A 61,858-nucleotide genomic window follows, 5' to 3' on the forward strand; every position below is an offset into this window, starting at 1 on the left:
TTTAATTCAATCCAGATGAGATTGATGCACAGGAGGATGTGACGTTCATCGCGTCGTCTTCTACTAACCTTCCACGCTGTAACTACATATATCCTTAAGGTACACATTGATTTTTCTGAGTTTCGATTGAACTTGTATTATGTTACACTTTTTGGTAGACGACATACCAGAAAATTGTTTTGTTGCAGGACATCGTAGATGGTGAGTGCATCGTCTTCTTCCCCTGATGAGACGACGATGGCGATGAAGACGAGGAGGAAGAGGAGAGATGAGAAGAATCGGAGGAGTGACGTGATAGTTGTAGGATACCAAGTGTTCGACGAAATGACAAAGAGAGATTCTTACTTTCTCATCTCCTTTAATAAATAAAACTTTTATATAATTTTCAGAGGAGAGTGCACCTTCCACCATTTTCTCAACTTTTGATTTCTAAAAATTGTCTAAATAAATTTTATTCTTCCTAATTGCTTAAAGTTTGAGCCAATTTTAAACATTTTTATAATTGAATCTAGGGTTAATTATGAGATTATATAAAAATTCATCACTTTACTTCCAACTCTAGGCATTGTTTAATTCGATTATGACATAACAATTGTTGTCACAGATTTGTTTGGTTTACTCGAGGGAGCTCAGCAAGGTTTTGGTTTAATCCATGAATTTCTTAGTCACATAGAAAGATGTTTTGTTTTGGTAAAATGAAACTATATATTCATTAATGTCATCATACTGTGCTGCTGCTTATTTATAACCATTATGAAAACCAGGTACAAGTTATTGATGGTTCATCTGAACAGCCAGAATACGAATATGATTCAGTTCGGCTTAAAATATAATTGTTTATTATAGAGCTTTCTGAAAAACCATGTTGGGTAGATTATAAATAAATTGATCTTCCCGAAGCATATGAGAAATGGGCATCATTCAAGGAAAATATTAAAGAACGTGACATTATATGGTTTTTGTATTAGTGCTGCCACTGGAAAGGGTACCCACAAAGTGATACCTGTAGCTTATGAACTCATACTGGCTCAAAGAGAAGACAGTATAAATAAAGTTCTTACCCTTTATTTAAAAGAAATCTTAATATCTCTAGAATATTTAAAATCTTATATTAATGTTTAGATACAAAATTGTTTCCAAATATTGCTCTCTTTTAGAGTGGGATGTCTCAATTTTCATTGTATCTCAACTATGGACATCTTTCTCTATCTATAAATTTATTAACAGTTTTTCAGAAGTATATTACACACGTGTTTATGAATAATGAACCTATAAACATATTTTTGTTTGTGATGATGAAACAAAGCATAAACTCTTTATTTTTTATGTTAGATTCTCTTTTCATTACTAAACATGAATTGATAATTATATAACTGACAACTTTTCATTTCAGTTACATAGATTCAGAAAGATGTTTGGTAGTTTATAACAAAATGGATCATCCAGAAGCACACATAAAAAATGGGTATCATTCAAGGAAATTTTGAAGGACGTGGTATTAAATGTTTTTGTATGAGTGTTGTCACGAGAAATGGTACACTAGAAGTGATATATGCAGCTTATAAACTCATATTGGCTCAAAGAGAAACAATATAAATCAAGATCTTACCTTTTTTTAAAAGAAATCTTAATGTCTCTAGAATATTTGAAGTATCATATTAATGTTTAGATACAAATTTGTTTTCAAATATTACTCTCTTTCAGAGTGGGAGGTTTCTATTTTCATTGTATCTTATCCAAATACATCTTTTTGTATCCATAAATTTATTAACGTTTTTTTAGAAATATAATGCAAAAGTGTTTATGAATGAACCTATAAACATATTTTTGGTTGTGATAATGATACAAAACATAAACCCTTTATTTTTTATGTTGGATTCTCTTTTTATTACTAAACTTGAATTGATAATTGTATAACTGACCACTTTTCATTACAGTTGCATAGATTCAGAAAGAAGATTTTGATACAAGAGAGAAAAATATTATGGTTAAATATAGTGACGAGAATAAAGTGACAGTTATAATGTAGTTAATTGTGAAGAGTGTGTTATGAAATGATTTTAGTTGTATCAGATTTCAGCACGTATTGGAAGTATGTGGAGTATTCAAGTCTTTGTCTAAATTTTGGTGTAAAGGAGGTGACACCGTTTTTGTTGGAGAGGTTAAATTTAGGTTTTTCTTCTTCCAACGATTTTGTATCTTCTTAATAATTGAGTTATGAAAACACATTTTGCAGATGGAGATGACATGGAATGACTCTAATGGACCAGATGGCTTAAATGGAATTAAAATCTTAACTTTCATCTACACAACATGTAAACATAACTGATCACTTTTCATTACAATTACATAGATTTAAAAAGAAGATTTCAACCCATCTTAGAAGCAAGTTGGTATAGAAGTCTTTGTCTAAACTTGGTGTAATGGAGGGTGATACCGTTTTTGTTGAAGAGGTTAAATTTAGCTTATTCCAACGATTTAGTATTTCTTAATGATTGTTATGAACACATTTTACAGAACACCACTAAATTTATATTAAAAAAATTAATTCTTTAACATTAAAAAGAACCAAACTTATAAAATTAATAAAGAAATTAAAATAGTGTAAGTTCATGTTTATATTTATATAAGAATATTTAGTTCATATAAGTTCGTTTATAAAAAATTAAAATATTGTAAGTTCATATATGTATATATATTTTCTTTTAATATAAATATATATTAATTTTATATAAATATTTTTTTATTATATATAAACATATTGAATTAAATATCATATTTTTCCCCGTACAACGTAGGGTATTTTACTAGTGTCTTTTAAGACACTAGTTATACAATCAACTTATTTGAGTACTTAGAATTCAAATATTTAATTTGGCAACACTTATACTTTAGTTCTATCAAGATTATTTTGTAAATCATTGTAATTTTGATTGAAAAAAATTGACAAACAAACACATAGTTTTTTCTGGATAATGAACATAACAATAATTTACATATAAATGTTTCACATGGTCGAGGCATGAAAACCGGTTTTCAAACATTCTTATTCAGCAAACTAAGAACACCTGAAAACAGTAAAGTGTTGTTTTAGCAAAGATGAACATAAAAGAGACTTCAGTCATTATATTAATGAACATTAAGAACAAAATTATCTAAAACTCTTCTTCTTTTTTTCTCTTTAATAAAATCCTTCTCAATCTTCAATCTCAAAGATCACACCATCTTCCTTCTTGAAGTAGTGTGTTGTATGATCCACAACCTGCACAAAATGGACGCAAATGATCACATATAAGTTGGTATCATTTTGAACTAATCAAAAGTTAACCAGATTTTCGGTGATATTGTTATCCCACTTGGTTGTGTTTTTCGTTGTAACTCCCTTTTGCATTCCCTCTTAGGTGAAACTTGAGCTAAGTTGGGTGGTCTTACATACATCTATCTAAATTAACTAAACCTAAATGGGAGATAACAGATGCTTACATTAGTGTTGCTCAACTCCAGATTGTAAAAGTCCATAGCATTTTCTTTGAACAAAGGTCCAGCATGCCATGTACCACGATTCAGCTTCAGAAATTTAGACCCTTTGACTCTGAAAACGCGCAATTCATCTACAGAAGGTGGCACATAAAGATGCCCAGAATGCGATTGCACGACTTTTGTGTTGTTAGAAGTTTTGGCATCAGCAGACTCCAGAATAGATGGTTTGGCAACTCCAAGGTACCAATCTTTGCCTCCTATTGAACCAAGGCATTGAGTCACACTAGCATGATGTGTGATTGTTGAGAACTTAAGTGGCCTGTTTTCAAGATGCATGATATAGAACCTAATGATTCAAACAAATCAGTCAGGGTATAATCAATTAATCAAATCCTTCTGTAGAAGACCTAGCTAGATCTTTCATTTAGAGTCAATGCAAACTATCTGTAATCTTCTGTCTTCCAGTAAGATTAATTAGGCAAGAGGGTTAGCAGAATAAAAACTATGATCTGCTGATACAGAATTGAGATGAGAAGTTCATTTTACATAAAAGGGTTGTTCTATATTTGGTCAAATCATGATCTTTATTTGGTAGTTTTGCAAATAATCAAGTGATGGAAAAAGAGAAAACCTTGGGATTCCTTTGCTGAGATCCAGTTGGGCATCTTGAGGTCCGAATTCATCTCCATCCGGCGACGCCTCAATTACTTGGCCGTAATCCTCAAAAGATGATGTGGTAGCTTCAATAGCTTTTAGCTTCACCACCGCCGGCGGCGGCGGTTTTGATTCACTACATAATTCCATCTATCCAAGAGAAAGAAAGAGAGTTAACAGTACTCAATGAAGAACACCTAAGGAAGAGGAGGAGGCATATATTTATTTGTTTATAAGTAAAACCGGATCTATTAATACATACATTTTTAAGTAAATATAATATATTTATATATTAATACATGTATTGTTTTAATTTTTAGCAAGTAATTAATAAAAAACAGAGAAAAAATAATTCAAAACTATTAATTGGCAGGGGCCGCGCGGACGCAGGCCCCCTCTGACACAAATTATGACACAGGCTCAACCCATTGGGCTGACCTTAGACAAACGCATCACCCAAGTGCAATGGAGACCGTGAATCTAGACCATGGGCCTTCTTGATCGCCCATTGATCCTGTCCAGGTAAGTAATTTTTTAGTTGCAAGTTTGTTGCTTTTTATATTTGTCTTTCAAACTCTCTTCTACTTCATCTTTTCAATGTGGGACATTCTAAATTATTTGTTTGGAAAACCTCTTATTAATTACAGTACAACACACTATAATTAATATTATATTTGGAATCTTCCCCTCCAAAGCCCTTCTTATTGAAAAAAGTTATAACTAATAATTCTGAGGATTTCAGTATAACCTGATTTTGATGTCTTAGTTACTTAAACATGAACAATAATTCATATATTGCAAATTGAAGGAGGACCTTGATTTTAAACATACATTGGCCTTAGCTTCTTTTTGAAGTATAGTCTCTATATTTTAAATGTTGATAGATAAATGTTATTAATTAAGATTCTATTGTTGTTTGTTCAAATTTCTCAGTTTATGTTAATAATGTTGTATTTGGTGTCATGGATGATCATAAAAAGATTTTAGTGAAGTATTAAAAGTTTATTTACCGAAATGAAATAAGTGGATCAAGGAGGAGAAAAAAATTAGAATAGATCACGTTTATTGTAAGAAATAAGCTGATTAAAATGTTACTTTCCAGTAATATATTAATATTAATATGTTAAACAAATATATATATATATATATATATATATATATATATATATATATATATATATATATATATATACCCAAAATGGATGCCTGGCAGGCAGGCCCATCGTCTCCGCAAGTGTAACATGTTTTGACATGTTTAACGACACATTTAACACGTCTGGGTACTTTTGACACATTTTAGCACGTTTTTTACGTTTTTGACATGTTTAACATGTTTTGTTCCGTTTAATATACTTGTGAAACATTTAAAATTTCTGGTTCGTTTAATTTATTTTTTGCTCCGTCTAATATTTCTTTGACATTATTATACGTTTTTTTATCCGTTTAAAACGTGCCAAAAATGTGACAAACATGAAAAATGTTAAACGTGCTAAAAACGTGATGAATGTGTTTAATGTGTGAAAACATGTTAAACGTGTCAAAAATGTGTTAAACATGTTAAACATGCAAAATATGTGAAAAACGTGTTAAACATGCCAAAAAAAATGTCAACACGTGTTTAATGTGTGAAAACGTGTAAAACATGTCAAAAACATATTAAATATGTATGTGAAAAACGTGTTAAACATGCCAAAATTGTATCAAAACATTTTAAGTGTGTCAAAAAAATGTTAAACGTCTTTAAAACGTGTTAAACGTGACAAAAACATGAAAAACCTATTAAACGTGTCAAAAACATGAAAAACGTGTTAAACGTGTAAAAAAACATGTTAAATGTGTCAAAAACGTGAAAACATGTTAAACGCGTGAAAAACGTGTTAAATATATTAAAAACATGTTAAACCTAACATAAATGTGAAAAACATGTTAAACATGTCAAAAACGTGCCAAAATATGGAAAACGTGTTCAATGTATCAAAAATGTGAAAACATGTTAAAAATGTCAAAACGTGAAACACATGTTAAACGCGTAAAAAAACGTGTTAAACGTGTTAAAAACATATTAAATGTGACATAAACATGATAAATGTGTTTAATATGTGAAAAGCGTGTTAAACATGTCAAAAACGTGTCAAAACGTGAAAAACGTGTTCAATGTGTCAAAAACGTGAAAAATATGTTAAACGTGTAAAAAATGTACCAAACACGTGACAAAAACGTGTAAAAAATGTGAAAACATATTAAACTTGTCAAAATTGTGTTAAACGTGTTATAAACGTGTTAAAATATCAAAAACGTGTTAAACGTGCCTAAACGTGTGAAATGAATTAAAACGAGTTACAAAGCTAAAAACGTATTAAGCTAGTCAAAACATGTTAAATAAATATTTGTTAAATAAGTTAAAAACATGTTAAGTAAATAAATTTAAATTACAATTCCGATATAAAAAGATTGGAATTGAAAACTATAAAATTACACTATATCCAATTCTATTGGAATTCTAATTTCAATTTCAATTCTTAATATTAAGGTGTCTACCAAATATAAGAATTAAAAATTGGACATTTCAATTTCAATTCCAATTCCAATTCCAATTCCAATTCCAATTCCAATTCTAATTCCAAATAACTCATTCTCATAAAAATAGACTACCAATCATCGTACCAATAAATAAATCACAAATTTAAAATAATATAGATTTAAGGGAGTGAAAGATCATTACACCCGAATTATTAATCACCCTAACTCTCTTACAAAATTAACCCTAACTCTCTTACAAAATTAATTCTACATTTATTTTTATATACATTTTACCTCTACTTATTAATTAATCAAAATATCCATTAATATATTAAAATATTATTTATTTAAATAAAAAATATATTTATATATATTTATCCTCGTAATATTTTTATTTTAATAAATTTAAATAACTCATTTTTTATAATCTATACCAAAATTATTAAGAAATTGATAATTCGGTGGATTGTTAATCTGTTCTAATCATTTTTTAAACTATTTTTCTAATGGTTAACTTATAAACCAGTTTAGTTATATATTTATATTTTTTAATTTATATTAGTTATTTTTATAAATATTAGATATATTATAAATAATATTTAATAATTTATATATATTAGTTATTTTAAATTATAATTTGCATAGAAATTTTAAAAAAATTCTAATTTATATAATTATTAGTTTAAAAATAAAAATATTAAAAATTATATTAAATTGTTACAATAATATAATATATTGATAAAAAAATGGAGAATAACGACAGTACAAATAAAAGATTTTGAAAAAATTATTTAATAAATTTAATAATTAATTAAAAATTTTAAGTTATTGGTTTCGTTTAACTAACCAGAAAGTAAAACCAATACCAATATCGGTCGTAACCAATACCAATATCGGTCGTTTAATCGATTTGTAAAGTAAACGGTAAAATCGGATAATTGTATATTATTTTAATAATAAAAGTTTAAGATAACATTTGAACATAACTAAAGTATAAGAGTGATATGAAGTCAAATTAAGTTTTCGTCCTTGTTCATTGTTACAACTCATTTCAAATTCAGCTGATATCATGTTCTTCTTCTTCTTCTTTCTAAAACCTTAATGGTAAAACCCTAGCGAACAAGAACCAAAAACCAGAGAGTATGAACCAGTTATCGCCGCCTAATATCGGCGATAAGATCACCAACATCCTCTCCTCCGAAAACACCAATAATCAATCTCTCTCACAATTCATTCCTCACCTCACTCCACCGCTCATACTCTCCATCATCTCGTCCAAACACCTCGCTTCACGCCCCAACACTTTACTCGCTTTCTACAGATGGGCTGAAAGCTCCGTTCCCCATTTCTCTATGCGTAACAACCCTTCAGAAAACCTCCATCCTCTCCTTTCTCTCCTAAGATCTCTCTTCCGGTTCAACAAGTTTGCTGACGCCAGGTCACTGCTCCTGAGTTTCATAGCCGTCGATGGCAACCACATTCTTCACCAAACACTTCTTGGCCATTCTCCTCACAAGCTTCGGTTCTCCAAGGCCTTACTGGATACCGCCACTGGAGCTTATGCGCAGAGTGGACGCCCGCACATGGGGTATCAAATTTTCAAGAAGATGAAGCAGAGAATGATTCGACCAAATCTATTAACTTGTACAACTCTACTTAACTCGTTGGTAAAGTTCTCTACTTCCTCCCCCATTTCGCTTTGTGAGGAGGTATTCTTTGATGCTATCAAGCTTGGAATTGTTCCAAATACGGACGTGTTTAATATACTGATTAATGGGTATTGTTTGAGAAATAAGGTCGCCGAGGCTTTGGAAATGCTGAAGAAAATGGAGGAATATAAATGTTCACCTGATCTGGTAACTTACAGTACAATGTTGGATGTGTTTTGTAAAAAGGGTAGGTTGATTGAGGTTAGGGAGTTACTAGTTGACATGAAAGAAAGAGGCTTACAGCCTAACAAGAACATATATAATGCATTGGTTCATTGTTATTGTAATGCTGGGTTATTGAAGGAAGCAACTTCGATTATTGATTTAATGGGACAACAGAATCTGTTGCCTGATGTTGTTACTTACAACACGTTGATCAATGGCTTTTGTAGTAAAGGAAGAGTTGACGAGGCTTTTCGACTTCGAGATGAGATGGAGACTTTAGATTTGTTGCCTGACTTGATCACTTACAACACGTTAATGAATGGTTGTGTTGAGCACAAGAGTAGTACAGATGCTCTGAAGCTGTTTGAAGAAATGAAACAGAAGGGGTTGACACTCAATGTAGTTACCTATAATATATTGCTAAAATTATACTGTAAAATTGGGAACATGGACAAAGCTAACAGTCTTATTCTGGAGATGGAAGAAAATGGACTTACTCTTGATTCTTTTACATATAATACATTGATTAGTGGTTATAGTAAAACAGGGAATCTAGGAGAGGCCTTAAGGAGGATGAAAGACATGGGTGTCAAAGGACTAAAGATGGATAATGTGACCCTAAATACCGTTCTTCATACTCTTTGCAAAGAGAAAAAGCTGGACGAGGCCTATGAGTTACTTACAGATGCAAACCAGAAAGGTTATGTTATTGATGAGATGAGCTATGGAATATTGATTACTGGCTGCTATTTTGATGGAAATGATGATAGAGCAGTTGAACTGTGGGATGAGATGAACAAAAAACGTATAGTTACTAGTGTTGACACATATAACTCTATTATCGGAGTTTTCTGCAAGTTAGGGAAAATGGACCAAGCTATGCATAAATTGGATGAACTTACTGTAAATGGATTGGTTCCAGATGAAACAACACATAATACAATCATCCATGGGTACTGCTTGGAGGGTAATATTGATAAAGCTTTCCAATTCCACAACAAAATGGTAGAAAACTCATGTAAACCAAATGTATTTACATGCAACATTCTTCTGCATGGGCTTTTGAAGGAGGGGATGGTTGAAAAAGCTCTTAAGCTTTTCAAAACATGGGTTTCAAAAGGCAGAGCAGTTGATGCAGTGACCTGCAATACAATAATATCTGCACTATGTAAAGAAGGAAGACTTGCTGATGCATTGAGTCTAGTTAAAGATATGGATGCCAAAAGTTTAAGACCTGATGATTATAATTACAATTCTCTTTTCAGTGCTTTAGTTGATGCAGGTCAAGCTAAAGAAGCAGAGGAGATAATGGGTAAAATGGTTGAGATAAAACATTTAGGTGAACGATCTTTAGAAATAATTAGAGTAAAAGATGTGGGAGTTGATGAAACCCCGAAAGAATTGGACTCGAGCATTATAGCTTATTCGGAGCAGATCAATGAGCTTTGCGCCGAAGGGAAATACAAAGAAGCCATGTCTATTTTTCGGCGATTAACTGAGGAGGGTACTATTTTGAGTAAATCAGTGTATCTCAATTTAATGAAGGGACTTCTCAAGAGAAAAAAGCCTGTAGCAAAGAAAATAACTGGTTTCGCAGCACCTTCATAGCAGACGGGTTTTTCTCCATCAACTATTGCAAACTTGAGATCTCATCAAACCGTCAAGAGTCTCTGCAGGTAAAGGTATATCTCTCTTACCAAGGCCAGAAATATAGTAATAGAGATGTAATTATCAAAGTATTTTACATGGTTTGTGATCATTATGCTTGAATATTCTACTTTAATGAGGTCATGTTCAATTTCCAAATTTAAAAATGCAACATTACTAGATTCTGATTGTTGATTACTGGATTAGTTTTTACGTTGCTGAATAATCATTTTTAGGACTTTGAGCTGCTGAGTTTGATGATATGTGTGGCCCAACACTGCATTTTGCTCATGAATTTTGATGTTGCTTTTCTCTTTGGTGTTAATGCTGGTTGAGAATAATTTGTGCACTCTCTACAAAGATAGATTAAAGGATTAATGAAAAAAAATACATCTGTATAATCTTCTGAGTCTTATTGACATGCTTTATAGGTCCAGCTGCTGCAGTTTCCTGAAAAGTGGCATTGATCTGTCAGCTCAACTGCTCTATTTCCACGGTACTTCCTTAAACCAATGAACTCAGGTTTATACTGAAAACATAAACCCTCATGGTAGTAATTCTTGTAGTTACCTTACGGAAACGGATGCAGACTATTTTGCTGAGCAAGTTCTTTGTTTTTTCTACCGATTTGCTTATGATGGTTCTACCTTGGTGTTCAATCTTGGTTCGAAATAAACACTTCTGTTACTAATCAGATGAATCAGCTGCAGAAATTGAGATGATTTTACCTATTATTGTTCATCAGTCTCAATATTGATGCAATCTCATGGAGATACATACCAGTTCAGTTTTTTATTCAAACATTTTCTCTCTTTTTCCCTTTTTTAACATGAATACTGAAAAGCGAGTCTTTTTCTCTTTTTTTAATTTGCAGGTGCTCTTAGTCTTAGGATTCGAACTGAGATAATCCATACAATAGATATCAAGAATTTATAAACTGTAAGGTCCCAAAATTTCTCCCATTTGTTTATTTCTGCATCTTCAAACATACTAAATTTGGCTCGGTTTATATTTTCAGAAAAATGATCTAAGAGCTCGGCTAATCAAGTTGTCCAATTACTTAGTTTCACACCATGAGAGAACTTTCAGAAAGGAGCGATCTTCATGTCAGCCTGGTAGTTCTCAAATTTTGTTGATCATGGAAATCCCAAGACAGTGTCTATAGTATAAGTTTGTAATTTAAAATCGACAGTTAGTGGAAAGAATGTCATTAACCACATAGGATACTATTCTTTTTGTTAAGAATTGATTATTATTTTAACATATATGAGTCAGAATTTGTTAATGTGTAGTAACAACAGATTTAAGTCCCTTATTAAGGGACCATCTAATTTCTTGTGTTTTACATATCATATGGTTTGACTAACAAGATCACTTATTTAAGTTTACAGATTCTCTCTTCATCAATCATGAGACATAATATCACAACATTGCAACTTTGGTCATTGATTCCAGAACATATAACAGATATCCAAAAAGTTTCAGTTTTTGCCAAGGTCTGTCATCATATTAACTTGAAAGAAAGAAGAAAAACAATTAGCTTATAGTGGAAGGAATACCTCCACAATATTTTGATACATCATCCACTAAAGACATAATAAATATTGAGCTAAACTACCGGCCATCCTTCTGTACTTGCTTTTTTTATTATCTCTTCCTGCTTAAGAAAATGGAGTTAAAAGGTTAGTATCATGTCTAAATTGTTTTATTTGTTAGTGGAACAACATTGACATAAAGTGTACACCTTTAAATAGTGTTATAGAACCACTAAGTTGTAAAAGCTGGAAAACTTTTTTAGTTTCTATCATGATTGAAAAGCTACAAAATCATTTCATGAACGGATCGATTCACTTTTAGGATATGAAATTGTAAGTTTTCGAGAAAGAAAAAAATTAACAATTCGATACCTGGATGATTGTGGTAATCCTCCCAGGGTTATCCTGAATTAAGCATTAAACATGAAAATATAAGTAAGTTGTGCAGAACTACATATCAAAGTATTTTGTTATATTTTATCGTACAGTGAATCGTTTCTCTGTTATTATATCCTTCCATGGTTTTCCCATATGCAGTAACTCAAGTGACCTAGGAACTTGAACTGTCTCCACATGCTGCAAAAGCCTCAAACTACCTACAAGCATATAAATAAGAATGAAACTAAATAAACTAAATCTTGAAATCTCAAAAGCTTTCATCTTAACATATAACAACCCCTTCAAAATGCATCAAATTCACACAAAAAAAAACTTTTTCATCGAAATAAACTTCGAGATCAGACTTCACTCTACACTGTAACATTCTTAATATAGTTTGCAAATTGTGCCCTCACTTTTCCAGTGAAACTTGCACCACTATTTGAACTTTGTTTTTGTGAATTATATTTAACATACTTTTCAATAACATTTGATTTGTGAGCCTCAACATATTCTTTATGTATAACACATGCAATGGTTTGGTTCGCTTGCCCAGCGTGGGGTAGCTTTCATCTTAAGCTACAACTAAATACATATGAGTCAAGTTGGAGCTCTATTATAAAAGATCGAGTCGAGCTCAAGCTCAAGTCCGAATATATGTTAAATGAGCCGAGCTCGAGCCTGGAACTTTCTGCTTGGCTCGTTTACAACCCTACATTATACATATTTTGAATAAATAAATGTATAATTTTGTAATGTATCACATACATTAGTTTGAATAATTAACTACTGGTAATTAGTTTAACATTATAATTTATTTTAGCAATAAACATCTAATATTGGGTTGGAATAACATACTAATCATGTTTCTATATTCTTTTGTATTAACAAGAATAATATTTGTTTAACATGCACTATCAAATTTTGATATATCTAACTTCTTTTATCTGATAAATCAACTTTATATATAATCTATCAATAAGTGTTTATTCTAGAAAAAGCTATGAAAATGGGAAGGCAGGGGGTAAAAATGTTACTTGTAATAAATGCTTCTTCCCAAGTTTCACGCTCAGACCATGATGGAGCAACTTCTCGTACAGCTATTCCTATACTGAAACATATACTGGAAAAATAGAAATTTTGCCATTTCCAGTGAAAAAACATCATGTTTCTGAGTCTAGATCAAACTCCGGATCAATATGAGAAACTGTCAATAATTAAAATTAAAATTTTGGATCCATAATATGCCAATTCTCATATAAACCAGAAGCAATTCACCAACCAACAAGGAACACAATCTTAGTGCACGAGCATTATAACCTTAGTTTAAGAACAAAAGTAACATACTCGATGATCACTTGGCGGATAACACCAGGAAGGACCCCTTCTGTGAGGGGGGCTGTTTGAACCTCCAGCGTGTGTGTAGCTGCACAATCAAGTGAATATTTCTTTTGATCACCACTAGCCTAGAGGGAAAGAAGTATGCCAATATTATGACCTTGATATACATTTGAGAAACTAAGGATTATCAAATGAAATTGAAACTACATTTTGGAGAATACTCATTGCTATGTATAATCTTACAAGAAAAAAAATATGGAAAAATAAAATAAAATCATAATTTACATGGTAATGTGCATATATATAGTTACAACAGTCTAAATATCAGAAATTTTTTATTTCATAATTTACATAATCATCAATATCCTTTTATATCGATCTGGTTTCTTGCTATTTCATTAACATAATCATCAATACTCCTTCAAGTTGGAGCAAAGATGTCAACCAAGCCTAACTTGTTGCAGATAATTTTAATTCTTTTTCCTGGTATGAATTTATAAACATATCCACAAGTTATTCACCAGTAAGAACATGTCTTGTGGAAATAACACTTTCTTCAAGTTTTTTTCTTGAAAAAAGTAGTGATTGATTTCAATGTGTTCATTCTTACATGAAATATATGATTGGCTATGTGAATAGCAGGTTGATTATCACACCACACCTACATTTTCTTTGACAGTCAAAAACCCTAACTCGTTCAACATCACTGAGATGGGAATAATAGTGTCTAGACAACTAATTAAATACCACAAGTGTTCTTAGAGTTCCTATAAAACCAACAATCTTACACTTTGAGTGCAGATTAATAATATTTAAGTTAAGAATAAGTTCACATTTGAAAACGACTATTTTCTCTGTTTCTCATCTTATCAAATTTTCATTTGGGGAGATTGTGTGAGTTGTTGTGGTATAATATATAGACTATGGTTATTTCCAAATAGGGCACAACAAATTGCATGGATACAAGTCAAAATAATGTTATAGCATGATAAAATTAATACACAAAAACGAGATAGACATCAAATAATCACGCTTTGCCAAGTCAAGTTGATGCACATAGGACTCACCTTGCGACAAACAACAAAGAAGTTTGTGACACTTCCTTCTAGGATCCGGTCCCCATCATTGGATAACAGGATCTCAGTAGCTGAAGAAGGCCTAAACTCCTCTAAACTCTTCCTTATTCTGTTCAAAAACGAGGTATTAAAACCAAAATTCAATGATTATGTCTAACATGAAGAAAAACAAACATGTTTGCATAATGCGAATTTCCTATTGAGAATGGTATTGTGCTTATGCAAACTTTTCTACCTTACCCAATCTGAGTACTTTGCATTAGGGAAACTCCTTCCCCTTCCAACCACAGCCAAATGGGCTGCATTGTGTGAAATGCCAAACATAGGAGGCACATAAAATCCCGCATGAACAAAAACATTGAAAGCCCTAGAAACCTTATCTTGGTCCAAATACCCACTCACAAGCACAGTAACAGACAATTCTTGACTGTCACTCTTCTCTTTCAAAGCAATCGGCAACACTTTCTTAACCGAATCGTCAATTGAAAGCTCAATCGATTCCCAAATGTCCGACGTCCAAAGAATCGGAACCGATGAAACATTGGAACCGAACAACAGCTTGGGATTTGAATTGCAGAGAATTTGTGCGGATTCGGCAAGGCGTCGCAAGTGTCTCTGCCAGAAGAGTAAGACAGAACCGTTGTCATGAGTCCGAGTTGTAGTGTAAGCTCCTGATATAGTGATATACTGATATAGTGATATACGAAGTTGGCATATGAAAAGAAGCCGAATTTGCGTAAAAGAAAGAATGGGTTGGATGGGAGATTGATTTACCTTGATGGGTTTGCAGTAAAACAGAGACTGGCGACGGAATGTCAGTCGAAGAAGCTAGGATACCGTTAACACACAGAAATGAACCACCTGACGACATCTTTTCTCCTTCTCGATGATAATTAGTGAAGAAGACTTTCGTGAACTTGTTTTGTTTTCCTTGCTTGCTAGGCCTTTCATGAGAAATGATATTCTACGAAGGTTAGCGAAAGCAAGGCAGCTAGGAGAGAGAAAAAAAAATTAAAATAAAATTAAAACGTTTCAGCTCCTCTTTCTTCTTTCTTCTTCTCTCTCTTTCTTCTTTTCATTTATCACATCCGGCGAACGAACCGGCGTCTTCTCTGGCGATTTATCACTTCGGCATCCCGACTTCTACTTTCTTCTTTCGCTCGAAAATGATAAGACACTTCTCATTATTTAATATTTCAGTTTCAGAATCGTCCGCCTTCGTGTTCATTTCGTAATATTTTCTTTTCAGGCTGGTGTTTCAGGTAAATCTCCATGCAAGGCCCCAAGATCTCCAAGGACAAGGTAAATAAGACATCTTCTATTTTAGAATCGTAGGGTTAGGGTTTTGCGGTTAGGGTCAGGGTTTTGCAATTAGGGTTAGGGTTTCAGGGTTTAGGGTTAGGGTATTGCTGCATTATGGTTTTCGAAACAAAGTTTTCGTTACCCGAAAGTCTGATTTAATTGTGTATGGTTGAATTATGGTTAGCCAAAACTAAATTTATTGTGCATTTGCTGAATTTAGGGACCCGAAATAGGCTGTTATGGGTCCCAAAAGTGGGATAACTTCATGTTTGGCTGAATTTAGGGTCCCGAAAGTGTGATTTCGGGACCCGAAATAGGCTGTTATGGGTCCCGAAAGTGGGATAACTTCATGTTTGGCTGAATTTAGGGTCCCGAAAGTGTGATTTCGGGACCTGAAATAGGCTGTTATGGGTCCCGAAAGTGGGATAACTTCATATTTGGCTGAATTTAGGGTCCCGAAAGTGTGATTTCGGGACCCGAAATAGGCTGTTATGGGTCCCGAAAGTGTGGTTTCGGGACCCGAAATAGGCTGTTTCGGGACCTGAAAGTTGGATTACTTAATGTTTGGCTGAATTTAGGGTCCCGAAAGTGTGTTTCGGGACCCGAAATGGATGGTTTCGGGACCCGAAAGTTGGATTACTTAATGTTTGGCTGAATTTAGGGTCCCGAAAGTGTGTTTCGGGACCCGAAATGGATGGTTTCGGGACCCGAAAGTTGGATTACTTAATGTTTGGCTGAATTTAGGGTCCCGAAAGTGTGTTTCGGGACCCGAAATGGATGGTTTCGGGACCCGAAATGGATGGTTTCGGGACCCGAAATAGATGGTTTCGGGACCCGAAAGGGTGCTTCAGGACCCGAAATGGATGGTTTCGGGACCCGAATTGCTTCATTTAAGTGATTATTTGCTTCATGGCTTTTAAATGTTTATCATTTGTTGTTGTAGGGCAAATAAACGTAAAAGTATTGTCCAAAAATCAGCTCCCAATCTAGCTCCCAAAGCAGCTTCCAAAGCAGTTCCCAAATCCCCTAGAGCAACAGCTCCCAATGCAGCTCCCAAAGCAGTTCCAAAATCCCCTAGAGCAACAGCTCCCAATGCAGCTCCCAAAGCAGTTCCAAAATCCCCTAGAGCAACAGCTCCCAAAGCAGCCCCCCACAACTTATTTTTAACTAGGACATCGTTTAGTGGCATTTTCAATCTTCTTCAAATGCTGTCTAAGGAACAAAAAGATGCTGTGAAGTCAATAGGCTTTGGCGCTCTACTTTCATTATCGCTTTCAAAATGCCCTGGGGAGATCTCTCGTTATCTAGTCAGAAAGTTTGACTGCAATAAATGTTCATTCACCCTAGAGAATGGCGAGGAAGTGAAAATCGAAGAAGAGGACGTTCATATGGTATTGGGTCTCCCCAGAGGGGAGCTGGATATTGTAGAATATCAAAATAACGAGATTGATGACAAGTTGAAGGCATTTAGGACTCGATGGGGTAACCCCGATAATGGCGCTCCGTTAGCGACTGCTATGCCGATCAAAATCATTGAGAACAAAGCTGCTGACAACAATTTCAAGATAGACTTCGTATTATTTGTTGTCAGTTGCTTTCTCTGGTGTGATCACCTAGGTAACCTATCCAGGTATATCTCATTTCTATTATTTTCAATTGCATGACAACAAATTTGTATTGTTAAATAATCCTCAAATATGTTTTTTTCATTTGCAGGTATAGAATTCTGAAATCTATTTCAGATGTTGACAATATCAAGAAGTTCAATTGGTGCAAATTTGTACTTGAAGGATTAGTTCAATCATGCGCAAAAGTGAAGCAGAATGAAAAACGACATTTCCAAGGACCACATACGTTCTTTATCGTAAGTTATCACTAATTCATTTTCATGTTTTCAAAAATATTTAGTTTTAACATATGTATGTTTCAGCTATGCTACGTGTATAGGGTGAGCAACCCTGAACTGGGAGGAGTTACTGAGCGACGATTTCCTATACTGTCATGTTGGAATGACACAACGTTGAAGTTTAGGCTGGATACAGAGTTGGATAATGGAGGATTTGGACGTGGAAGCGTTCTGGGACGCATTCCACTACCCGGGATGTGGGAGGAGAGCGACGACGAGGATAATGATTTTAGAGAGAACGAGGAGGAGGAGAACGAGGAGGATGATATTGATGGGGTGTCTCAGACCCCAAAGGCGGCGGCGGCAGCAGCAACAGAACCTAGGAATAGGTCACCACCTCTGAACACAACTCCGGATGAGGTCGGAATAACTTTTACAGAGAATTTGGTGTGCGTTACGAAATGTACAGTGATGCTTGAAAAAGCCATGAGAAAAATGGAATCTTTAAGTTCAGGCTGGGATGCAACACCATTGTATGACAACGCCATGCACATCATTTACAGAGCAATGGACAAGAATAAACTTTTCAGGGATGCCATGCATAAATACTTCAAGGATCAAACACCTTCTGAAGCACAGTGTGACAAAGATGCTGCTGACAAGGAGGTGGGTCTTGATGAGGCCGGTGACAAGGAACCTGCTCAAAATGACGGTGGTCTTGATGAGGCCGCTGACAAGGAGGTGGGTCTTGATGAGGCCGGTGACAAGGAGCCTGCTGCTCAAAATGATGAGGGGTATCACACAGAGGACGATCGAAAAGAGGTGCCTCCAAGAAAAAGAAGGAAAAATCCCGTGCGACAAATGAAAGTTCCAGCACACCTTAAATCTCCATATATGACGCAGGACAAGTCGAAGAACTTCGAGTCTGCCCAAATTCATGGTGACGCAGGATATGATTTGCTGGTTCAAAAAGAGGGTGGTGAAGAAGTTCCTCTATCGGTGTTCAAAGGAAAAAAATTTGTCATCAAAAAACCTAAAAAAAATCCCCTCGAAGTCATGAAAATTCCACCACGCCTTCAATGTCAATATTTGATGCAGAACAAAAAAAAAATAAAGTTTTCTTCGATTTTGTCAATATAGGTGACAAGGATGAGATCGTTTTGGGAATGGTTTTTGACAATAAAGCTGATGAGGATGCGAGGTAAATCAATCTTTCTTAGTTCATTTGTTTTTGTCATGAAAGTTGAATTCTTATGTGTATTCTTTATGTGTTTGGCTATTTCGGGTCCCGAAAGTGTGGTTTCGGGACCTGAAAGGGGTGTTTCTTGTCCCGAAATGGTGGTTTAGGGTCCCGAAAGTGTGTTTAGGGTCCCGAAAGTGTGTTTCGGGACCCGAAATGGATGGTTTCGGGACCCGAAACGGGTGGTTTCGGGACCCAAATTGGGTTTTTTTTAACTTCATTTCTTCTTTATGTGGTTTCAGGAAGGAAGTAGTGTATGTATCCGAGCATACCAATATCAACATAGAGCAATTTCAATCCATGAAAAATAGATGCCATGTTGAAAGTGGTATTATTGATGCTTGGGCAAACGTTATCACACTGCACTGCAAAATGGCCTCCGAAGCGAAAATCATTTTTTCAACAGTCCTTACGGTAAGTCTCTATATCTTTCATTATTGTATAAACCAATTGTCTTATTGTCATGTTGATTTAATTTGCAGGACTTTTGGAGAACGAAAGAGCTTTTTATTGATAGACTGATTGAAGAAATGAGAATTTTCCAAATAACACCCGAAGACATGAAAACTACTAATCTGGTAAGTTCAATATGCTTATATTAAATACTTATTCTTGCTCATATATGTCATCTGATTCTTGGTCATAATTTTGTAGATATTTTTCCCAATTTTATACGAAAGTCATTATTATGTTGTTGTCATCAACATTGCGAAGAAAGTAATTGAAGTCCTCGACAATCTACCACTGGACCCAGATATAGAATGGGAACATAAATATGTTACAATTCGGAAACTGGTCTTGTTGAAGTGTTTTTTACACATAATGTATGTTAAAGTGTTTATGTTTATTAACTTCTTTTGTAAAACAGGTAGAAAACGTTGTGGAGTACTTCAATACTATCGACCAAGAGATCTCAACCCAAATTGCCCAATTCCCGGTCAATGTTTTAAATTTACATTGGCAAGACAGTTCAAATAAAACGGATTGCGGAATATACTGCATGAGACATATTCATACTTACAATGACAATGCAGATTGGGAATGTGCTATAAGCCAAAAAAATGTAAGTTAAATATTTTCACATTTTATTTGTTTCACAAATCTTTAATAAATAACCGGTGAATTATCATTTTTTTAGGCAAAGGGAATGAATGATTCAAGTTTGAACCGAAATCTGAGGAACCTCTTAATTAAGTATCTGGAAATTGTAAAAGAAGATTGTCCTGAAACATATAAGTTGTATAAACCAAGTATAAGCCAAGTATAAATTTTTTGTCTTCAATTATTTTCTAGTCTTCAATTATAGTATGAGTTAAAAAACAAGAAACAAGTATAATATGAGTTGAAAATGCCATTTCGGGACAAAAACAAGTATAATATGAGTTGAAAATGCCATTTCGGGACAAGAAACAAGTATAATATGAGTTGAAAATGCCATTTCGGGACAAAAACAAGTATAATATGAGTTGAAAATGCCATTTCGGGACAAGAAACGTGTGGTTTCGGGACCAGAAATGAATGGTTTCGGGACCCGAAAATGGATGGTTTCGGGACCCGAAAAGTTGTTTCGGGACCCGAAAAGTTGTTTCGGGACCCGAAAAGTTGTTTCGGGACCCGAAAAGTTGTTTCGGGACAAGAAACGTGTGGTTTCGGGACCAGAAATGATTGGTTTCGGGACCCGAAAAGTTGTTTCGGGACCCGAAATGGATGGTTTCGGGACCAGAAATGAATGGTTTCGGGACCCGAAATGGATGATTTCAGGACCCGAAAAGTTGTTTCGGGACAAGAAACGTGAGGTTTCGGGACAAGAACATTATCAAATAAGTACTATCTTCGTTAAAGATATGATAAAAAAGTAAAAATATTCAAAGTGACAACAACATTATCAAATAAGTACTCTCTTTGTTAAAGATATGATAAAAATGTAAAAATATTCAAAGTGACAACATGATCAAATAAATACTATCTTCGTTGAATGTTATCCCCACACGCATTATCTTCGACATATACTTGAGAGGACAAAAGTGATGTAAAGGATAATTGAGTTGAAAGTGGATCATTCCATTGCTGTTGTTGTTGTGTTGAATCCAAAACTGTAGATGTTGTGGCCGTATTTCTCTTCTTTTTTGATCTCGAAGTCTTGGGGATTTTTTCAATTAAGGATTGTTTCCTCTTTGTTGGTGGTCGTCCTCGACTTCTAACTTTGTTAGGAGAGTGTATCAAAATGGATGTAGCGGGAGATTGAAATGGAGATGGAGATGGAGATGCTTCTGTGCTTTGGTCTTTAGATGCTTCAGTATGGCTTCCATGATTAAGTGACAGAAACTGTTCCATCAAGCCTTTTATTCCGTTCATCCAAAAAGAACAGCTGACTTCAGATTTTACTCCAACTTGTTGAACCTCTTGCATCAATCGAGTTAGACTATTGTGACGTTTTTTTTCTTCAACAGACATATCTGAATCATAAATGTTGGTGATATTTTGATACCCACGCTTAATATCTTTACGCCACCGGTCCATTATATAATGCATTGGTACCTCATTCACCCTCATTTTTTTCAATACAGCCATGATATGCCTACACAAAATACCTCTGAACTCAAACAATCGACATTGACATTTCACATTGCAATCATTTTCTGTGTAATGTACTTTGTAAGAAACATCTCTTACATGTTCTCCATTAACCCCCAGAATGATTTCCTCAACTCTAAATATACTAACTGACCCTTCCTCTTCAATGACTGAGATGTCGCACAACATCAAACCTCTAACTTCTTCTTGAACCAATCTAAATATATCTGGAGTGTAGAAGGTTTGGTATTGTCTTTCAAAGGCAAATCCACTTACAGTTGGTATCAAAGAATTAAACGATTTGAAATCCAATTTCTTTTCTCTCTCGATATTTCGCAACAAAGCCCTATCATATTGCTCGACGAATTGTTTGAGAGATGTTTTGGACTGCACGTAGTCATCAAAGAATGCGTTCATACTTTCACTCCGTTGAGATGTTGACATGCCGGCCCAAAATTGTCCTTTGACATAAACAGGTATCCATTTAGATCTTTCCAAATACAAAGATTTCAACCAAACATTATCTTCCAACTGATAATCTTCAATTAATCTATTCCAATCCTCTTCACATTGTTGAATATTTATGGAATTGTATACTATGTTTTTCAGCCTCTTCTTTATTAGATGATATTCAGTATGGCTTCCAAGTTTTATAGGAAGTTTCTTCATTATATGCCACAAACAAAATCGATGATGAGTTTTAGGAAATACCTTCTCAATTGCAATCGCCATGGATCGACATTGGTCTGTGATTATGGCATTTGGAGGTCTATCATGCATACATTCCAACCAAGTTCTAAACAACCAAGTGAAAGAATTTGAATCCTCACTTGACAATAATCCACATCCAAGCAAAATGGATTGACCATGATGATTAACACCAACAAACGGAGCGAAAGGCATGTCATAGCGATTTGTCAAATATGTTGTATCGAAAGAGATAACATCATGAAAATCTTCAAAGGCAGCCCTGCACCTACCATCTGCCCAAAACACGTTTTTAATTCGGGATTCCTCGTCCAAATCAATAAGGTAGAAGAAGTTTGAGTTCCTGGTTTGCATTCTTAAGAAATAATTAGTGAGTGCTTCAGCATCCCCAATCCCTAACCTCAACCGTCGTGCTTCTGTAACGTAATTTCTACATGTCCTCTCATCGAAAGACATGTTTTCATACCCTCCAGCTTCAACTACAAGTGATTGAAATGTTTTGGCCACAGTTATTCCAGCTTCATCGTTTGTATCCAATCTTCTTTTTACATTTCCGTCAATCACTTTGTAGGATCTAACATGACGTATTTTCTTTGGGCTTAATGTATGGTTGTGCTCAAGAGAAATACTTGTTATCACATATTCCCCTTCATTTCGAACAACAACATTAATCTTTGCTTTACAATCTGTCTTCGTTATTGGTCTAGGCTGATGAAACTTATTTTTTGCCTTCGATTCTTTCATAAAACTCTTGGCACAACCAACGCTGAAATATTTCCTCTTACCACCTACATTTTTGCTCCCTAATTTGGTAATGCCGAATCCCGTTAAGTGGGCATATGATGTGTAGAATTCAAGAAGTTGTTTTTCGGAGGAAAATGTCATTCCAACACTAGGAATGTGACTGCAAAAATTATGTGAAACCGTAAGAAAAAGTCCATAAAACACCCATTTTGGGTCCCGAAACCAACCATTTCGGGTCCCGAAACAACCCGTTTCGAGTCCCGAAACAACCCGTTTCAGGTCCCGAAACCACCCGTTTCGGGTCCCGAAACCACCCGTTTCGGGTCTAGAAACCACCTTTCCGGTCCCGAAACCACCTATTTCGGGTCCCGAAACAAAACAATGTTTGTCCCGAAATGGTTGGTTTTGACCCTTTCTTGTCCCGAAAGGACTCATTTCGGGTCCCGAAACACAACATTTTCTTACAAGATACCACACATTTCGGGACAAGGAAGGACCCTTTCTTGTCCCGAAACCAACCATTTCGGGACAAGGAAGGACCTTTTCTTGTCCCGAAACCACTAGATCTGTTCAGGGTACCTTTGGGGTTCAACGGGGGTGGATCTGTTCAGGTGAAGTTCTTCATCTACTGGGTTGTTCAAGTTTGGTGCTTCGGTTTCCTGAAAATTCAAACCGTTTAAATCCATAAATACATCTGTAAAATGTAAACCCTAGATCTGTAAAATCTAAACCCTAGATCTATAAAATCTAAACCCTGGATCTATTTAAAAAATAATAAAGATCCTTAAAAAGGATACCATTGAGAAGTAAATGCAGCCGTAGAAAAGAAATAAATGCAGTCGGAGAAGAGAAATAAATGAAGCGTTTCAGAGAGAGAAAGAAATGCAGAAATATGAAACCCTATTGGGTGAAAGAGGATATGCAGAAACGTTTTTTTTTTCTTTCTCTCTCCTAGCTGGCAAGGCCACGTAGGATTCATGGCCTTGCTTTCGCTAACCCTTCGTTGGGTTTATCATTCCTCTTAATTTATTTATTAGAGGTTAGATCAAAGAATTGCATTATATAACTTAGAAAATAAAAATATTTTAATACATCAAATTAATAACTCCATAAAATTAATAATTTGTATTAGTCACTTTGTAAACTATTAACACAAAATAAAACATCATTTAAACTTATATTCACATTGTCTTCTATATACAAAATTATATTTCACGTTTATTATTATTTTAAATAATGAAATAAAGGTATTATAGATTAGATAAATATTTATTTTATTAAACTATTTGTATTTAAATTAAAAAATATTTTTTATAGATACAAATATTATTTTTATAGTCTCTAATAGAAATAAAAACATTATCTTATATATGGAGATTTTGCAAACTCGATATTCTATTTTGTGAAGATTCTCGAAACTGAAATGGACATGAATAGTAAATTCATTTATCGCTCTATCAAACCAATTGACATTTCTATAGGAGGATTTAAAAATTAGAATTGAGGTGCACTTACAAAAGAATTGAGAAAATAAAAGGAAATTTATGGATGAAACTGGTGCATCAATGACTTTTGTTGTAATGTATTTTATTTTTATTTTTTATTTAATATATAAAATTTAAATTGATTTTTATTTTATTTAAATTATTTAATTTAGTATATTTAATTAGAATTATATATTATATTTATAAAATTAAATAATTTGTGAATTTATGGAGGATCTTAGTAATTTGGAAATGAAAATATCGATAATTTAGGGGAAAAAAAAGTAATTAAAAATTAGGTAGAACACAAATTAATTCCGAAAAACCTATATGAATTTCATGGTTATACTTGAAATTATTCGTGTTCAAGATCAATTAAAATTCAGTCTTATATATTGATAAGAATAAAATTACTCACTATTTTTTAAGTTGGATCAATCCTCCAAATGAACTAATAATGGTCAAGAGAAAGCATTAATCATAGCAACATTTATAATATTTGAATTTATATTATTTATGCAAAGCTATTACATGTTAATTAAGCTTAATCATTTTTGGTAAAGGCAACAAATATTCTCTCACCATTACAAAAAAGTAAAAGGAGAAACACTATCCTAATTAATTAAAAACATTTAGACACCACTATATGTATATGAAACTTTAATAATGTAATGGAAAATAATTTAACGCAGAAAGCAACACTACTAATCGTCACTCTCATCATTCCCTTTATTTTATTTAAAGTAATCCAACAACATTAATTTTACACTTACCTTGTTAAAGTAGCAACTAAATAACAAATATTTTCCATTTTATACCAAATTCAACTCACTTAATAAAGTAACAACTAAATAACAAATATTTTTCATTTTATACTAAACTCACTACCATTTAAACAAGATCACACTAGTGAATATTCATTTTAGTCTCCCCGAAAAATAGACTCTATTGTGCAAAACAAAATTGAAACATATTGAGTAAATCAAGATAAGGATTTTTTACCTATAAGATGAAAAACTTTTTTTCATTAAAAACGTTATAATTTAAAAATGACACGAGGTAAGAAGTTTGTGCTATCTCAACATATTTTTTTAAAAGTGAATCAACATATTCAATATAATGTATAATGAAAAGTATAAAAGAAACATTGTTAAAATACATATATTGTTTTGTACACTGTTAATTAGAATTAACTATACATATAAGGATATTTTTAATTAAACAATTCTTACCTAAGAATAAAATCTAAGTTGATTTGGTTTACAGTTAAAATGGTTTAAATATCATCCATAGTTTGTAGTTGTAGACATCTTTTTATTTGTAAAATTATTTTAAATATTATTTATTAAGACTTATTCAATTTTTTTAGAAAAGAATGATGATAAGATTTTGAGAAAGATATTTTTTTTTTATAAATGGAATTAGAGTGTATTAATATATAATGATAAAATAAAATTAATAATTTAAAACCAATAATATTTTAGTTGATGAATTAAGTAATGCGATGAAAAAAAAATAAGTAAAATGATGTTTGAGTTAATTGGTTTATCCTAAAGATGATAATTGGTATTAGGGATGATAATGAGTAGTCATATACCCATTATTCGTAGGTATCTGAATAGTCGGATTCGGTTTTGTAAATTGGATTCGGGACCGGAGATGAGGAATGATAATGATTATCCGATCGGGTTCAAGTCGAAATGAAAAGTGTACAAAATTGAAATCCGATAATCGATATTCGAAATATTAATATATATATTTATTAAAGTAAAAAAATGACTTTTAAAATTTCACGTCATTACAAATTTAATTAAATATATTATTTAGATTACTTATACCCAAACTCCACTCCAACATCATTTTAATTTATCTTTTTCATAACTTTTAATCTTCGGTTTTTTTTTTTTTTTGTAACAAAATGTTTTTTCACCCTCTACTCGCTCTTCACATTTTATTTTTAACTTCAATAATCTTTTAACCTTCTCCACCTTCTCTCTATTTTTTTTTTTTTTACTTTTTCACTTTCTTTATAACTTTCTTCATTTTATCTTTAATTTTTGTGGAACTCCCATATATATATATAATAACAATAAAGTTATTATATTTTCCAACTTTAGAGCTTAATTATGCCGTACAGCAAATAATATTTTATTTTTAATTTTTTAATATTTATTATATTTAGAAAATAATAAATATAAATTTATATTTTAATTGGATAATGGGGTACTCGTCGGAAATTGAGTACCCGGCGAATTGGAAATGTGATACAAATAGATATCGGGTTCTGGGTCGGGGCCGAGTAGTAATATGAAATCCGGGTTCGAGATAGGTATTTCACTACCCGGTGGGTAGGGTACCCGTTGTCATCCCTAATTAGTACCCGCATATTCGATACCCGTGAGTACTCGGTAATCGAGTTTTAAATCAGGTTCAAGTTCGGGTATTTTAAATCGGGGTCAGACATGGGAGGGAAAAAAATACATGATCGGATTCAGGGATAAGGAGTGTACGAAACTCAAACCATACCCAATACCTGTTTATATTAATAATAAAAATATATATATTTTTTATTAAGAATTAATGTTATATCTCAAATATGAAAAATATTGTCTTTAATGACACTACAACCCAACTTTATTTTTTAATATTATTAAAAAAAGAAAAAATTAATGTTTAATAAGAAAATAAAATAATAATTTAATTTATTAATTATTGCCAGGAATGGAATGAAATCCATAGTACAATTATTCTCAGCCGGAATACACTATAAATTGCACAGTCCCTTCTTCCTTTGTTCTCGGTCTTCAAATAACCCTAGAACAGAACAGAACAGAACCTTCAAATTGTAATTTATTCATCATCAATGGCACCTCTTGATCCTCACTCTTTCACAGACTCCGACCACCCACTCACCACCCACATCTCACTCTCTCTCTACTTCGATTTCCCATCTTCAATCATCCATGGCTCTGCCCTGCTCTCTCTACCCACCCCTCACTCAGGTCCCATCTTCCTCGATACCCGATCACTCTCCATCACATCCGTAATCGACCACGACACCAAATCACCTCTTCCCTTTTCTCTATCCACCGACATTGATCACATCAAGGGCCAAAACCTCACCGTTACACTCTCAAATCACACCAAATTCCTCATTATTTTCACCACCACCCCAGAAAGCTCCGCCCTTCAATGGCTTTCTCCGCCTCAGACGTTCAACAAGTCTCACCCTTTCGTCTATACCCAGTGTCAATCCATTCACGCCCGATCTGTCTTCCCCTGCCAGGACACTCCTGCAGCGAGGATCCGCTACTCCGCCCGTCTCAACTTCCCTTCCCAGCTATCGTCTGTCATGTCCGCGCGCCACCATGGAAGACGTTCTCCTGCAGCCGGAGACGTTGCTATGGCTTGTGAAGATTCTGTCTGGTGTGCGGAGGGGAGAGTTGTTGAGGAATTCGAAATGGAACAGCCGATTCCACCTTACCTGTTCGCCTTTGCCGTTGGGGAAATTGGGTTTAGAGAAGTGGGTCCCCGGACTAGGGTCTATGCTGAGGCAGCGCCGACGGTGTTGGATTCTGCGGCTAGAGAATTTGCGGGTACGGAAGAAATGATCAAGGTTGGTGAGAGATTGTTCGGGAAGTATGATTGGGAAAGATTCGATTTGTTAGTGTTGCCTCCTAGTTTTCCTTATGGAGGAATGGAGAATCCTAGGATGACATTCTTGACGCCGACTGTGATTAAGGGAGACGAAACTGGTGCCCAGGTTGTTGCTCATGAATTGGCTCATAGCTGGACTGGCAATTTGATCACTAACAAAACTAATGACCATTTTTGGTTGAATGAGGTACAAAACTAATGCTTCATTTTCCTTTTTCAGAAACATTACATAAGGAAGAAGAAGACATTTAACAATGTTTGAACTATCTTAGTTCCCATCATTTGTTTAAGGATTAATTCCTCATTAGTTGCATAGTACTAGTCAATTATTATTATTATAAGATTTTACTTCTTTAACAGTGTTATATTTACTGTTTTTGGAGAAAAGGAAACTCCTTTTTTTTTCTTAAACTATGGTTTTATACCATGGAGAAAGCTAGCACAACCCTCTCTACTTCTTATGCAAGATTCTTTTCTATTTTGAACTATATCTTCAATTGTAAATCTATTACTTCCATTGTTTCTCAGGTTACACTTTGAACAATAGCACACTTTTGTACCTCCTTCCATTCTTAATTTTCTATTATTGCTCCCAAAACTTCTTGAATTCTTTGCCTTTCAAATTTCATAAATGTATATACTATATAGATTTGAAAAGAAATTATTTCCCTTAATTTTCATAATCATCCATTCCTTAATATTGTTGCAGTCTTATATTTATGGGGTTGGTTTTCATTGTTGTGGTCTCCTCTTGATCAGGGATTTACAACATATGCTGAGAGGAGAATAGTTGAAGAAGTACAAGGAAAAGATACAGCTGCATTGAATATTGGAATTGGTTGGAGAGGTTTGGTGGAAGAAATGGTAAGGTTTAAAGACAACATGGAGTTCACAAAGCTTAAAACTAATCAGGAAGGAGTTGATCCAGATGATGTTTATTCTCAAGTTCCATATGAGAAAGGTTTCCAATTCATATGGCGCATTGAGAGAGAGGTAACTAAGCTCATTTGGATTTGGGTCTGAATTTAGATATAGATGAGAAATCCTCAGACAAATTTATTTGAAAACACTTAAAAGTAAAAATGGTCTAATGATTGAATCCAATTTCTTAGGTTGGAAGGGCTGCATTTGATGAGTTCCTGAAGAAATACATAGCGACATTCAAGTTCCAATCGATTGACACGGATATGTTTCTTAAATTTTTAATTGAGAATATTCCTGGTATAGAGACTAAAATCGATTTGAAGTTGTGGACTGAAGGAACAGGAATTCCTGCGGATGCAATGGAGCCAGTTTCGAACATATATTCCAGCATTGTTTCGCTTTCAAACGAGTTCAAGCTGGGGCGAATGCCACGAGAGGATGAAGTGGCCAATTGGCGAGGGCAGGAGTGGGAGCTTTACTTGGAGAACCTTCCAAAAACTGTTGAGGCTTCTCAGGTATCTGCATTGGATGCACGTTATAGCCTATCGGAATCGAAAGACTATGAGGTGAAAGTGGCGTTTCTGCAACTGGCTGTTTCATCTAGGTGTAGGGATTACTATACCGAGGTTGAGAAAACACTTAAAGATGTGGGGAGAATGAAGTATCTTCGTCCGTTGTATTCTTCACTTGTGCAAGGAGTTGGAAATGAAGAGGATAAAACTTTCGCGAAAAGGGTTTTCTTGGAGACTCGCGACTGTTATCATCCTATAGCTCAAGGCGTTGTCGAGTCGATTTTGTCCAAGCATGTCTAACTTTTCTCTGCTTCTTGTTTAAGTATAAGCCTAGGTTGTTGGCTGATCTCAATAAAGAATTTCCCAACTTTTGTAACTTGTTTTGGTCAAACTTATCTATGTTCATCCTGCTCCTACTTGACTGAAAATGTTTTTAATGACCAATGAACTTTATTTTCTTACAAAATTAATCATTAAATTTTGAAACCACAATTTTCATTAATTTTGCAGCTTATCACAGAAATAAACAAATTTTATCTTATTAACAATAGAATAATTGCAACTTTAATTTCTTTTCAATTCAATAATGTATGCATTTGAAAATACAATCAGTCATCATGCTTCACAACTTTAATTTAAGGTGATTTTAGTGGATTAATAATGTAATGGGGAAATAAACACTAATTGCTCATTTATACATTGACTGCATATGTTTTAATTTTAATTAAATAATTATTACTTTATTGATGAAAATAGTATTGTAAACATATTCATAAACTTGTTAGCATTTTCAGGTCTAACACAGTTACACTCCAAATAGTTTGCAAATAGATAAACTATATTAAATTAAACTATTATTTGCTGTGGAACAAGGGATCTTTTTGTAATTTAATTTACCTTTAAGCTGAATTTGTGCAATCAAAACTGTAGAACTTGTTCTATCAATATACTAGTGAACTATTTCAAGGGTTTTAAAATAAATTATAGGGTGGATGATGGGGGACTCCAATGACAACAGATAAATTATAGTGTTGTAATTTGATTCTTCTATAGAGAGGAGGACCTGTGGGCGATGTCATAAACAGAGATGACGATTTCAGCACCAATCAATATAATGATGAGCCATTCTAGGAAATCCGATTTCCTGTTCTGAAGAATCTCCTGAAGAAACCGAATATTATGCTGCAAAATAATATAATATATATCAGAATGAATCATACTCCATTTCTTTCTGCAACAACTAATCATGAATATATATGAGTTTGTATCGAATGGTACCTCCACAAATTTTAACTTGAAGTCCAGGCTCGCGAATCTCTGGGTTAATTCAAATTCATCTCTCAAATATTCCCAAATCTGAGCATATTTAGCATTCTTCCAAGCAATATCTGATCTGAATCATTCCAAAATTATAAATGTAAATCAGAAAAACGGAGGCTTGTTTGATGAAGGGTTATATTAATCCAAGTAACCCCTCATCCAATCATCAATCTAGTTATTGAAATCAACTAAATTACCCTTATTTTATCTTTTAATAAAATTAAAAAATATTTTAGTCATTTACCCAAACAACCCATCTTTTTTTTTTTTGGGGGGTCAAATCCACTTTTTCATCAAACCGCCCTCAAGAAAGATGCTACATGTTTAAAATCATTGATGTGAAATAACCAACTAAAAAAGTAGTATATTTTTCATATAAAGTTATATTTACTAGTTGATACTGACCTCTCAAAAAGTCCCAGTTTAAGAATAACATCTGCCAGATTAGAATTTGCTTTCCCCACTAACTGAAAAAGCTTTTTCCTTTCCATCGTGAATGTTCCAGTTTTCTCCATCCCACGGTTAATGTCAGTGAATTCTGCCATCATGCCATCAACCTACAGAATTCCATGGATTTCCAGAGCAAATCCTTAAGCATAAAGCTCTTCTAACATAATAAAGATTTATTAACTTATACATCATGAGGTACCTGGCGAACATAGTAATCAAGAGCAATACTTTGACCAAGAACACTTCCAATAGTTCGAATCCCATCAATATTCAGATGTTGCAACGATATGTAGTCTAATCCACCTTCCATCCATGTTCCTAAAGTTGGTTTCTCCCTCACTTCATACTCTGCAGTTTACAACCATATTGAAGAAATAATAATGAGTGCTTGAAGATTTCTTATATAGTCACATTTCTAAGAATCTTTTATTTCCTCGAAGATTTTGAAACATATTTACCATAGAAAACACCAAAACAGGGAGACAGTTTATACCCTGAACTTGAAGATTAGACTGATAAATGTTGAAGTAAGGAAAATAAAATATGAAAAGCACAAAAAACACTCGCTATTATTGGTTCCTCATGGTGATTCAAAATCTTATGTCACAGTCCATCATGAGGACTCGAACAATTTCACCACAAGCTGTATGACTGTAGCTGGTACAGAAACTAAAGATCATATATATGTTTTAGGAGATCAATGCAAATGCACATTCAGATTTCAATAGCAATCTGAAATATAATTTACCTAGGGCAACAAATTAATTTTTTATGGACCCTTACCCTCCCAATAAACTAGAAGAACTTTTCTGACCCAAAGAGGCAAGAAATCTTAAAGATGCAAATTAACATGAGTACCACCAATAAGTAGATGAATGAAAATAAACCAATATCGTTGACATACTTTTGTTGGATGATGATACCATGTTTCTATGGTGAAGAGAAAATAATAAGAAGGGAGAGAAGCCGTTGAGAAGAAGAAGAATAAATTCCTTAGAGAATAAGTCAATCATATTTTCAACTTATCTTCTCAAATACTTGGGACGTATTTATATAGCCTTTTCAGACTTAACTACCCTAATAAATATTTTCTTAGTATGGTAGGATGTTTGTCTAGTAAAATAGCTATTTCCAAACATAAATCCATTTTCCAAGTTATCATGAGATGTTGCTATAGATATCTTCAAGGTTTACATTTCACCATATATTAAATATTGACAATATCTTTATTTACTCTATTAAAGTGATGTTAACTCATGATTATAATAGGATAATAATGGTTAAGTTAGGTAATTAAATCTAAAACTTAACTACAATAAGATTAGGAGATTTGACAGTGTTAGAGTTATTATATTATATTGTAGATCAGCATAAATACATAGATTGTCATTGTTTGACAGCATGTTATGATTGATTAAGAAATTCTCTATTTTATTCTTCTTCACATCCTAGCCCCCTTTACCTAAATATAATTGGTATTAGAGGCTCAAGGCCATCATCCTTGCACCTAAAGGCATAAACAAGGTATCAAATAGAGATGAACAGCCTCTGCATGAAGGTGGAACAATGGGACGCAAGAATGAAGGACATGGCTGAAAAAGAGGAAGTCAAATGGGAACAGCACAAGGTACATTTGGATGCATTAATGAGGATAAAGCTAAAGAAATTGTACCAAATAGGCAAGCTAATATGATAAACAAAATAATTCCAAGAGAAATTCTCACCATCCTTTCTCATCTCAGGAAGAAGTCCTGAAGCACGTGCACGAACAATTCCAAGATATTTATCAACTTCATGTTCACGGACATTAAACAGAACAATTGAACCATATTGGAAAACCACCATGTAACAGCAGTCACTTCCACTTAAACCGGCACCAAAACCCTGTTAGAGAACAATATGATTTCAGAAAACCAACAGCTTCAACTGGGTTTAATAAAAGAGAACTAGCCAATATATAATGACTTCTTTCTTTGCTTTTTTTATTTAAAGGTTTTTTCCTAAAAAGTGGCTAGCACAGCATCCCACGGCCATGACTCCTCACTTCAATCAAAGCACTTTCAGTGGGAATCAAACTGAGACATCAACCTATTAAGTTCAACACTATTTCCACTTGAGCTATGCTACACTACAATGGTGGGTTAGCCATAATTAATTACTAAGATAGAAAATGCAAAAACTCCTCACACAGTCTACATTCATAATCTCAATAAAAAACTATCAGGGTAGCTCAAGTGGCGAGGTTCTTACCTAAGACAATAAGACACCAAATGTCTTAGGTTCGATTCCCACTAACAAGGCCCTGATTTAAAGGAAGGTCATGGCTGTGAGGGGGTCATGCTAGCCACCCAAGAATAAACCCATATATATATATATTCTCCATAAAAAAACATATTGCTGGGTAATAGAATTTGGTGAATTCATATTTGCAGCCATAAAGTAGAATGATCAGTTGTGTTCATTTTGGGGATTCCATCCAATCCAAACTCATATAAGTATTCTTACTAGTAATACAAATCATTTGCAGCCTATACTCCAGGGAAAGCTAACTAAAATGAAGGGAAGAAGGTTATATGGGATCTGGCGAGCATTACTTAGTTGCAGTACCTTCCAAAACATCTGGTGCGAAACAATAAATTGACTACGGTCTCTGTCTGTTTCTTTGGAAAGCTAACTAAAAATGATGGAACTGGGCTTGCTTGTACTAATGGATGATCAAGGAACATTGTGGACAGAGTTAATGTGGTCATATGAAGACGTTTGGCTCATAATGAGACAATCAGGAGGATACTTTTTGTTTTTTTAGATTATACCATGTTGGTGATGATTGTCCTCTGTTTTTCAAGGAAGAAGCTTCAGCAAGAGTAAGTAGGAGAGTCATGATTGAGCTGGTATGCTTCTATACTTCTGGGAATAGGGTGGTTTTTTGCTGGATGTCTGTTTAGATGGAATTAGCTTTTACTTTGCTGTTCAGAAATGCTTTGGGACCGGATCACACTAGATGGGATATGATTTGGATTTAATGAGATTTGTTTCCCTTGTTTAGGTCAACAAGGTTCCTAAATTGTCAATGATTTGATTGAGATCAATTCGTGAGAAGGGTTATTGAGAAAAGAGTGCTACAATCAATACATGTTATTTTTGCAACTTGCTATAAGCTTCTTTCTTGGAAACTTCTTTGTCTATAGGCTTTTCTTTCATCCTTTTGTTCCTTCCCTTTGGATCATTGCTTGTCCGGTTGAAATCCCAATTTCGAACATTTCATATACACAGGCTTCAATTTTGTTTTAAAATAAAATAAAATAAAAGAGTTTCAAAATAAGGCCTGGTTGTTAGAATATTAAAATTGAAATTCATGCAAAAACTCCCCACAAAGTGATATAGGTGTAAGGTAATGTTATTATGCACTCCAATATAAAGAACAAACATGATAATATATCCAAGAACTTACATCATGCGGCATAGGCTTGGGATTTCCAAATTGAAGAACAACATAGTTAGTCATTCGTGACGTTGGCGGAATGAAATTGGATTTGTTCTGCTCCACTAATCCCCTTAAATCCACACTGCATAACAAGTAAAGACCTTAAATTTCAGTCTCTTCATTCATATAATCGAAGGACAAATAGTCATGGATGCAATTTCTATACAAAAAAAATGATTATGTTACATAAAACTTGAACCTGGTAGAAAAGAAGAATGCCCTGACAGAAATTGGGGACTTCGAATCCTCCTCAAGTTCGCCTTCATCACTAACCTCAACAGACGAAGCCGAAACAGGCTCATTCCAATCTTCTATGTTAACCAACGAAGAAATGCACTTGGGAACAGAAAAACAAGGGTCGGAAGTGAATGCGGAAAAGGAAATTCTATTACCACCACCATAAATGGAGGAATATGAAGGTCGGCGGAGAATTAGGGCTTGAGAGTGGTAGAGTAAGGAAGATTGAGGAGGTAAAGTCGGCCGTATGGGTACTGTGAGAATGGCGGCACTAGGGTTGGCAAGCTTGAAGGATGTTCGGTAAGGTTTAAGATAGGTGGTCGATGGTAAAGAGAGAGATGGAAGGAAGAAGGTCCTAGCATGAACATCAAGCAAACGAGGCCTCCACATCTGATTCTCAATTCTCAATCCTCAATCGTCTTCTTCAGCCTCACAAAAATGGCTGCAATGAAAATAAAAGTGCCCTCTTTTTTGCTACTGTTGTTGACGGGAAATTTGACTAAATAACCTCAAAGATGAGGTTATTTGAGCTGGTGGTAAATTACTAATTAAATTGCGCTCGTGGTCTTTTTATTTTTTTTTGACGAAATTGCCCTTGTAGCGAAACGCTAAGGGACTTAGCGTTTCGCTAAGTGGTAAGGTGTGAAATGTCCAGATTACCCTTACTATTTAATATATCACAACCTATTTTTTTTCATTTCTTTTTTTCTCCTTCTCTCTCTTCCCGCTCTTCTCCTCCTTCTCTCTAAGCTGGGCGGCGGCAATCGGCGGCGATCGGCGGCGACGGCGAAATCCACGACGAGCACAAACATGGTTCCACTTGGTACGTTTATCCTATGATACTTCAAGTTTATTATTGATGTTTGGTTTATGCATCTTCGAATCTGTTGTTTAGGGTTTACTTTCCGTTTCGCTAAGTGCTTAGCGTTTCGCTAAGTGCTTAGCGTTTCGCTAAGTGCTTAGCGTTTCGCTAAGTGCTTAGCATTTCGAAATGGATATATTGAACCCTATTTTTTATTATTATTATTATTATTATGCATTGTTAAGCTATCTAGAGATTTTCCCATCTCTTTTGAAGATTATACATAATACAAAGGATATGTTAAGCATTTTCAACCATTTAGATAATTTTGGACAAAGTTTGCCTGTTTAAAATACATAGATATATTTTCTTATGGTGTATATTGGAGATCATTATGTATTTAGATAATCAATAAACGGAAATAATAGCAGTAGTAGATAGATAGATGATAGATAATCTTGGACAAAGTCTGTCTAATCTTTTGCTCCCTATGTATATACAATTTCATCAATCCCTTTACATTTTATTTGTTGTTAACTGTTTGATTTATAGAAAGAGTTAAGAGCAGTAGTAAATAGATAGATGATAGATGATTAACATTGTTGAGAATGAACTAAACTGAACTGCATGCAGCACTAAAGGTCCAGCAGTGGTAGGATGGGATAGGTGGTTTCAAGGAGCTCATAACTCACGAGGAGGACGCAAGCGCTGGATTTGAGGTAATCTTCTTCTACTTCTTCCCCAATCCCCGTCAAGACATGGAGAAGAAACATATACATCATCCAGACAGGGGAGATTGAAGGAAGATAATTTGTTGTAATTTTTAAATATAGCTAGAGAGAAAGAAAGAAAGAGAGGTGGGATGTTGATGAAGTTGATGTTTTTTGGCTTTGTAATTTTGGTTATTGTTGTTGTAATTCTGTCATTGTTATAATTGCCATTGGTTACTAATGAATTTGATCACAATTCTCTTTTCTTACTTCTTTTGTTTGTTTGTATATGTTCAAGTTTGGCTGCAATAATAGATGATGTTCTCTGCAAATAAATCAGATAATATTGTCATTACAGATAATGACGAGTTTCTTCTTTACATCCATTTCGATGAAACTTTGATTTTAAAACACATTTCCTAATATGTTTGCTATATCGAGTTGTCTAGCTATTTCATCAATCAGCAGTCTCATCATTCGCTATATTTGGTTTGTCTAGCATTTGTATATGTTTTTGCCACCAAATTTTGTATTATTGATCAATTTTTTTCAGGCTATCATTATCTTACACTTATTAGATAACATTTTTTTGAATACGATGTTATTAAATTAGAACAAAACATAAATGCTTTCAAAGAATATGATGGAATTAAAAAATGTTGATCTCCTCTAAGAGGAAACATAAATAGAAGCGAAAAAAACACAATAAACTTTCCAATAAATGTTCTTTTGGAGTTTCATTGAGGCTGACGACATCTTGTTCCTAACTGTTGTTGCTACCTGCATTGTGGGGTCCTCCGTTGTTGGTAAACGAAACACGACTCTATGAACCCGAGGAAAGGACCAGAGCTTTTTGTAGTGCTAGCAGGAGCCCCGAAACTTTTTGTAGTGTTAGCAAGAGCAAAGATTATTTGTTTATTTGTATCAATTACTGTAAATAAGTACTTCACTAATAAACTATAAATACCTTTATAGGGTATTTAGTATATTTGTCAAAACTGAATATACTAGTCTCTTGAGCTTGATTATACTAGTCTCGAGGTACTTTTAGTATATTTCTTCACGGGTAATGATACTTGTATCAAAACTGACCCGATAGTAGGAATAAGGTGTCACGAAGAGTACCTCTTGAATCTTAAAGAGATCGCGACGACTAAATCCCCATCATAAAATCACAGTTAATATAGTGATATATTTGTGGTTTGTTTTGGATATTTATAGTCTATTTTCTCATGTCTTACAATAACTAATATACTTTTTAAGAGTAAACTCTATAATTTGTTTTTAATCATATATAAAAACAATCAAAATAAAAAGATGATAAATGTCAAAAGTACTGAAAAAAGGAACATTATATATTAATGCCACAAGAAGCACACAAGTTAAAACAATTATATCTACATAGTCAAGTTTAGTTTAGTTGTCTCTAGCAACCTTATAAAAAGAAAGAACATGAACTGTATTTGCTGCAACAAACAGCAAAACATCGTCATCATCTTAATCTTAAGTAGCATTCACACACACATAACTAATAATAATACATCATTTCATCGATCCCGATCTAAACAAAGAGTCTTCATCATAAAGGCAACAATAAGTGATGATCTTCAAAAAAATGGATTATAATTATCGCTCATCATCTTTGACTCCTTATCAGTCTGCATCATATGCAAGAGATTTCAGTGAAATTTTCAATTAGTTGCATAAAACATTTTTTTCATACCCTTATCCGAACAAGGTCTAAAAAAGAAACGTCGTTGCGGGGATAACATATAATAACAAAAACAATTCTTTACAACTAAAGAAACAAAAAGGTAAACACTTAGCGAAACGGTAAGCACTTAGCGAAACGATAAGCACTTAGCGAAACGATAAGCACTTAGCGAAACGATAAGCACTTAGCGAAACGATAAACACTTAGCGAAACGATAAGCACTTAGCGAAACGATAAGCACTTAGCGAAACGATAAGCACTTAACGAAACTTCCCTGAAACGGAACCAATATGAACCAAATAAGAACAGGTTAAATCGAAGGGTTTGAAATGAAGATAAGATAATGGAAACATTAACATAAATCAAATTAGGTTAAGGTTTGAAATAAAGATCTTCTTCTTCTTTTTTCTTCGACCTTCAAATCCTTAGAATCATTCACCTGCATGCAAAATAAGTTTAGGGTTAGAGTTTGAAATGAAGATCATCTAAATAAAAACATAAATCGATTTAGGTTAGAGTTTGAAATCAAGATCATGTAAGCCCCGCCGCCTCCGTCGCCGTAGCCGCCGCCTCCATCGCCGCCGTCAAAGAAAGAACAAGAGAAGAGAGGGAAGAGAGAGAAAGAAAATGAAGGAAATGGAAAAATTAGAGTATTTATACTAAACCTAATCCACTTAGCGAAACGCTAAATCCCTTAGCGTTTCGCTACAAGGTCAATTTCGTAAAAAAAAAATAAAAAGACCACGAATGCAATTAAATTTATAATTTACCACAAACTCAAATAACCCAATCTTTAAGGTTATTTCGTCAAATTTCCCGTTGTTGACATGTTGTTAGCTGATAACAGAGTTTTTATTTTAGAATGTTTTGACTAAATATATTTAAAGATATTTTGAAGTTTTTTTTTTTTTTTTCAATCAAATCTTTTTTCTATTTAGAATATTTGATTTTTTATACGATTATAATTAAGAATATTAGTTACAAAATGTTAGATTCAATTAAATAAAGAAAATAGAAAAAATTTTGATTTATGATTAAATAAAAATTCATTAATTAAGTTGAATTAAGAAAAGCGATTTAATTGATTAAAATAATTAATTAAAATAATTAAGTTAATTAAAATTAATACGACATTGTTTCGAAGATGCGCGGATAATTGAATAAAACTAAGTTATGCAAATGTTATGTACAAGAAGCGCGAGCAGCAGAGTTGACGTAATCAAAGCTGAATACGCGTTGGCAACATAGTTGTTGCCAATAACATGATTAAAAAAGGGCTAACAAGAGACTTGCGTCAACAGCAAAGTTGTCTTTAACAATGCTGGCAGCATAATTGCTCAAACAACGCTTGCTTCAGCAGCAATCTGAATAAGCGCAAACAGTTTGAATAAACGCAAGCAGTCTGAAAAAACGCAAGCAGTCTGAAAAAACGCGAGCAGACGTCTCACTTCAGCAGCAGCCTGAAGAAGCGTTGACAGCAGTCTTGTTTTAGCAGCAGCCTGAAAAAGCCAACAACAAAGTTATGTCGACAGTTGTGATGTGTTAATAGTAGACTGTCAAATGACATACAACCATTAGAAAGTCGACACGTATCTACGTATCGGATTCGACCGTTGCTACATTTCAATATAAAAGGACATTAAAGTACAACGTTGAATCCCTGGATTTCTGAACGGCGGATCCTTGAATTTATGATCGGAGGATCCCTGAATATCTGGATTCTCGGTACGGCGAATCCTCCCGATCAATTCACGTATCCAAAAATCAGATTCGACCGTTACTACGCTTCAATATAAAAGAGCTCCAGAGTACAACGGCGAACCGGTTACAGTTTTCAGAACAAGTTTCACAACTCTCGATCAATTTACTCTCTCTAGCTCATCTGTTCTAAGTGCATTCTGTATTTCACTTACGCAAAGCTGAGAGTTAATTCATTGTATTATCTAAGAGTATCCATAGTGTTGTAAGTTAAACAGACTGTTCAATAGAGTGATAACTGAGAGTTCAGAACAAGTAATTGTTAAGTCCTGGATTCTGACTTGGTTTGTATAGACACTATACAAACCAAAATCTTCTAATGGAATCCTTCTGGAAACAGAAGAAATGTGACATATGAGTTTATCTACGAACATTCATAAAACTCTAGTGTTATTTCCTTACTACATCTCTTAATCAGCAATTTGCTGCTTCAAATCTAGCAAGCATTTTCGCACTTGAATCAGTTCAAGAGTTTGCGATGATTTGTCGAAAAATATAAACATACTTTAATCTCTAACAAGATTAAAATCGCATTGAAAGTCAATATTAACTTAACAATATTCAACCCCTTCTATTGTTGAAGTCGATCTCAACACAAAATTATCAGTTTTTTGGAATTTTTTTATTTTTATAATTAACCTTTTAAATTAATTTGTATTAGATTTAGTATAAATATTGTTTTATTTTATTTTGTTGAATTAGATCAACTTTAGTTTAAATAAAAAATAATGTCCATTTCTTATATTTTATATTTAACTCTTTTTACATTAGATATTTTTGTAATAAAAATGCTTAATCTTTGCCCATTTCATTCTAATAATGATTTAAGTTAGACTCAGACTAACGGGTTAGACACAATGACTAGCATTGACACGAAGATAAAGATTAGGTGTCTAAACTGGAAAATTAATAATTTCTTATTTTTTAGTTATAGTAGTTATATTTTATGTTTTATTAAATAAATATAATTATTTTTTATTATTTTTAATAAAAAATAACATAATTTAGTTGAATAAATAGTAAGTTAACGAATTAAATAAGATTGTTAGTTATTATTTTTTATTTTTTATTTTATTTTAAGTGACGTGCAAGGGTTTTAATTTTATGTGTTCGCTAGCTTAGTTTTGCTTGATAATTTTATCAAAATCCAACATATTATTTATAAACTTTTACACTTAATTCAATCTTTTAAGAATAAATATTATAACATTTTAAATAATTTAAGTCGGGGATTAATCTATTAGGGTAGTTAGTATCAAGATTTAATTACAATTATTTATTTCTTAAAAGGTTGAATTAATTGATCCTTTAATATATATAACAAACAAAATTGTGTACAGTATATGAGTCAATTATCAAAATTTATAACTTAAAACAAAATTGTGTACAGAATATGAGTCTATTATCAAATTTTGTAACTTAAAACAAAATTATTTATGACATTGGTAACCCAGCCTTATAAAATATATTTTAACTTTTTACTAAGTTAATGTTCTCGACGACCCTGCAATCCGGACATTTTAAAAATTAAGTATCATTATATATATATATATTAGTTAGTTAAAAAGTTAAACTTATATTGTTAAAATGTCCCGCGTTCATCAAATTTGATGTTGAATTTAAAGTATAAAATGTTATTAGCCTAGTTGGTTAAAAGGTTATACTTGTTTTGTTATATTGCAAGTTCGAATCATACCTATAACATTTTTAATTTTATGTTTAACCGTTTTAAGTTTATGGGCGGGTCAACCCATAATTCAACCCAAGTATCCATTTACTCTCACATATATATCCAAATTAACCACAACTCTTGACCCGGTAATCCGGACACTTTAAAAATTAAGCATCATTATATATATAGATACTCTCACATATATATCCAAATTAATCATAGCTCTCGACCCGGCAATCCGGACACTTTAAAAATTAAGCATCATTATATATATATATATATATATATATATATATATATATATATATATATATATATATATATATATATATATATATATATATATATATATATATATATATTAGTTAAAAAGTTAAACTTATATTGTTAAAATGTTCTGCGTTCATCAAATTTGGTGTTGAATTTAAAGTATAAAATGTTATTAGCCTAGTTGGTTAATAGGCTGTACTTGTTTAGTTAGGTTGCAAGTTTGAATCATACCTATAACATTTTTAATTTTATTTTTAACCGTTTTAAGTTTATGGGCGGATCAACCTATAATTCAACCCAAGTATCAATTTACTCTCACATATATATCCAAATTAACCACAACTCTTGACCCGGTAATCCGGACACTTTAAAAATTAAGCATCATTATATATATAGATTAGTTAGTTAAAAAGTTAAGCTTATATTGTTAAAATGTCCCGCGTTTATCAAATTTGGTGTTGAATTTAAAGTATAAAATGTTATTAGCCTAGTTGGTTAAAGGTTGTACTTGTTTTGTTAGGTTGAAAGTTCGAATCATACCTATAGCATTTTTTATTTTATTTTTAACCTTTTTAAGTTTATGGGCGGGTCAACCCATAATTCGACCCAAGTATCAATTTACTCTCACATATATATCCAAATTAACCACAACTCTCGACCCGGTAATCCAGACACTTTAAAAATTAAGCATCATTATATATATAGATTAGTTAGTTAAAAATTTGAAATTATATTGTTAAAATGTCCTGCGTTCATCAAATTTGGTGTTGAATTTAAAATATAAAATGTTATTAGCCTAGTTGGTTAAAGGGTTGTACAGTAGAAACTCGATAAATTAATACTCGATTATTTAATAAACTCTCTAAGATAATATTTTTGGCCGGTCCCGACTCGGGGATGGGTGCTAAATTAATAATTCGCTAAAATTATAAGATAATATATTTTTGATAATTTCTTTAGACCCTATATAAAATATAAATTAATAATTCCTTATATATAGCATATTAGTGAATGATTTATGAAGGTTTCTTGAAAAATGACTCAATTATCTTTTATTTTTTTGTTGAAATCAATTTCCCTTTGAATGTCGTCTCTAATTTTCCTTAGCGTGGCAAGAACTTCTGGTGCTGTTTTCTCATAGCTCAACAAGAAAATTGTTCAATGTGATTGTCGTTTTAATAGCTTTGTTTCGCGAATGGGGCTCCATTGTAGAACTTTCATTATCTTCTTCATCGATATCATTTTTATTAATTCCAATAACGCTTTCAATACTTTCTTCATCAGTCAACAACTATGCAACTACATTTTCTTTTGGGTAAGTCAGAACATCTTCGACATCCATTGCATTGCGATAAGTCATGTTGTGTGTATGATTTGTTTGTGTTAATCTACAGTATTTTGATCTTGTTTATATAGAAAATATTTTTAATGTTCATAAAGTGATACATTGAACACATGAAGCATAATAAGGTGGGAGATTGAAAGTTTCTTTCAAATTGGGTCATTCATTTGATATACCATACATGCATTGTATACAATAATTAAGTGGAAACTTAAAATTGTTTGTAAACTAAGTATTTTACTATAAAGTAATGAAATATTAATTAATATATAAATTAATAATTATTAATTTATCGATTAATTAATAACTCTTTTAATTAATAAATTTTGGTCGTCCCAAGTGTATTATTTTATAGAGTTTTTACTGTACTTATTTTGTTATGTTGCAAATTCGATTCATACCTATAACATTTTTTAATTTTATTTTTATCCGTTTTAAGTTTATGGGTGGGTCAACTCACAATCCGACCCAAGTATCCATTTACTCTTACATATATATCCAAATTAACCACAGCTCTCGACCCGACAATCCAGACACTTTAAAAATTAAGCATAATTATATATATATATATGGATTAGTTAGTTAAAAAGTTGAACTTATATTATCCCACGTTCATCAAATTTGGTGTTGAATTTAAAATATAAAGTGTTATTAGCCTGGTTGGTTAGAGAGTTGTATTTGTTTTGTTAGGTTGTTCGAATCATACCTATAACATTTTTTAATGTGTTAAGTTTATGGGCGGGTCAACCCACAATCCGACCCAAGTATTCATTTACTTTCACACATATATATCCAAATTAACCACAACTCTCGACCCGGCAATCCGGACACTTTAAAAATTAAACATCATTATATATATATATATATATATATATATATATATATATTATTTGTAATTATAGATTGAACTAGAATAAAACACTTCAAACTATATCCCTCTCCTAACGACAATAACCCTTTTCTAGCCTAGCAACAATAATTCTAGCCTAGCAACAATAAAAGATGAATGTTTCTATGAGGTCAATAACCCCCTCTTTTAGCCTAGCGACAATAAGATATGGATGCCTCCATGAGGTCCTAGGTTTGAGTCGGTCAGGCGCTTACCGCCTAATTAAATAACTAAATGTGTTTGCGAGCCATGTATTTAATCCGTTGTTCCATTTTTTTAAAAACAATTCAAACTTTTCTAAAATAATTAACAACTTTATTAATTAATTTATATATCTAATAACACTCATCAATATGTAAAGCATACATTTCAAAACATAGAAAAATAGATTTTAACTTAACATGTTAATTAATATTAAGGAATAATATAAACCAAACAAGAAAAAAAACTGAATTCCAAACCTTTACTATTGGAATATACCACACCACTAAATCCAACCCATATTGAACTCTGTAGAAGATCTAAGTTGAACACAATTTTGGTAGCGAAATCGAAACAAGTTGGGCGTTTTAAATCTCCAAAGCATATGTTACAAAAACAGTAATATACTAAGAGATAAGGATAGCTATGAAAGAGCTTCCTCAAAGTGGTGATTATTAGGACTATGCAAACACCATAAATTTGTACTGAAAAGAAGAATGAAGGAGCAAATTCCTATTTCATATCATAATAGCAAAGCCTTTGTAAAACAACAATCATTGTATGCAGCTAATGAGCCTCTCAAGAAATAAGAGAGAAGTGGGTAATAGTTCAAACAAACACTATAGGTTCAAACTTACATAATACTGAGTGTTATTTAGTCGGCTGATTCTTACAATTGTTGGTAGCAACTGGTGGTGGTGGTGGGAAGGAGTGTTTCGAGCCATTTGGTAAGGCGGACATAGTAAAAGAAGGGAATCCTGATGATGCTGCAGTAGTAGGAAACGATGACACTGGGCTTATAGCTCCGTGGCTCTGCATTTTCCATGTCCAGTTTGAGAACACTGGCTGCTGGGGAAGATGTCCTTGCGACACTTTTCCTAATGTTCTTTCCTGGATTATTAATATTCACTAGTGTTACTTATCCACAATCGTAAATGCATGCAAAAGAATAACTAACTAGCTTCAAATTATTAGGCCATCTTTCCAAAATCGGATTCTTGATACTTACTAATGCGCATTAATTTGGCCCTAATAATATGAAATTTCTGTGGTTCCAGAGTATTCACAGCATGAGAAAACCAAACTTACGGACCTCATAGTTTGGAATACTTAGATCAATGCCAGGCCATTTCGAGGGATGATGCATGGAGGCTGGTGGTGTAACATGTATGTTCAGTCCAAAAACAGGACCAGGGCCAAAACTCTCAATCTGTGAAATAATATCATTTGTTAAATCAAGGGAATTTTGCTTGCCAAAATCTCATTCAAACTCCATAAACCAAAAGATCCATACAAGAGTTTCATGGAAGAAGTACCTTGGCTCTTTTCCCATTATATATCTCAGGTGATATATTATTAATGTGACAACTTTGATCGATGCGAGTGCTTGTCTGAACATCAGAAGGAGGAGTTGATACACAAAGCCTCAGATCAAGATTCTGGTCAGCACCTACAACAAATTAATTGCAAAGAATGTTCATCAATTTTATGATTGGGAGTTGATTTTTAATGGTTTCCTCAACTAGTAAAGTGAAAATAAAAGAAAAAGTAGCAGAATTAGTATTGAGTGGCACCTGAGTTTATCTCAGCATAAGTGCAGGGTTCAAAGTTGGTCACTGCTTCTCTACCGTTGCACTTGATTGCTGCTTTATCGTAAGCCCTATTGTCAGAAATCAAAGAGAACAATTTGTTGGTTGAGGCCTAATCAATATGGGAATTAAGCAGCAAACGAAGAAGAGTAGAAGAAGAAGATGATAAATCCACAAATGGAGGACCTTGCAGCTTCCATCTCAGAGTCGAACAACCCAAGATATACATACCTGCAAGCAAGCATCATGATCTCATTTACAAAACGAGATCCCCTAACATTCCTTTAGAATTTTGTACCAGTCTTAATTAGATTCTTAGGCATGGTATCTAGAGCCATAAAATTGAATTACAGATTATACACCATCCCCAGCTTCCAGTTTTCATCATATGAAGTTTCATGGCTCTAAGATGATATGATATAATCTGAGAATAAAGCATGATTATGAAGGCTAACTCACTTTTTACCGAGAAGTTGCCCCATCCTTGCCTCCCATCGACCACACTTGTGCAAGGTCACCCCTCTGTACTTTGAACTACCCCGTGAAAATCCATTGCTCTGACGACGCAATATATGAACAAATTCTTCTTTTGTCAGGTTTCTCATCTGGCAACCAATGAAAGAAACATTAGCACAAAGGAGATAAAGCGAAAGACCTGGAAGAATCAACACATAGACAATTCTTCACCTGTTTCATGTCCTCCTCATAGTCACTAACATTGAAGTTGATATCAGCATCAACTCCTCTAAACTTAATTGCAGCCCGATCATAAGCTCTGAGAGATGAATACACAAATTTAGTCAATCAATCATACAAAGGGAGACTTGGGAGATCATTTAGGGGAAAAAAACTGAACTCTTACCTAGCTGCAACATGAGCAGTGTCAAATCCACCTGAAAAAAGTGAACATCCAATTATCCAAATGATTCAGAATACAATGAAATGAACCAACCATTGATTGTAATATTAAAAAATCTTACCTAAATACACTTGCTTCCCGCAATCCCTAAAGAGTGATCCATATAAACAATGTTAACTCATAATATAGGCCAAAAGCACCATAGTTCATTTACTCAAGATGACAGTAAACTTAGAATGAACACTTACCATATATGTGATTCCCATCGTCCAGTTCGACGATAAAAGGTGACTCCTCTGTACTGAGAACTCCGAGACCTCGGACCTCGCCGGCTCTTCTTAACCTGCGGTGGCTGTGGTTGTGGTTGTGGTTGTGGCTGTGGCTGTGGTAGCTGCGGCTGCTGCAAAGATCTCAGGCTAGCCCCGTCGTCTTGTGTATCAGGAAATGAGAGATTCAACCATCGCGCTCTAAACGAAGAATTTTGTGTGGAAACAATTCTCGAGTCAATCTCGTTATCATCGCCAATTATTCCATCACTAGGAACAGGGAAAAGCTGTCTAGTAACCAAGGATGGAACCGATTCCTCGTCGCAGTCATAACCGGCAGCAATTACCTTGTAAAAGCTAGTTTTACCTTTTGGCAAGACATGAAAAGGATAGTAGTTAGAACTAGAAGGTGGAATAAGATTCGAACTGGATTGTTCTTCCGCCGGAGCCTCTTCATCGTTAACTACGGATGAATTCGGAGTTGCAGAATCATCAGTCCTACAGCTCGCAATCTTATCGGCGGTAACCGTCTGTTCAAATTGACAATACTCAGAATCGGAAGAAACTACATCGATATTGAGATCCAACATCATTTATCCAAGTTTAGCTCAACGATGTTCAAAAGAATGGAAGTTGATTGTAATAAAGCATTGATATCTTATCTAGAGAAGACTGAAATCTAGTCTTTCTGTTCAAGCTTTGACAGATTGAGATTTCAGTAAGGAATTCAAAGAAGCCTGTGTTGAAGAAGGATTCGCATTAGAGAGAGAGAAAGATAGAGAGAGAGAGTCAAGCCAGTGAAGATAACGGCTGTTTGTTAGTATCCATGGCGAAAAGACATACAAATGCCGTGTAGAGAGAGAAAGGAAGAGAACCAACCCAGTTTGTTATTTAATTAATTTTATTCAGTTATTGGGGTTTTATATATATATATATATATTTATATTCATAAAATAATAATAATAATAATAATAATAATAAACTACTCATAGTTCTTTGTTGTAATGAACCGGCCACCGGCCGAAGAAAGGGAGATCATCTCCTTGTGTTTTTAATATATATTCATTTTTAAATTCATATAAAATTATTAATTATATAATTTGTATACCGACTTGGTTGGTTAGTTTGTGTCCACTCTTTTTTCTTAATAAATTATTATTTAAAACTAAAATTTAGTTGAGATGAAAAAGTTATTATATATATTATTTAATCAAAGAAATTAAATAAATTTATTTACTTCTTTTTTTCTCAGTACATACTTTTAAGCTAGGTATAACATTCTTGGGATAATATAAAGGAAAAAAGCTCACTTAGACGTATGTACTTGTACAACTAACTCACTTAGACGTATGTACTAATAAAAGATCATTTAAACCTATCTAATATCAAAAATTGGCTCATTTAGCCTCTTTTAATAACTATGGTTAACTTTTATTTTTAAATTTATATATATATATATATATATATATATATATATATATATTACTTTTTTTATTAATTAATTTTTTTTATATTTCTCTCTTCTTTTCTTTCTTTCTTTGTTAATTTTTTTTTTAATATATATGATTGATATGACAATATATTTTATATAATTAGTGAAAAAATATATTTTATATAAAATAAAGGAAAAAAGCTCACTTAGACGTATGTACTTGTACAACTAACTCACTTAGACGTATGTACTAATAAAAGATCATTTAAACATATGTAATATCAAAAATTGGCTCATTTAGCCTCTTTTAATAACTATGGTTAACTTTTATTTTTAAATTTAGCCTCTTTTAATAGACTTATTTATGAATTTTATATTTTATTGTAATATTTTTTTGAAAAGTTTTTTCTTATTTAATTTAATATAATAAAAATGAAAAAGAGTTTTTTCTTATTTAGTTTAATATAAATAAAAATGAAATTAATATTTTTTTATTTAATTTTTATTCACTACTTATATTAGTAGTAAATGAATTGTTTTATCTAATATTTGATTATTACTCTTTTAGTGTTTGATAATTGAGTTTTTATTATTATTCAATTCTTAATTCTTAATTAATTTATTTTTGTGTTGAAGGATTTTTATTGTTGAAAGAATTTTCATTGTTATATTTAATTATTGGGATCAAACAATTTTAATATAATTAATAATTAATGTGAATATAAAAAAAAATATATAAAGAAGAAGAAATATAGAGTTAAAATAATTAATGATAAATGTTTGTATATATAAAATAAAATTAAAATAATCAATTATAAATACTTATATAGAAATAATAAAAAATTATAAAAAATATAAAAATAGAGGGTTCATTTATTAGTAATAAATGAAATAATAAATGAAAAGGGAAGAGAGAGAAAATATATTAATATTTAATTAATAAATATATAAATTTAAAATTAAAAGTTAACCATGGTTACTAAAAGAGGCTAAATGAGCCAATTTTTGATAGTACGTACGTTTAAATGAGATTTTATTAGTACATATGTTTAAGTGAGCTAGTTGTACAAGTACATACGTCTAAGTGAGCTTTTTTCCTAATATAAATTATCCTTGTTTGACACTTTTAATTTTTAATGTATAAATTTGCACTTTTAAACAATTTAATACTTTATTTAGATAAATAGTGTAACCTTAAAAGTAAACCTTAATAAAGAGATAGATGAATAAGTCATGGGTTTTTATAACTTTTACAGAATAATGTATTGAAATACATTATCAAGCCTAACTTATTTTTGGGTAATTGGGATGTAGACTATAAACACTTATATAAACTATCTAGATTCTATGTATAATTGGGTTTACTAGTTGTACTTAAATGTCTTAAAAGGGTATGTTTTAAGCTTTTTGTACATATTTTATTTTATTTCCCCAAAGGATATTCAATAAATACTATAGTATAAGAGTGTTATACTGATCAGAAATTTGACAGAGAAAATAAATAAATAAAAAGTCTAAAACGCCTGACACATGAAGAAGACGATTCAAAGTGGCCGGCCGGACCGGACAATCAATAATCACAGACTACATATAAATTATAAACAAAAAAAAAGGAGAAAGTGGTCCCTTTTTAAGATGGGAATTTATCTAGAGGTTTCTTATTTATTTGTAAGCAATAGAATAGATATTTATTTTAAATATAACAAAGTGAAATTAGATAGATATTAATTGATGAAATGGAGTTTTAAAAAAAAAATAAAAAATAAAATAGAAGAAGATTGAAGAAGAAGAAGGAGGGGGGTGGTGGGACTGAGCATGAGGATCACGTGGTTGAGAAAAGTGTTTCAATTTTGGGTAGGAAGGGAATTAACCCTTGAATTTCCCCAAAAGGCAATAATAATGAAATTTTGTAATGTGGGTCCCACTTTGGAATAGTCTAGGTCACGTATTTTTTTGTCCATGATAAGACCCGGGCACCCGGCCGACCTCCTCACTCATATCAAATCACACTTGGCCCCACTCCAAATCTTACCCTTCATCTATCTTTTTTTAATTCATTATTCCACTCTTTTTTTATTATTTCCTTCTTTCTATTATAGTATACTAGTTAGTTAATTACTATAAATGAATGAATGAAAATTAATATATTCATCCATCAAATTTTAAATATTTTTTTTTTTTACAGAAGAGTTAGACTGTTTTGAGTTGGTATAGTTTTGTATATTATATTAATGATGTTTTAATATAATATTTGTTATATTTTTATCATTTATATCTCATGTTTGATATAAAAATAATATATAACTTAAATTTTAATTTTTTATTATTTTATTTATTAATATTATATATAAATTATTATTATATAATATATTAAATATTAAATATATTATATTTGATTTTAATATTATTATTATTATATATAATCATTTTTAATATATATATTTTAAATAATTCAATATTTTGATTAAAAAATATTTATTTATTTTTATTAATTATTATTTTATATTATTAATACTGTTTATTTTAAATATTATTTTTATTTTAAGTTTATTTTATTATAATTATTAATAATATTTAAATTAAATATATATAATTTATCGTTTATATTATAATTAATTTTTATATTTTAATTAAAATTACATTAATTATTAAATAATAATAGTATAATAATTTATAATAATATTTTTTATAATATAAGTAAATATAGAAAATAATAATAATAATTTTAAATTAATATTTATACGAATCATATTATACATATTAAACACAAAATTATAAACCATATATAACTTATACAATTTTTTATAATTCTTACCAAACATTAATAACATATACAATTTATACTACTCTATATTATTTATACAACGACTATCTATAATTGTATATATATATATATATATATGCTAGACAACGAAAAAGTTGTGTGTTTAACAAAAATTTTATGTTTTCAAAAAATATATATATAATAATATATTTATTTTATTTAAATAAAGTTGATTAAATGAAAATAAAATAGTTTATATTTGAATATTTATTTTATTATTTGAATTTAATTATAAATGAAAATATATGGTAAATGTTTAGTTATATGGTATATATAAGTTAATTAACTTGGCATAATTTTTATTAAATGTATATTATTAAAAAAAAGTTATCATAATTATTATTTGTTTTAGAATACTTTAATTTTAAACAATTTAATTGTAATAATTATATATTATTAAAAATAAATCATAATGTCTAGATTTGAATTACCTAACATTATTTAGAGTTGAAGTTAATGATAAATTATTAAAATAATATAGTAATATATCAATTAATCACACTTATTTTATTGAAGGAGTTTAGTAGTCATAATTTTAACAATTTAAAGTGTCTCTAAGTAAAAATTTAACACTTAAACGACCTAAGATGATTATTATTATTTTTAATTATAAGATAACTAGTATAATACTCCACCGTTATGGTCCCCGCTTAAATTCAAAGTACTTTCAAAACGAATCGAACTAGTGATTTTTTAATCTCTTAAGTTGATTCTTACCATTAGACTATCTTGGTAGGGTAACCTAATATTATTTTTATTATTTAAATTAATGTTAAAATTCATTATATAATTATATAATTAATACAACAATATGTCAATTAATAACACATAAACAACTATTGATTGTGCGAATAAAACGTTTAGTTTATTATAGTTATAATAAACATGTAAATTTAATATATATTTTTTATTAAAATTATTATGTATTATAAATTTGATAAGATATGACATAGTACACTAAGCATTTCAAAACTATTTATGTATTTTAATAAATAAAAAATAACAACTCAATATAGTATGAGTTTTTAAGTATTTATATTTAGATGAACTATTTTCTTAATTTATATTTTATGCGTTTATTTTGAAAAAAAAAATATTTACTGGAACGTCGCATAGTCAATTCATGGATGAAATAGCAAATTTATTTCAAAATATAATTTTGAGAAATGATTTATACAGTACCCCATACATCATCTTTATACAGCATCGATCTGATTTGGCAAGAAAGATAAAATATATTTTGAAAAAAATACAAAATAAAAAAAAATATATATATATATTTTTTTTTTGTCAAATGAGGTAGATACAGTATAAAGTATAAATTATTTTAGATGAATTTGGATTTGAGTTGTACTAAACTCAAATACATCTAGTTTACAAGTAAAATTACAACTGCTTCAAAACCTTTAATGAATTTATAGATGTGTAATAGGAAATATATTGTTAGTGAAGTATATTGTTAGTTAAGATACAATGCATATAACAACTTTGATATGTTCAATTTAATTATTATTAAATTAATAGGAATAAAGCAATCTTGTAATCATTGAACTTATCAATCATACATGATTTCCAACCTAATTATATTCTCATAGTATATTTATATTTAAGCTTCAACCTGGTTACTTATCAAACAAAATTTAGTATATCTTATGAGAAAACATAAACATATATATTTATTCCATGACATTTTAGAAGATAATGTAAATATATTTTTTACTTTTTTTTAAAGTTTGGTTTAAACCTCTTTTGATGTTGCATTGGCTTATTAAAATAAAATAATGTAAAAGTAGGTTAGTTTAATTTAATGATTAAAATTAATATTTTATGCAGAATAATATAAATATGTTTTAATTAATATTTAAATAATTTAATTTTAAAAAGATAATTGATTGTAATGTTTTTTTAAATAATTAAACAATTCAGATCAAACAATGAGAGCTGGATTGATGTTGGATTATTTATGATTTATTTTTGGAAAAAATTAATTTTATGAAAAAAATAATTATTTAAAATTTTAATTGGAGTATTTTTATTTTTAAAGTTTAAATTTTATAAAAATAAAATAAGAAAAATTTAATATTACAGTTAATAAGTTAAATAATTGAATGATTAAAAAGAAATAAGAGATGATGTTAAATTTTTTATAAAGAAATAATAAATCCAACTCTAAGTATTCAAGAAAGAAATGATAATTTTTTAATTTTATTAATTATTATTATTATTTATAAAATCTATATTATATTTATTAAAACTATATAAAAGATTTTGATATCTCTATTATTAACAAATGATTGAATCTTCAAAACTAAAATACAGGAGACTTACTATTTAGAGTAACCAACAAAATTGACAAAAACTCAGAGATAGTTCGAGAAACCTTAATAGAGACAAGAGGAGCCGTATAATGTTAGTCATCCCAAAATTGGTGGTACCAAATGATCAAAGACGTTCTGATTGGTTCAAAATAGACTGCTACAAAATAAAAACAAGCATTAAATGAGCCATTTCATTTCTTTTTTCAGTATTTAAATTTTCAAATGGTCGACATATAAAAAATAATGATTGAAGATCAAAGTCTTTATAATTTTTGTTTTATTTTTAATGTCAAAAACTTGTGTTATGTTTCGCCTCAACTTAAATCATTCGAAAATTTCGCAATATTTGTTCGAATATGAATCACTCGTATTATATGAGTTACCATATTAAATTTTAATTTATTTATTTACACATTATATCAAACAAAAATTTATATGTTTTATTATAACTTGTATGTTATTTGAGAATTTTAGTTAGATTTATTTAAATAAATTATATTCAATTTAGAAATGAGTTATAAAATTAAATAATATATATGATTTGTATTATTTTTTATAAAATTTTTTTCTTATTTTTTGAGGTAAAAAAAACTTAAAAAATATTAATATATACTGATAAAATAATTTTAGGTTTGTTTTAGTATTTTCTTTTAAATGAGAAACGAACTCGTGACTTTTAATCTATTAAAAAGTGACATATGATTATAGTTGATTTTTTTAAACACATTTGAAGAAGGCTTAAGAGTTTATTTTGCATAAAATTTTAAATAATTTTAAAAAATTAAAAAAAATATTGATTAAAGTTGATTTGAAAAATTAAGTTTTAAAAAATTAAGAATTAAATAATATTAATATATAATGATAAAATAATATTTTAAAAGAGAAATAAATAATATTTTATAATTTTAATTAATAAATTAAATAATGCAATTAATTTGAAATAAAATAATGTTTGATTTTAAATGAATTTAAAAAATACTAACACTTAATATATGAATTAAAAGTAATTAAATATTACATTATATTATTTAAGGAAAAAATACATTTATAATGGATAAGGCAATATAAAAAGTAAATAACAGATTTGACAAATATTAATAAATTATGAAACATGTATATAAAGGCAATCTTGAGAAGTTAATTCCATGTATTAAACTGTGCAATATACTTTTCAAAATTCAATGTCGCATCATATACTATAATACAATTAATAATTAGTTTATAAAATAATTATAATTATAAACAAACAGCTATACAGATGGGTATATGCCAATAATTTTATAATATTAATATTGGCCAAACATTTATATATAATATTACCTTGTCACACCCACTTCATAATATATATATATATATATATATATATATATAATTAAAAAAAATTATAACCAAATAAGTCCTATAGTAAACTCTGGAAGAAATGAATTGAACTGTGCCCACACAATTATTTTAGATTATTTATTTTCTATAGAGAGCAGATAGGTGCTGTCACTTTGATAGAGGGGTGGTTGTTTGTTAATAATAATATTAATATATTGACAAGTGATTAAGGATTTGCAAGAATCTTATAATAATGTCGCATGTTGGCTAATTATTTTAATACCGTTAGCTTCAATGATAATGGATTATTAATTTGAGACTAATCTATAAATATGTTAAATAATAGATGATCACAATCTTTGTCAAATAAAAGTAGACAAGATATTTACGTAAAGGTGTACTTGTTTGTCCTCTGTCGGCAGGAATACGAGGTTTTAATGCTTAACGTTACGTGGCCTCTTCCCCTCCTTTCAACTTTATTGTATTTTAATCCAACTGTTTAATTGCCCCCTCAACTTTACACCATATTATCATTATACCCTACTGCTTTTTATTAACCCAAACGTCATAATTTATAACTAGATAGTGGGATTAGTATGATTGTCATATAATAATAATATTCAGTTTATTTTAATTATTATCTTTTAATTTTAAATCAACCTATAAGAATACACTGTTGACTGTTCCACAGTTAATTTTTTTTTTTTTTTTTTTTGCCAATGCTTCAAATTATTCTTGATCATCAGAATAATTTATTTTGGACAGCCCAATCTTTGTTAAAAAATAAATAATTTGTTTCCTTCTAAGCATAATAATTTGAAAAAGTCTATATATATATTAAATATGATAAAATCGTTTTTAAGCAAAATCACAAAAATATGACATTAAATGAAAATAAATAAAATAAAATAAAGATACAAAAAAATGTTAATCAATAATAGGTTATCAAACTCGTAAGGTCTCGAAAGAACGATTCACTCCTCCAACGGACTCTACCGGCTTTCCGGAATGAATCTTATAAAACATCGTAATAATAATATTATTGATGATACGCATCAGACGACAACGATCAGTAAAAGTTCGACGATTTATCTTCATCCAGATAGTGCATCAAAAAATAATTGGAATGTTAACCAAATTATGTATGTCTGTCATATTAGCCGCATCAATCCAAATTTATCAACAACTATTCAAAAACTCGAACATCACGCAATAAATCTCGATAATACTTCATAAAATACTCAAAATACTAATATAATAGCTTAATATTGATATCATAACTAAAAAAAATTCTTTAAACTTGTTATCCAAAAATTGCAACCATTTAAGTTCTAATTCATATATAAATATTTATGAGTAAGTGTACTATTTAAAAGTAATAATTATTATTTATGTGAATTAAAAAAAAATGGGTAAAAGAATGAAACTAATGATTTAATAATTATTTTTGTCAATTCATCTATGTTATGAGTTAATATTGTTCTCTTCTTTCAAAATAAAATAATTAATACTAAAATAGTACATTTTTATTTTGATTTATAAAAACAGTACAAGACTATTTATATTCTCATTTGGGCTGGATCTATTATATCCTACATTATTATGAATTTGGTCCAGCCCAATCTCTTGCATTTGAGAAATCAAAATAGACAATTAGCCCGTTGCATATCTTTCAATTTATTCTGCATTCATGAAGCATCTGTTTATAATGCTTCAATTGAATTTTGATCTTTAATAATAAAATACAACCGGGAGATTTAATTATAATCGAAAAATATTTTTTAAATAAATTAAAAAATAATAATAATAATTTTTTATTTATATTATATATATATATTAAATTTATATCTCAATTTTAACCTGTTAAACTATTTTAATTGAGAATTAAATTATAATATTTAACCTCTTAAAAATAGTTGTTATAATTTTTTTTTAAAAGTGATTAATTCCCCAAAGTTAAACTAACGAACTCGAAATCGAGACATCAAGTATATTCATCTCTTTTTTGACCGATAAACTAGAAGGAATACAATTGAATACTAGTATTGATTAAATTAATATTATTTGTTATATTATATACATCTTTGTAGGCATTGTGTTAGGATATCTTTATAAAATTTTCTTTATAGTTTTATTTTAATAAATAAATTTTACAAAAATAATAATAAAATTTTATATTCTTAAGTAAGTTATTTTCTATCTTTCTTATATTACTACTAAATAAGTAAATTTATAAGGTGAACATTAAAAATAAAATAAATTACATATCATAAGTATTGAACTATGATCATATATAACATTTTTTTTCAATCTTCTAATCGATTCATTATTATATAATGATTTACCATTATTTGATTTTACCATTATTTGATTCTATATATATTTGTTTTTTTAATATTACTAACATGTACATTTGCACAATTGCACAAGTAATGATATAAAAATAAAAGGAAAAAAATTACGTTAAAATGTTACACTAAAATTTAATTCAATATTTTTTAATCTAATTATTAAAAAATATGACAAAATTTACCTTTATGCACTCGTTTTATCGATAAAACAAATCTTCAATTATTGAATTTTAAATCAAATTACCAATCAAATATAAAGTTATACCGGTATAATATTACTTATTATTATATACTTATAACTTATTTGTTGCACTTGGTTAAAGAGTTGTATGTTTTTTTTTGTTAGGTTATAAATTCGAAACATAGATATAACATTTTTAATTTTAATTTTAACCGTTTTAAGTTTATGGGCAGGTCAACTCACAATCCGATTCAAATATCAATTTACTCTCACATATATATATATCAAAATTAACTACAGTTCTCGACCCGACAATCCAGACATTTTAAAAATTAAGCATTATATATAGATAAGTTAGTACTATCCCCATTTCAATTTAAAATATATTTGAAAATTTTAATTCTTGACATATTTAATAATCTATATTTTTTATTATTTTTTTTAATTGCCTTAGTAAATTTATTTTTTATCATATATTAGTATTTTTAAAGTTGAGCTAGTTATGCGCCAAATTCTACCTCTGATTAAATGATTAAGAATGTTTACGAGTGCTTAATCCGCGAAGATTAATCTCACTAAAGACAAGCATAACTTAGTGTTCTAAAAAAAAATTCCATAATTTTTAAAAAAATTCTAATAACAAGACCAACATAAATTAGTTATTCATACCAACCCTTTGAAAGTTTAGATGTTGGTCCGCTAGATTTGTAACTCCTTTAGAACACGTGTATTTATTACATTTGGTCATTCTTTACTTTTTATTGCAATTTATGTGACACTATTCAAATCAAACCCCTATGATGATCATCATCGTGTCCCATTTCTCCTTCAGACGTTGAATCTCTTCTCTTCTCTTCTCTCCCATGGCGGTGTTGAGCCGACTCCTAAAATCGAGGCACTGTGTCTTCTCTTCAATTCTCTGCACTATTCGAACCTTCTCTTCTTCTTCTTTGATTTCTAGAACCCACCTACGATTGTCTTCTTCTTCTTCTCCTTCTCTGGAAAGGAATGTCCAATGGGTTTTTCTTGGCTGTCCCGGCGTGGGCAAAGGCACGTATGCAGGCCGTCTCACTAAGCTCCTCGGCGTCCCTCACATCTCCACCGGCGATCTGGTTCGGGAAGAGCTAGCTAATCGGGGCGCTCTCGCCTCTCAGGTCTTATTCTCACTTCCTGTTCACTATTGCGATTTAGTGTTCAATTTTGACTAAAAACAATCATGGATCATAGTTGACTTTGTCTGATTTACTTCTCCAATTCAACAAAGATTGTAGAAATGAGATCCATGAGGTGTAGGAACAAGAACATACCTAGCTAGCTAGATAAGTCAGTTTATTTATTAATCAAGAACATTACTTTATTGATTGAACTTTAATATTGAGATGATTAGTGTAGATAATCAATCAAGTAGACATGAATAAGATTGAGAGGAACAAGTGTTCTTGATTTTGAATTAGAAAGGGCTTTCTCTTTGTTTTACAAGTCTTTCCTGTGTTTCTTTCTTTCTTTGGATGTTTTTGCAGCTTGAGAAGATTGTTAACCAAGGACACTTGGTTTCAGATGAAATCATTATTGATTTACTATCCAAGCGTCTTGAAGCTGGAGAATCCAGAGGTGAATCAGGTTTTATTCTTGATGGATTCCCTCGAACTATAAGACAAGCTGTAAGTGATCATTGTTGTTCATTCCTCATCTTTTTGCATTGATTTTGGAATAGTTTTACATAGACTCAATTATCTATTTGACTGTTTCATTGAAATGCTTAAGTATAATGAAATGAAATTTGTTTTATGGAAATGTCAAATAGACTATGACGAGGTAAGATGAAGATTGTAGATTGCAGATTGCAGATTGCAGAAAGCCTCTGAATCCCTGAGTTGCCACTGTTTTCTCTGATAGATTGTCAACTGAATTATTGAACAAAAGAAGTCTTATTGTTCTTCCTTTTTGAGTAGTCTTCTAGACCGATAATCGACCTTTCCATCTTACACTCTGACCAGTCGAGTTTCGTCACAGTTGTTTTTTGTGATTGTCCTCAAAACCACTCATTTGATTTTGTTGAATCAAGTCACTCGTGAATCTGTAGCTGCATAGTTTGAAGGGAGTATAAATTAGTTGAGATATTTTAGAGATTCTGATTTATCACAATTGAGGAAAATCATCTCTAAAACTTGTATAAACAACTGTATACATCAGAAGCATCTCTTTCTCTAATCTCAAGACAACTATTATTACATTATGAGATGAAGGGTATGTGTAACTAATTAACTAGTGCATATCTACTCAAAACCAACTCTAGTGTCAAAATACCGAAGACAGGTCACAAGATGAAGAACATATTATATAATCTACTCAAATTATTGATATGAACATTGATGCTTCTTATATATATAAAGAACTTATAGATATGAATCAGCAAATATTAATATTTATTACCTATTCAGGAAATCTTAGAGGGGGTGACAGATATTGACTTGGTAATTAACTTGAAGCTCAGAGAAGAAGCTCTACTTGCTAAATGCCTTGGAAGGAGAATTTGCAGTGAATGTGGAGGGAACTATAATATTGCTTGCATTGACATTAAGGGTGAGAATGGAAGCCCTGGAATGTACATGGCTCCTCTTCTTCCTCCATCCGAATGCACAAATAAGCTCATCACCAGGTCCGATGACATTGAAGAAGTTGTTAAGGAACGACTTCGAGTGTACAATGAAATGGTATAACCGACTCATCTTTCACATCATACATTTAATTATTATTTGTCTTGGATATTTCTATATTATGCCAGGGTTTTTATTTTTTACTTGCAGAGTCTTCCTTTGGAAGATTTTTATCGTTGTCGTGGGAAGCTTCTTGAATTTGATCTTCCGGGTGGAATCCCTGAATCTTGGCCTAAGCTGCTGGAAGCATTACATTTGGATAACTACAATGATGAAACATCATTAGCAGCTTAAAGTATTTTAGGTAAGGTTCGATCATTCTTTTCGCTTGTAACTCGTAAATTATGACAAAGAGAAATCTCAAATCTCTCTTAAGGTATCTATCTAGAAGATCATCCCTTTACTAAGGATTTGTGTGAATTGTATGAATTTAATGTACCCATTATTTGTAAGAGGAAGAAATGAATATATAATATATTAGTAAATTTGATAGTTAATGATATTGGTGTATGTACTATGTATAGGCCTTATTGAATGCATTAAGTATTTCAAAAGGAATAAATGTTTGATAGAAGAATATGCTTATTTAATATCCCTCCAATTTCAGTTGATTCCCATTTTAAGCTCTTTTAAGTTCTTTTATTCATCATCATCATGTGTTCTTCCTTATTTCTCATCAATATAATTTATTTATTTTTAGCTAAAAGAAGTATAATGTTTTATTCATTATGTGTTCTTTTTAATGTTCAGAAAGTTTTTTATATTTACAAAACGAGAAAATCTTGAGTACTTGATATGAACATCTAAAAGAACTCAATTATCAAGTAACCTTACTATTAATCTTAATTAAAATATTAACTTAACATAAATTTTCTATTCTTTTAAATGTTAATTCAATTGAAAAGAGTTATGTCTAAAAATAAAATAAAATTAAAAGTCATGTACCATTCTCAAAGAACAACTTAACTTAATAGGGACATGATATATTCTTGTTGAATAGTTTGGTTTTAAAAGATCGAGTGGATAGTTCGGTTTTAAGAGATTGAGTGGATAGTTCGGTTTTAAGAGATTGAGTGAATAATTCGGTTTTAAGAGATCGAGTGTTATATAAACTTACTTGTGATATAATCTTAGTTTATTATGATGTAAAAAAAATTTCAGGGTCGACGTAACTAAATTTTATCTTAGTAAACACGTTCAATATATGTCGTTCTTTATTGCTTACTGTCTATCGTATTTCGTTACAACAATTCTACCATAAAAAATAATTATTGAGAAACATATACAAACAAATTTATTGAATTGAAATTAAAAGTTAATCAGGACTCAAGGTTAATTAAAGAGATCAAGACACTTAATCTAAGACCTGGTTTGGTTGAGGGTTATTTAAAAAATATTGATGTACGGTGATTTTGAGAAGTTGAATTTTTGTAAAAATATTTAAAAGGTATTAATATATAATAATAAAATAATTTATTTAAAAAATATATAAATATTTTAATATTTTAATTAATAAATTGAATAATATAATTAAAGAATAAATGAAATGATGTTTAAGTATGAGAAATTAAAAAGAACAATGTCTCATAAATGTTATAATTTTATTCTGTTATCAGAATTTATATATATTTTTTCACTTTTGATGCTTAATTTTTAAAGTATCCGGATGGCCGGATCGAAAGTTGTTCTTAATTTGAATATATATGTGAGAGTAAA

At 31.3% G+C, this 61,858-nt stretch overlaps 7 protein-coding genes and 1 non-coding gene across 14 annotated transcripts; 3 read left to right on the forward strand and 5 right to left on the reverse strand.

Annotated features, from left to right (window-relative positions):
* Positions 1 to 3,022: 3,022 nt before the first annotated feature.
* On the reverse strand, positions 3,023 to 4,335 carry LOC124931524. The gene is made up of 3 exons (XM_047472005.1): positions 4,112 to 4,335; positions 3,484 to 3,826; positions 3,023 to 3,262 (listed from the first exon to the last, which is right to left on the reverse strand). The coding sequence occupies exons 1-3, from the start codon at positions 4,282 to 4,284 to the stop codon at positions 3,197 to 3,199; spliced, it is 582 nt and encodes a 193-aa protein (XP_047327961.1). The 5' UTR covers positions 4,285 to 4,335; the 3' UTR covers positions 3,023 to 3,196.
* A 168-nt stretch (positions 4,336 to 4,503) lies between these two features.
* On the reverse strand, positions 4,504 to 4,664 carry LOC124933238. The gene has a single exon (XR_007098936.1). It is a non-coding gene; the product is annotated as a U1 spliceosomal RNA (small nuclear RNA).
* A 3,076-nt stretch (positions 4,665 to 7,740) lies between these two features.
* LOC124929345 (pentatricopeptide repeat-containing protein At2g16880) lies at positions 7,741 to 11,520 on the forward strand. 5 transcript variants are annotated; one of them, XM_047469686.1, is made up of 5 exons: positions 7,741 to 10,210; positions 10,607 to 10,671; positions 10,742 to 10,957; positions 11,050 to 11,114; positions 11,194 to 11,520. In XM_047469686.1, the coding sequence occupies exon 1, from the start codon at positions 7,797 to 7,799 to the stop codon at positions 10,134 to 10,136; it is 2,340 nt and encodes a 779-aa protein (XP_047325642.1). In that variant the 5' UTR covers positions 7,741 to 7,796; the 3' UTR covers positions 10,137 to 10,210; positions 10,607 to 10,671; positions 10,742 to 10,957; positions 11,050 to 11,114; positions 11,194 to 11,520. The 5 variants fall into 5 exon arrangements, with proteins under 5 accessions (XP_047325642.1, XP_047325639.1, XP_047325640.1 ...); XM_047469683.1 differs by having other exon boundaries at positions 7,741 to 10,204; XM_047469684.1 differs by having other exon boundaries at positions 10,607 to 10,957.
* Positions 11,521 to 11,620: 100 nt separating this feature from the next.
* LOC124929348 lies at positions 11,621 to 15,416 on the reverse strand. Of its 2 annotated transcripts, none has more exons than XM_047469688.1 (8): positions 15,280 to 15,416; positions 14,741 to 15,176; positions 14,497 to 14,614; positions 13,436 to 13,554; positions 13,126 to 13,211; positions 12,197 to 12,306; positions 12,083 to 12,115; positions 11,621 to 11,832 (listed from the first exon to the last, which is right to left on the reverse strand). In XM_047469688.1, the coding sequence occupies exons 1-8, from the start codon at positions 15,374 to 15,376 to the stop codon at positions 11,785 to 11,787; spliced, it is 1,047 nt and encodes a 348-aa protein (XP_047325644.1). In that variant the 5' UTR covers positions 15,377 to 15,416; the 3' UTR covers positions 11,621 to 11,784. The 2 variants fall into 2 exon arrangements, with proteins under 2 accessions (XP_047325644.1, XP_047325645.1); XM_047469689.1 differs by having other exon boundaries at positions 13,436 to 13,516; positions 14,495 to 14,614.
* Positions 15,417 to 27,193: 11,777 nt separating this feature from the next.
* Positions 27,194 to 29,922, forward strand: LOC124930408 (leucine aminopeptidase). Its single transcript, XM_047470753.1, has 3 exons — positions 27,194 to 28,247; positions 28,820 to 29,053; positions 29,173 to 29,922. The coding sequence occupies exons 1-3, from the start codon at positions 27,267 to 27,269 to the stop codon at positions 29,794 to 29,796; spliced, it is 1,839 nt and encodes a 612-aa protein (XP_047326709.1). The 5' UTR covers positions 27,194 to 27,266; the 3' UTR covers positions 29,797 to 29,922.
* A 487-nt stretch (positions 29,923 to 30,409) lies between these two features.
* LOC124932806 (protein RETARDED ROOT GROWTH-LIKE) lies at positions 30,410 to 35,469 on the reverse strand. Its single transcript, XM_047473488.1, has 7 exons — positions 34,950 to 35,469; positions 34,718 to 34,832; positions 32,991 to 33,150; positions 31,466 to 31,614; positions 31,222 to 31,373; positions 30,775 to 30,889; positions 30,410 to 30,678 (listed from the first exon to the last, which is right to left on the reverse strand). Exons 1-7 carry the CDS (start codon positions 35,375 to 35,377, stop codon positions 30,544 to 30,546), a joined length of 1,254 nt encoding a protein of 417 aa, XP_047329444.1. The 5' UTR covers positions 35,378 to 35,469; the 3' UTR covers positions 30,410 to 30,543.
* A 9,374-nt stretch (positions 35,470 to 44,843) lies between these two features.
* Positions 44,844 to 47,952, reverse strand: LOC124931359 (ethylene-responsive transcription factor RAP2-7-like). Of its 2 annotated transcripts, XM_047471807.1 has the most exons (10): positions 47,042 to 47,952; positions 46,915 to 46,940; positions 46,797 to 46,827; positions 46,622 to 46,709; positions 46,394 to 46,539; positions 46,121 to 46,165; positions 45,920 to 46,005; positions 45,662 to 45,795; positions 45,439 to 45,555; positions 44,844 to 45,236 (listed from the first exon to the last, which is right to left on the reverse strand). In XM_047471807.1, the coding sequence occupies exons 1-10, from the start codon at positions 47,650 to 47,652 to the stop codon at positions 44,997 to 44,999; spliced, it is 1,524 nt and encodes a 507-aa protein (XP_047327763.1). In that variant the 5' UTR covers positions 47,653 to 47,952; the 3' UTR covers positions 44,844 to 44,996. The 2 variants fall into 2 exon arrangements, with proteins under 2 accessions (XP_047327763.1, XP_047327764.1); XM_047471808.1 differs by lacking the exon at positions 46,121 to 46,165.
* Positions 47,953 to 58,258: 10,306 nt separating this feature from the next.
* On the forward strand, positions 58,259 to 60,657 carry LOC124930767 (probable adenylate kinase 6, chloroplastic). The gene is made up of 4 exons (XM_047471120.1): positions 58,259 to 58,639; positions 59,006 to 59,146; positions 59,927 to 60,199; positions 60,293 to 60,657. The coding sequence occupies exons 1-4, from the start codon at positions 58,349 to 58,351 to the stop codon at positions 60,434 to 60,436; spliced, it is 849 nt and encodes a 282-aa protein (XP_047327076.1). The 5' UTR covers positions 58,259 to 58,348; the 3' UTR covers positions 60,437 to 60,657.
* Positions 60,658 to 61,858: the final 1,201 nt, after the last annotated feature.

The sequence above is a fragment of the Impatiens glandulifera genome, chromosome 3 (assembly GCF_907164915.1).
Source record: "Impatiens glandulifera chromosome 3, dImpGla2.1, whole genome shotgun sequence".
In the NCBI taxonomy this organism is placed as follows: domain Eukaryota; kingdom Viridiplantae; phylum Streptophyta; class Magnoliopsida; order Ericales; family Balsaminaceae; genus Impatiens; species Impatiens glandulifera.

Excerpts from the sequence above, each read along its gene's own strand:
- LOC124929345 (XM_047469684.1), top strand. The coding sequence starts at position 7,797 with ATGAACCAGTTATCGCCGCCTAATATCGGCGATAAGATCACCAACATC.
- LOC124932806 (XM_047473488.1), bottom strand. The coding sequence starts at position 35,377 with ATGTGGAGGCCTCGTTTGCTTGATGTTCATGCTAGGACCTTCTTCCTT. Across the intron at positions 33,151-34,717 it reads CCAAGCCTATGCCGCATGAT|GGTTTTGGTGCCGGTTTAAG; the intron begins GTAAGTTCTTGG and ends GTTCTCTAACAG. Across the intron at positions 30,890-31,221 it reads AAACTGGGACTTTTTGAGAG|ATCAGATATTGCTTGGAAGA; the intron begins GTCAGTATCAAC and ends GGAATGATTCAG.
- LOC124931359 (XM_047471807.1), bottom strand. The coding sequence starts at position 47,652 with ATGATGTTGGATCTCAATATCGATGTAGTTTCTTCCGATTCTGAGTAT. Across the intron at positions 46,540-46,621 it reads ATGAGGAGGACATGAAACAG|ATGAGAAACCTGACAAAAGA; the intron begins GTGAAGAATTGT and ends ATTGGTTGCCAG. Across the intron at positions 45,796-45,919 it reads TTATGCTGAGATAAACTCAG|GTGCTGACCAGAATCTTGAT; the intron begins GTGCCACTCAAT and ends AATTTGTTGTAG.
- LOC124931524 (XM_047472005.1), bottom strand. The coding sequence starts at position 4,284 with ATGGAATTATGTAGTGAATCAAAACCGCCGCCGCCGGCGGTGGTGAAG. Across the intron at positions 3,827-4,111 it reads CTCAGCAAAGGAATCCCAAG|GTTCTATATCATGCATCTTG; the intron begins GTTTTCTCTTTT and ends TTGAATCATTAG. Across the intron at positions 3,263-3,483 it reads TGGAGTTGAGCAACACTAAT|GTTGTGGATCATACAACACA; the intron begins GTAAGCATCTGT and ends CATTTTGTGCAG.
- LOC124929348 (XM_047469688.1), bottom strand. The coding sequence starts at position 15,376 with ATGTCGTCAGGTGGTTCATTTCTGTGTGTTAACGGTATCCTAGCTTCT. Across the intron at positions 15,177-15,279 it reads TTTACTGCAAACCCATCAAG|GAGCTTACACTACAACTCGG; the intron begins GTAAATCAATCT and ends TCACTATATCAG. Across the intron at positions 13,555-14,496 it reads TCTTTGTTGTTTGTCGCAAG|GCTAGTGGTGATCAAAAGAA; the intron begins GTGAGTCCTATG and ends CTTTCCCTCTAG.
- LOC124930408 (XM_047470753.1), top strand. The coding sequence starts at position 27,267 with ATGGCACCTCTTGATCCTCACTCTTTCACAGACTCCGACCACCCACTC. Across the intron at positions 28,248-28,819 it reads ACCATTTTTGGTTGAATGAG|GGATTTACAACATATGCTGA; the intron begins GTACAAAACTAA and ends CCTCTTGATCAG. Across the intron at positions 29,054-29,172 it reads TATGGCGCATTGAGAGAGAG|GTTGGAAGGGCTGCATTTGA; the intron begins GTAACTAAGCTC and ends CCAATTTCTTAG.
- LOC124930767 (XM_047471120.1), top strand. The coding sequence starts at position 58,349 with ATGGCGGTGTTGAGCCGACTCCTAAAATCGAGGCACTGTGTCTTCTCT. Across the intron at positions 59,147-59,926 it reads CTCGAACTATAAGACAAGCT|GAAATCTTAGAGGGGGTGAC; the intron begins GTAAGTGATCAT and ends TTACCTATTCAG. Across the intron at positions 60,200-60,292 it reads TTCGAGTGTACAATGAAATG|AGTCTTCCTTTGGAAGATTT; the intron begins GTATAACCGACT and ends TTTTACTTGCAG.